The 72,089-nt window shown below is 35.8% G+C and overlaps 1 protein-coding gene across 1 annotated transcript; it reads left to right on the top strand.

The window, feature by feature from the left end:
* The first annotated feature begins 24,385 nt into the window (after positions 1–24,385).
* Positions 24,386–60,700, top strand: SIRB (sirohydrochlorin ferrochelatase B). Its single transcript, XM_089825090.1, has 6 exons — positions 24,386–24,658; positions 24,747–24,955; positions 25,050–25,111; positions 25,869–25,979; positions 26,204–26,296; positions 60,304–60,700. Exons 1-6 carry the CDS (start codon positions 24,549–24,551, stop codon positions 60,409–60,411), a joined length of 693 nt encoding a protein of 230 aa, XP_089681216.1. The 5' UTR covers positions 24,386–24,548; the 3' UTR covers positions 60,412–60,700.
* The last annotated feature ends 11,389 nt before the right edge of the window (positions 60,701–72,089 follow it).

The following is a 72,089-nucleotide window of genomic DNA, read 5'->3' as shown; positions in this document are numbered from 1 at the left end:
AGTTTGAAAGATTGTAAAGAAAAGGTATATTGTATAAAGGGGAGAAGATGTATTTAGATGCACATATCAAATGTATAGTATACTATATATTATTTATGGGGGAGCATTACTATGTACAAAAATATATCTCTTATAAAACCAATTTGAAAAATCTCAAAAACTATATACTCTATCGAGTTGGAGACATAAGGTAATGGATAAATATGTTGTTGAACATCCTTGAATTTAGTGTTGACTGATAAGTGTTTTTGTCACTAATGCCAAAGTGGGAGATTGTTGACATTCTAGTCATATTTGCTATTAGTGACATACACTTCTTTAGATTGTAAGTATCTACCGAGCTTATTGTACATATAACAATGTTAACTAAGAATTTTAGTTCCTATCAAGTTCTACAGTTGCTACCGAGTCCTTTGGACGGATTTCAATTTGCGTTGAGCAATTACTACTAAGGTGATGATCAACAATGTAAATCGAGCATCTCAATATATGTCAAGTTTACCAATATAAATCGAGTTGTGTAGTGCTTACGAGTTTACAATTGATGTGATGCGAGTCTAGTGTTAACCAAGCTACTTAGTGTTAAACCAAGTGACTTAGTTTATATTGAGCTCGTAGTGATAGCATTGACTAAGATACGCCGTGTGAATAAAATGATTCAATTTATATGTCGAGTTTCACAGTATTCACTGAGTCACCAATGTAGACTGAGTTCAAGACTACTTGGAACTTATCAATATGGACCGAGCTTCTACATCTACCAAATGCATGATGATGTTGAGCATGGATAGTGGATGTCAAGTATCAGAACTTCACCCAGTTAGTCTTCAAAACCCAAGTTTCTACACTTTGGTTGACTTTGTAATATTTGTGTAAACTTGTATTGTGGCCGACTTTGTAATTTTCTAATTGGATTGGTATATATGTAATGTATTATATTACATCCAAATTATTTAAGAGGAGTAATGTAATCATCAAAAAAGAGCAAAAGAGTGAATTACAAAAGCTACAATAGTATAAGGAGCAACAAAGATTTATCTATCACAACAAGGTGATTTGTACACTCAAAGGAATCTCATTCAACAAACCTAGTTGCAAATTAGAGATCAACTACTACTTCATCCTAACAGGTGGACCATTCAAATCCTTCAACAAGGTAGAACTAATAGTCTTGTGTAAATCTCTTTACCAAGTGCATACTTCATTGTATATTTGTAAATCCTTTTGCAAGGTAGACCTAGCAGTCCTTATTGCTCCTAATAGGTTAGATCATCAGAAATGATCATTGTAAGCCTTAATAGGCCAACTTTATATTGGATTACTAAAGCTTGTGAGTATCATCCCCACCCCAGTTTTACTTTCTATTTGGAAGGTTTCTAGGTCACCAAATCTTGTGTGTTAAAGTGTTGTGTATGCTTTTATATTCTCAATTTCTTATGCATGCAGTTAGACCAGAATTCACATAAAGGATTAATTGCTATTTGAGGATTTAATTTTTTATAAGTTACTGATTCACCCCTCCCCTCTTAGTAACTTAGCCTTTCATAATATTTCCAACAACTATAATAGATCCTTGTACAAAACTTTCTCATTGAATATGACATCCCTGCTTCTTATAATTTTACAATTTTCAAAATTCCAAAGCCTATAACCAAATTCATCAATGTCATATCCAACAAATAAACATTCATTTGACTTAGCTTCTAGCTTGGTTCTATTTTTAGAATCTATATGAGAAAATGCTTCACAATCAAAGGTTTTGAGAAAAGAATAACTCACCTTCTTATTAGTCCATGCTTCCTCTGGAATACCACAACCCAAAGGAGTAGAGGGACCTATATTAATAAAATATACATCAATATTGATAGCCTCTACCCACATGTTTAAGGAAAACCCAACATGTAACCTCATAATCCTTGTATGCTTCATTATTGTCCTATTCGTGCATTCAGCCACTCCATTTTCCTATGGAGTCCTTGGAATAGTTTTTTTTTTTCTATGAATACCATTAGTGGAGCAATAATCTTCAAATTCATGACTGCAATACTCACCACCATTATCAGATCTAAGACATTTTAATTTCTTACCAGTCTCATTTTCAACCAAGCATTTCCATTTCTTAAAAGTTTGAAATACATCAGATTTATGTCTAAGGAAATAAATCCATACTTTTCTACTTGCATCATCAATAAATGTAACATAATAATGAGAGCCACCAAGGGAAGATACCTGGGCTACCCCCCATACATTTGTATGCATAAGCTCTAATCTCTCACTTTTATTTTCCTTCCTAGTCTTTATAACACTCACTCTCTTTTGTTTTCCATACACACAACTTTCATAGAAATCCATATTAACACATTTTAGACCTGGTAAAATTTTCTTTGAATGAAGTAATTTCATACCTTTCTCACTCATGTACCCACATTTTTTGTGCCACAACATTGTATCAAAATCTACAACAACTAATTATTCTCCCTACTCAATTAAAACAACTATTCTTGAACATTTATTTTTCTCTAAAATAATCAAAGTAGAAGGAACAATATGACCTGTACAAAGATATAAGGTGTCTACTTTCACACCTTTTGCTACTACAAGGGAACCTTTTGAAACGTTACAATTTTTATCATTAAAAGTAACTACACAACCCTCATCACTGAGTTGCCCTATTGAAATTAAATTCCTACTTAGCCTTGGAACATGTCTTACTTCATGTAGTAGCCAATGATTCTCATTCTGTAACTTAATCTTAAATTTTCCCTTTCCAACAGTCTGACAAGGTTCATTATCCCCCAAATAAACAAGCCCAAAATCCACTTGGACATAATCAATGAAATAACATCTATGAGGTGTAGCATGAAATGAAGCACCAAAATCTAAAACCCATGAATCATCAACACTTTCTAAAGAAAGAAGCAAGCACCATCTTCGGATTTTTTACTTACCATATTTGCCTCCTTGTCTCCATCTTATTTTTCTCCTTCATTTTTCTTTTGAATCCAACAATCTTTCTTCTTATGCCCTGATTTCCCACAATACCAGTAGTCAATTGGCCCTCTTGATTGAGACCTCTTCCCCTTTGATTTTTCTCTTGATTTCCCACGATTTCAAAAATTATTTCCTCTCTCATTCATTTTGCCTCTACTCTGTGCATTCAAAGCACTTCCTAATGTAGATCCACCTAAGGATTTCCTATGAGTTTCCTCACTCAAACTAACACCAATCACATCATCATATTGTAAGGTATTAGATCTAGAGATAGAATTACTCACAACCATTACCAAGTCATTCCAACTTTCAGGCAAATAACACAAAATCAAGAGAGCCCTAATTTCTTCATCAAAATTAATACTCATAGAAAAAAATTGACTAGTAATAGTATTAACTTATTTAAATGATTTGCAACATATCCACCTTCTTCCATTTTCATATTAAATAAATGCTTCATGAGAAATACTGTATTTAAAGCGGAGGACTTTTCATATAGTGTTGCTAGGGTTTTCATCAACTCTTCCTTCATCTTTGCTTTTGTAATGTTAAATTTCATTGATGGTGCCAAGCATAATCGAACGCTTCAAAGTGCCTTTATGTCTAAAAGATATCAATCCTCATTTGTCATAGTTCCCTAATTCTTGGTTTTTCCTTCCAATGACTTCCATAAATCCTTCTGATAAAGATAGTCCTCCATTTGCATATTCTATAATTGAAATTTTTTCCCATTAAACTTGTCAACCCTTAGCTTACCCTCATCTTCCATTGCTCTCACTCAACCATGAGACTTTCTTATAGAGGATAACTGAAAAATAACCTTGCTCAGACACCACTTCTTAGTATTAACCTCAAACAGAAATAACAATTACATGCAAATATAAATAATATCATAAAATAATAGATCACACAAAAGAGAACACAAGACACCAAGATTTAAAGTGGTTCACCCAAACCCTTGGCTACATCCATTAAACAACAAGTCCAATGTTATTACGATCCAATGATTACAGTCTTATTACAATCTGTAATCCCTTACAGCTCAATACCATTGCAAGAAGCAATTTTTGCATCACCCACAATAAAAAATACCTAACCTTAAGCTCTTTTGTACAAGTATTTTTGTTGCTTTAGGATTTAAATTAGTTACAACATGTAGACCATAAAATATTAATAAACTAGCTCCAAAAAAAAAATTCTTGGGGGCTCCGCCCTCGAACCCCGTCGAGGAATTATGGAGTATGTACAATACTTCCCTAATCAATCACCACAATCTAAAAATCTCCCACTTGGGCACTGATCAAGCTCCACACTAAAAAACACAAATCTCTTAATAGAGTTGGCTTAACAACTATTTGTCGAATCCTCTAACAAGGTGGCATTTCAAGATTGAAGTGTCTAAAGACCTCTAACAAGGCCACTCCTAATAGGGTGATTAAATCCTCTAACATGGCCATACCTAACAGTGTGTTTTGTAACCTTTAACAAGGTTGGCTCCTAATAGGGCTCACTTCAAAAGAGTGAAAATTAATAACTAGTTGCAATTGGTGGTTTTTCCCAAATTGGGTTTCCACATCAAACCTTGGTGTCACTTGTGTTCATGTTATTTCTTTTATGTGTATGTAACTAAGTTAATTAAGGTTAATCATAGATAATATCTTAATATTTTCATGTTGAGTATTTTTTGAGGTTATACTTGATATTATAATGATTGCCGAGTTATAACATATTGTTAGCATTAATCGAATGCCTATGTATTAACCGAGAAACAAAAGTTTCTGTAGAGTTTATGTTTTATTTTGACATCCAAGGGATCTGGGATTTATTTTTGTGGTAACTAAGTCACCCCTCCCCTCTTAGTTATTCCTCTTATATTTCCAACAGTTATATCCTCTCAGTGATCCTTTTCATATTAGATTTATATTTCCTTCTTTTTTCCTCTAATTCAATCTCTACTACCTCAAGATTAATAATAGTAATATATATTTTTTGTTTCTTTGAATTTTTTTGATTTCATTGCTTTTTTTGGTTTCTTTTTCTCTATAAGCTTTTCTTTCTTAGGGATAGGGCCTTGGGCCTTGACCTTTTGCCTTGTAGTCCTCTTAGGTGCATCTACAACTAAGTTTTCAATCTTTTCTAATGGAGGAGTCCATATAGACCTCATAGTTTTAGTTTTAACCTCAATATTTACAATCTCAACCATAGGTGCATCCTATACATCAACAATATCTATAACCAAATCTTTAATGGGATCAAGTCTTGTTCTTTCTAGCTTGGCCCTTGAGGTAACTTTGCTAGACTTTTTGATCTCGCTCCATTCCTCTTTTGTAAAACCATCGTGCATAGCAATCTTCTCTACCAACTTCTCCACTTTCCTCTTCCTTGAGCCCTTGTGTAACTTCTCTCTCACTTCACTAAATTTTTTATTATAAGTACCCCATCTCTCTGATTCTTTGTCTCTTTTTGATGCAATCTATAACTTATTTTTCCACTTCATATCCCATCGAGTAAATGAAGATTTCCCTAGGCTTAACAACCTCCATGCATGTTACATATATTTCAACCATAAAATAAATAGTATTTGCATATTTTTCAACTACTCATCTAGGAATCACACACACACACACACACACACACACACACACACACACACACACACACACACACACACACACACACACACACACACACACACACACATACATACGTACGTACGTACGTATGTATGTATATAATTTCCTTCTAAAATCCCTTGAACATCCCAAATAGATATATTATTATATCTCCTCTATACTACATATTATAGTGTTATGTGATTAGGTCCATGGTAGGCTTGTCATCTATTAGGTTGTATGTTTGGGAACGTATGCATTCTATGAAAGAAGATATGCAAGATAAGTGACCCAAACCTGAATAGTTGAATCTTGTTATGCTTAATCCTTCTCAAATTCACAATAATTCACAAATATCAAATTGTTCTTTCTCAACTACTATCATGTATGCAATTTGACTGACTCCAACTAAAATTGAATTATGTCTAGTGCTATACTACATTTTATACCCTAGGATTTTGGTTATAATCCTAACATCCTCTTACCTTATGTTTGATAGTGTCATGGCTCTCTTATCCCACTTTGTTCTAGTATTGGATTCAACTTCCTTCTTAACCATCTTTATTGCTACAATCACTATGCCAACATTACCTATATTAGTCACTAAGTGAATCAATTATTTGGTTATCATGACTGGTTTGTCTCCTAACCAAAACATCTAATCATGAATCCTACTCAATACTATACTAATCCACTCAGGTTCATCAAATTCCTCATAATCCATATACTACATGATATTTAGGTTGTCCAAATGTGCAAATTCATTTTTAAGGGTCTTTTCAAGGTTATAAATATTTTCTAAGTCTTCCCTTATATCTTCATTAACAATTGACTCTAATTTACTATATATATATATATATATAAGCCATTATATTCTCTACTTGTACAACTCCTTCTAGGGTTTATGAAAATTCACTTGTAGGGTCACCTTCCATTGATATGAAATGGTGTTTCTTAAACTGGTATCTAGGCATTATACAACTCTAGCTTGTCCATGCTTAAATTCCTTCAACAACTACTACAAGTGACAACTAAAAAATAACTTCGTGATACAAGAAAATACCTCATTATGATCATGTTAGGTCATCCACTAAATTCTTCCAAAAAAAATTGAGTTCCTTCAAATTCTTCACTCTAAGCTTTCTTAGATCTCTAATAGCTTGAATGGTGACAATAAACTCAACTTTATCCTTTAAATTCTTAATATAACCCTTTTAGTCATAAATGTGTTCAATGAATTTAAAAAAAGATGAAAGAGTTTACAAAACATACTCAAACTTGTACAAATCATCCAGATTATTAAATAAACATTTGCAACCTAAGATACTTGAGATAAAAGATCTATAATGCCTTACATACCCCATGCTAACATCACATATCTTAACTTAGTCAATTCAAGGTCTGATGATTTTTTGATAAAATTCTTCCCCTATAACTTATCATAGTTGTTTAGTTTAAAGTAGGGAGTTTTGTTTTGGACATTGCTTCCCATTTGTTCTTTGTGCTTACCAATTCCTCTTTCTTCCATACCTTAGTGTTTCTAACACTTTCTTCTCTTACAAATGTTCCATCAATGTTAAATCATACCATGTTTTACCAGCATTATTGATCCTACTTCTAGCATAATTATTTCTTCTAACATTAGATGGTCTCATATTGTTCACAAATACATTAAATCTATAAAACCTAGTTGTATGTCCCAAGTTATTTCTTATGACATGTAACAACTAAATTTCCATACCTTGGTCCATTCTAATTTACTTGTAATCTACATTATCTGGTTATATGTCCAAAATTATCACATTTGTAGCATATAACACTATTGTTGATAACATTTCTTACTCCCATAGGTCTTCTTATTATTATGTTGCGACATGCACTATGCCAACATTACCTAAACTAGTCACTAAGTGAACCAATTCGTTGGTCATCATGCCTAGTTTTTCTCCTAACCAAAACATCTAATCATGAATCCTACTTAGTACTATCCTAATCCACTTAGGTTCATCAGATTCCTCATAATCCATATACTATAGGATATTTAGGATTCCCAAATGTGCAAATTCATATTTAAAGGTCTTATTAGGGTTATAAATCTTTGCTAAGTCTTCCCTTATATCTTCATTATTAGTTACTGCCAATTTATAATATAAATAAGCTATTATGTCATCTACATGCATAATTCCTTCTGGGGTTTGTGAAAATGCATTAGTAGGGCCATCTTCCATTGATATTAAAAGGTGTTTCTTAAACTAGCATCTAAGAATTATATAATTATGGCTTATCCATGCTTAAATACCTTCAATAACTACTATAATTGACAACTGAAAACAACTTCACAATACGAGAAAATACCTCATTATGATCATGGTAGGGCATCCACAAAATCCTTCAAGAACACTTTGAATTCCTTCAAATTCTTCACTCTAAGATCTTTGAAATCTCCAATAGCTTGAATGATGAAAATAAACTCAACTTTACCCTTTAAATTCTTAGCATAACCCTTTTAGCCATAATTGTGTTCATTGAATTTTAAAAAGATTGTAAATTTTACAAAACATACTCAAACTTGTAACAATTGTCCAAGTTATTAAATAAGCATCTATGATCTAAGATACTTGAGATACATGATCTATAATGCCTTACATACCTCATGTTAACTTCACATAGCATAACTCAATTGATTTAGGGTATGATGATTTTATGATAGAATGTTTCCCCTATAACTTATCATAGCTATTTACTTTGAAGTAGAAGGTTTTATGCTTGGCACTTCTTCCCCTTTCTTTGTTGTGCTTACTTGTTCCTCTTTCTTCCATACCTTAGTGTCTCCAACACTTCCTTCTCTTACAAATGTTTTATCAATGATCTCATACTATGTTTTACCAACATTATTGATCCTTATTCTAGAATATTTTTTTTTGAAATATTAGATGTTCTCATATTGTTGAAAAATCCATTAAATATACAAAGCCTAGTTGTATGTACCAAGTTATTGCAATTATAACATGTAACAACTGAATTTACATACCTTGGTCCATTATGATTTACTTGTAATCTACAATGTTTGAGTATGTGTCCAACATTATCCCATTTGTACATGTGACACTATTGTTGATAACATTGCTTATTCCCACAGGTCTTGTTATTATCATGTTAGACCTTTCATTTGTTTTCATATTAGATCTTTGATTAAGATTCTTGCATTCATGTGATTTATGTTCATAAAGCCAATAATTGAAATAATATCCAATGAAAACCTTTTATCAATATTACTTATACAATCTTTCTTCATGTGCCCATATTTGTTTCATATACAACATATGCCTTTGAATGATTTCTTTTTATCTTTTGGTTTCTTAGACTGGTCTAATTTCTTATTAGGTTTTTTTTTAGGTTCTTTCTCAACCAATATATCATAATCCTTAAAGTATCCTCCTTCTACATAACCAAGACTTATCATATCTCCTTTTGACTTTTGTAATTGTTCATCAATTTTTTTCAACACTTGAATGCAACTTAGTTTGAACAAGTTAACATTTCACAATTTCATTATACTTCTTAAGCTCCTTATATCCGATCTTTGAATTATGAAGTTCCAATTTTACCTTTGTAAGCCAAGGGCTCAAGTCCTTACATTCAATAGTTTTTCTTTCCAGATCTACTTCAAACTTTTATTTCTCTACTTTGCTCTCATCTGATATCTTAACCACCTTGAGTGATGTAACTTCAAGTTCATACTTGAGTGCTTGATTTTCCTTTTTTAGTTTTACAACCAAATATGAATCCTTGATTTGCTTAGCTAACTCTTTTCTTTTGATTCTTAAAGTTTATATCTAATCCTTAAGATTCTTGATATAATCATGTGCATCCTTGAGCTTAATCTTCAATCATTCGTTCTCATTATTTGTCTGATCTAATTCCTCAAGTGTCACTTCATAATTTCTTTGCAAGCTTGTTGAATCTATCATGATCTTTCTCAAGTTGTTAAACTTATTCTGAGTGTTTGAGTTTTAATACCAATCATTTACACTTGCATAAATAAACAAATTGATAAGTGAAGTGCATAACACAAAGAAACTTATAACACCATATTTTTTTAACTAGGGAAACCCTTGCCAAGGGAAAACCCTAGTGGGGATGGTACCCACAAAATGATGTACTAATAAAAAATACCCTATGAAAAGTGTCGATGCTTTTAGGAGTGTATTACATACATTTGAGTACATCAATCCTTGTCAAAGGCCTCAACCCTATTATGATTTGTATTACAAAAGGAGCTCGCTACTCATACAATGAATTACAATCTATATAAGAGATATAGATACTATACCAAAAGTGACTATACTGATATCTTCAATATCTAATTAGTCATTATGTGTTCCATGCATCAAATCATGCCCATATACCATTTGATCTCATCCAACCATCTATACAGACATATGCCAACATATATAAAGTTCACATAACATAATCATGTGTGGCTTTACATAACCAAAAATATCTTCTTATATACCCTTTTCATTTACTTTTTCCAATAATTATTTGTTGTTTTTGCTTCTCTTTGGTTGTTATTACTGAGAGGTAACTATGACTTTTGAGGTTTTTTCTCTTGTTGTTATCTTGGGTTATCCCCCTTGTTTCAATTGCTTTTAATATAAAAAACTATTGAAGATTTAGCGTGGTCATACATCATAATATAACAAAACTTAAAAATTTGTAATGCGTACATAAAATGTGATCATACATTATTTAAAAAGTTCTTTAAAATTTGCAAAACAAGTCGGATTACATATCATAATAGAGTAGGTAATTAAATATTTACAAATGCACACCTATAACTTTCATAAGTTTTTATATCTTAATATTTATAGTTACAATCTTGGAACTACACATTACTATTAAACTTTTAAATCATTCAACAAAGTTTAAACAATTATATCATCATTTTGGTTGGAGCTTATTTGATTTGTAACCTTGTTCATTGTTCTTAAAAAGATATTACAATAATTGTTGTTAGTAAGATTTAAACTTTTAAAATTTCTTTATTTATTCTAAATTATATGTTTTATTACATATATTTGATTTAATTGGCTAGAGTTTCTTAGGAGGTTTAGTCTCATGAGGGGTGATAATAAAATAATTTATAATTAATTAATTCCAATATATTTTATTAGTATTTATCATTTTATAAAAATAATTAGAAATCATGCACAAAATATATTTTATAAAATAAAATATAATCAAATGTGTTAACCATTATTTTTAATTATTATTACTTGTGATTAATTATTATGATTATTAGTTAAGCTTAAGTTTATAGATTTATACCCAAGACCTCCCATTTAAGAGGCTCACAATTTACCTTTGTGTTGTAGGCTCTTGCCTATATAGACTTATAGTTTTTTATAATAATATTAAATATATATTTTTAAAATATTTTAAACAATGCAAACATCCTTATAATTTTATCTATTAGTATTGAAAATAATTTTTTGATAGATAATTTTCTTTTTTATGAAAGTAAAAATATAAGATTCTAATATTTTATCACATTGCAGAGAGGCAATGGAAACTAGTGTTTCGAGACCATGGAGGAAGACATCGCTTGCAACTAGGAAGAGATCGATCTAATGGGTTTAGGCTTCCATGGAAGCCACCAAGTTTCCAAATTGAACCTCATTTTTGGCGTAGGGAGATCCGAAGAGGAGATAACTAGAACAAGATAGAGGATTTCACTCCACGAAGGGAAGATTTTTCTTCTCAGGTCAGGTTGATAGGAAACAAATGGAGATGGGTCAGAAGGGAGGAAGAAAGCTAATTGAAAGCTCCACCTCTAACTAAGGATGCCTTGACAACGATGGACAATAAGGCGATCAACATCCATATTGATTATGAGGAATGGAAGTTTATAATTTCATTGTTGAGGGAGAGGGCCTTCTTCATGAAACGAGGGGGGGGGGATGTTCATCCCTGGTCAAGATGAAATAATGGGTTGTAGACACCTGGGGGCCAAAGACAATGATCAAGTCTCGAACTAGGGGTTTCTTTCTTATCATAATGGACTCTAAATAGGAGAAAACTAGGGTAATGTTCAATGAACTTTTTTTGATGGAGGGAGTGGAATTCTTCATAAAAGATTGGGTTTCCAACTTTAACCCTAAACAAGAAAAGGTGGAGGAGGTGCCGATCTGGATAAGGTTTTATAATCTCCCTTATGAATACTAGAATAAGGATATTTTCAAAATGATAGGTGATAGATTAAAATCATTTATCAAAGTGGACAAAGCTATAGAGAAAAAAGATTTTAGCCAATATGCAAGGATTTGTATCATGTGGAAACCTTATCCCCTGCTCCCACATTTAATTGAGATCAAAACAACAGAAGGTTATTGGTGGTAGGAGATTGAGATCAAGGAAGCCATCAGTCGATGCAAAAGCTGCAAAATCTAGGGTCACTCGATGGAGGAATGTATGGCCAAAATGAAGTGTAAGGAACAGGTGGAGTGTGGGTCCTTTGAGGCTAGAAGGGACCTAGACCCTTCAAGAACTATAGGTGAGGTTGAACCTCGATGGGATGAAGGTATCATCGAGACTTGCTCAAACCTTGAATTGGCTTTGGGCATGGCGTGCCCACAGGAAGAGGAAGATGTTAATAGACAAGACATCTCAGAACCTGAACGACCAAGGGAAGATACCACCAATTTGGATTTTCAAGGCTACAATAGGGAGATTATTATGAAAGCTACACAAGAGGATTGTAGCAAGGCATTAGAGGTTAGCAAATTCCTTGGAACACAAAGCAGGTTCGCAGGAGGAAGGGAAGGAGTTTGAACCCATTTTACTGTCTAAGTTTACCGACCCTCCGAGGGGTCAAGAGGAAGATGTTGGGGGTGAAATTCTCTCTTCTCCCACTAGCATGGTGGTTTCCTATTTGGGGGGGATCCTTAAGATAGAGTAACTATTGGGAGATGGTGAATCGACTAAAGATGATGGCGTGGGAATATGGATTTTGCACCATCTCTCAGTCAAAATCCAACAAGGATAAAAAGAACCAAGGAGAATCACAAAAGAAAAAAGGAAGGAAAAAAATCTACAATTGCTTTTAGACAAAGGGAATATGCACGGTCAAACCCACTTGTGATCCAAGGGGGACATTGTCTCTCCTGGGCAGCCATGAAACTTCTCACATGGAATGTCAGGAGTTGTAATGCCCTTGACAAAAGGCACTTGATCAGGCAATCCCTTGATCAAGAAAAAATAGACATTGTTTGAATTCAAGAAATGAAGATGGAAGTTGAGGAGGTAGCTAAGTTATTTGGAGTTAGATAGAAATGGTCAGGTTTATTTGTAGGGGTGATTGGAGCTTGGGGGGGGGGGGGGGGGGGAGGGGGTGGCTAGGGATCCTTTGGAATCCAAGGCTCCTCAAGGGAGAGCCTATAGTGAAGAATAGGTTTTGGAAAGCTTTTAGATTTTCATCCTTGACAATGAACTTCACAAGGGTACTAGTAAATGTGTATGGCCCCACTAAATCTTAGGAGAAAAAGGTTGTATGGGGGAAGATTTCTACCTTTTGTGCCACTTTGGACAATGAGCTAAGGGTGATTGTTGGTGATTTCATTGCTACTCTAAGTGTGATGGATAAAAGAGGCGTGCCCACTCTCTAGGTTCTGTGTCGGATGACTTCCTCCATTTTGTATAGAACAACATGCTCTGGGAAGTACCTACAAAAGGTGGTCACTTCACATGGATGAACAAAAGGAAGGGTTTTTCTCATATTGTGGAAAGACTTGACAAAATCTTTTTGTGAGGGGAATGATAACCTTTGCCTATTATTTTTGAAGGAATAATTTTGGGCTTGTCAGACTTTAATCATTACCCAGTTTCTTTGGCAGTGTAGCAAGATGGTATCCCAATCAATTGTCCTTTTAAATTTGAACTGATGTACTTTAGGAAGGAAGGTTTCTATGATAAAGTACAGCTTTGGTGGGCCAGTGCGCTGATTGTGGAAGGCAATGTTGCTTTCTAATTCCTCTCTAAGGTTAGGCACCTTAAGAAAATGCTCAAGGAATGGAATAAACTACATTTCAGTAATATCTTTTAGGTGAGGATAGGTATAGAGGCAAACCTTGCTACTCTAAATAGAAAAGTTTTGGATTTCAAGATGGATGAGGTTGACTTCCAAACAAAGCATGATTTGATGGGCAAGTATCAGGAAGTGTTGAAAATAGAGGAAATATTTTTCAAACGAAAGTTAAGGGAGAATTGGTTGAAAGTTGGTGATAGAAATACTAAGTGTTTCCATAGCTCAACGAAAGTCAAACATTGTGTTAGTTGCATACTTTCCATTGAGAATAAGCATGTATTTCTTTTGGAGGACATGGACAACATAAATAAAGAAGCTTTTGATTTCTTCTCTGATCTTTGGCAGGAGGAACAAGTTGATAGAAGCAAGGCTTGGGAGAAGATTTTGGGTGTAATTCCACACATGATTTATGAAGATGATAACAAAATGCTCATGGATCCAATTAAGATGAATGAACTAAAAGCTGTTGTTTTTGGGCTTGGTGGAGACAAGGCTTTGAGACCTGATGGCTTCTAGGGCTTCTTTTACCAAAATTTTTGGGAACTTCTGAAGGTGGAATTATTGGAGGTGGTGGAAGAATCTACGAGGGATGGATTCATTTTGAAAGACTTCAACAAGATGATGATCACTTTCATCCCAAAGAAAGCTCACCCAGAAAGGTATGAGGAATTTCAACCCATCTCTTTTTGTAATATAGTTTATAAAATCATTACAAAGATTGTAGCAAATAGGATGAAGTTGTTGTTAGACTTCGTCATTTCCCGAGAGCAAATTGATTTCACACCGAAAAAAAGTATTATGGATGGCATCATTGTGGCCCATTATGCAATTCATAATGCAAGAAAAAACAAAGAGAGGAAAATGATGCTCAAACTAGACATCCAGAAAGCTTATGACAGAGTTGATAGGGGTTTTATGATTGAAATATTGAGGAGATTTGGCTTTGGTGAAGGTTGCTTGAAGTGGGTCAAGAGCATGATCTCTAACTTTAGAGCTTCAGTGTTAGTGAATGGTAGTCCCCAAGGGTTCTTTTGCACTAGAAAAGCCATTAGATAGGGAAATCCTCTATCGCCATTCATGTTTATTGTGGTGGAAGTTCTAGGTTGATCTATTTTAAGAAAGTGGGCTTTAGGATCATGGAAAGGCATCCTGATTATGCAAGTGATCAAGGCTTCTACTCACTCTTAGTTTGCAGATGATACTTGCCTCTTTGGGAAGGCATCGATGATAGAGATAAAAGTTATGCAATAGGTTCTAAACAACTACAACTTGGCATCAGGACAGTCTATCAATTGGGATAAGTCAAAATTTTACTTTTTAGAGGATAATAGCAGAGTCCTTTGGAGTAAGAATTGACAAACTTCCAGGGAGATTTTTAGGCATGACTTTGTTTGGTGGTGTTGGGAAAGGCCTCATTTAGAATAAATTGGTTGAAGAGTGTAGAAAAAGGATGGATAGCTGGAAGGGACAATGGCTTACATTGGCAGGGAGGATTACTATGCTTAGGGCAGTTATATCAGCCTTACTAGTTTACTCTATGACTTGTTTCAATATTCCAAAGAAAGTAATCCATACTATTGTGTGAAGCATGTGAAAATTCCTGTGAAATGGATTACATGATGGAGAGAAGGTTTCTCTCATGGCATGGTCAAAATTTTGTAGACTGGGAGGCAAGGGAGGAGCTAGGATACGAGATTGGACTTTCCTCAATATTGCCCTTGGAGTTAAATTAGTATGACAGGTGTTTAGTGCAAGCAACAAGAGGTGGGTCAACATTCTTCGAGCCAAATATCTAGATAGCTTGGAGGATGACAAAATTTTGACAATGGAAAATCCACGCCGAGGCTCAACAATTTGGAACTTCCTAATGAATTGCATATATTTAATCACAAAACACTTGACTTGGAAAGTTGGGAATGGTGAGAAGGCATATTTTTGGAGAGACTTGTGGGATAGGGGTCAACAATTAGACAATTTGAGAGTCTCAGATCACCTTATTGAAACTACTCGACAACAATGGGGTATCAAAGTTAAAGATTATATTGAGTACCCGAACCATGACAAAGCTATGTCAAGATAGTGAAAGGAGACATTTAAGTTAAATTTGAATTTAGTAGATAGGAAATATTGGATTAATTCTTCAAGGAAAGAGTGCTAGTCTCATCTAAAAACAAGGATCAGTTGATATAGAGTGGCTCCAAGAGTGGGAAGTATACAGTCAAAATAGGATATTAGCTTCTAAAGGGAGTTCATAACCAAATCCCATGGGAAAAGAAATGGTGTTGGGATAGTGCATGCCTACCCAAGGTGGGAGCATTCACCTAGTTGGCAGGCAATGGGAAAATTGTTAGTTTGTGGTGACTGATCAGGAAAGTATTGTATATACTTCATAAATTCTTTGGGGTTTGAGTTGTGGCCAACATTGTTTTGGGCCATGGCAGACATATGGCCAACATGTTGTAACCCTAAAGTGGAATAAAATTACTTGTATAAAAGGGCTTCAAGTTAGGTATTTTCATTAAGTTGTGATGTAGTTCTTGCAACGATATTGAGCTATAAGGGATTACAGATTGTAATCAACTTGTAATCATTGGATCATAATAATATCAGACTTGTTGTTTGGTGGACATAGCCTAGGGATTGGGTGAACCACATTAAATCTTGATGCCTTGTGTTCTTTTCTATGTGATATATTATTTTCTGTTATTGGTTATATTTGCATGTAATTGTTATTTCTGTCTATGGTTTAATCCTAACAAGTGGTATCAGAGTGAGGTTGTTGTTTTAGTTATGCTCTGTAGGGAAGTCTCACGATAGAGTGGGAGTCTCACAGTTGAGTGGGAGCAATGGCAGACGAGGGTAAGCTGAGGGTTGACAGGTTTAATGGGCAGAACTTCTAGTTATGGAAGATGCAAATGGAAGACTATCTTTATCAGAAGGATTTATAGAAGCCATTAGAAGGCAAAGCCAAGAATCAGGGATCTATGTCAAATGATGAATGGGATCTTTTGGATAGAAAGGCACTTAGAAGCATTCGATTATGCCTAGCACCATCGATGACATTTAATATTACAAAAGAAAAGACAACAAAAGAGTTGATGAAAACCCTAGCGACACTATATGAAAAACCCTCTGCTTCAAACAAGGTATTTCTCATGAAGTGTTTATTTAATATGAAAATGGTAGAAGGTCGATCTGTTGCAAATCATTTAAATGAGTTTAATACTATTACTATTCAGTTATCTTCTATGGGTATCAATTTTGAAGAAGAAATTAGGGCTCTCTTGATTTTGTGTTCTTTGCTTGAAAGATGGAATGGCTTGGTAATGGTTGTGAGTAATTCTATTTCTAGATCTAGTACCCTAAAATATGATGATGTGATTAGTGTTATTTTGAGTGAGGAAACTCATAGGAAATCTTCAAGTGGATCTACATCAGGAAGTGCCTTGAATGCACAAAGCAGGGGCAGAACGACTGAGAGAGGAAGTAATTCTAGAAATCATGGAAAATCAAGAGGAAAGTCAAAGGGGAGGAGGTCTCAATCGAGAGGACCGAACGACTACTGGTACTATGGGAAATTAGGTCATAAAAAGAAAGATTGCTAGAATCGAAAGAAAAATGAAGGAGATAAACCAGATGGAGACAAGGAGGCAAATGTGGTAAGTAACAAATCTGAAGAGGATGCTTTGCTTCTATCTTTAGAAAGTGTTGATGATTCATGGGTTTTAGATTTTGGTGCTTCATTTCATGCTACACCTCATAAAGGTTATTTCATTGATTATGTCCAAGGGGAGTTTGGGCTTGTTTATTTGGGGGATAATGAACCTTGTCAAATTGTTGGAAAGGGAAAAATTAAGATTAAGTTGCAGAATGTGAATCATTAGCTACTACATGAGGTAAGACATGTTCCAAGGCTGAGTAGGAATTTAATTTTAGTAGGGCAACTCGGTGATGAGGGTTGTGTAGTTACTTTTAATGATAAAAATTGGAAGGTTTCAAAAGGTTCCCTTGTAGTAACAAAAGGTGTGAAAGTAGGTGTAATGTCCCTTTACTGATTTTTTATGATATTTTCAGCCTCAAATCAGAACTTTAAAATCAAACAACCAATATTACAAAGATCTGCCAATTTCCCAATAAAACCCAAATCGGGTATGTCCAAATTAGTGCCAAAAACTTCACAACTTCACAAATTATTAATAAATCTGAAAATGGACATTTTTAAAGAAATTTCAGTAGCATAACAGCCTACAAAATGACATTTCCAGATTTGTATAGCCTTTACACAACAGCCCACAAATGTAGGGCAAAACTATGCTCAATCGGGCTCCCGAAATTAACACAAAAAAATGCCCGAAAACACCACAAAACACTCATAAACTATCTCAGAAGTTTAATCACGACCCAATACATATATTCAGCCCTATTTTAACATCATAAAGTCTGAAATACAGCAGCAAACCAAACTGATATGAAACACTCAACTGAAATCTCAAACTCAAACCAAAAACAACCCCGAAAACACCCAAATCGGCACTATTCAGCACAAAGGCAAACTCTGTATGAGCATGCACATGGAATGGCTTCAAACTCCCATCCTTAGCCTTCCTGAAAACCTGCAAACTCCCATTCTTGGGTCTCCTTCTCCACAGGTTTGGCAGCCTCTGAAGAACAACAAGAAAATTAGCAAGAATCAAGATGTAGAATGAGCCCAAAATGCCTCCAAACCCCTTTTAAAGAGGGCATAACCCTAACTCACGTCCAAGAGGGGTTAATAAAATATAATTTAATAATAATTTTTATTTATTAGTCCATTGGTTTCCAAAGATGAGCCCCTTTTTCCGAAATTTCACCTTTTTGGAGCCTGCCTGCCTTAACAAAGTTTTTTTTTTTTAAATTATTTGAATAGGGGACATGACAGTAGGCACCTGATATCTTTGTATAGGTCATATTGTTCCTTCTACTTTTATTATTTTAGATAAAAATGAATGTTCAGGAACAATTGCTGCAGTTGAGCACGGAGAACAAATAGCTCTTGTAGATTTTGATACAATGTTGTGGCACAACAGACTTGGGCACATGAGTGAGAAAGGTATGGAAGAACTTTATTCAAATAAAGTTTTACCAGGTCTAAAATGTGTTAATATGGATATCTGTGAAAGTTGTGTGTATGGAAAATAAAAGAGAGTGAGTTTTGTAAAGACTAGGAAGGAAAACAAAAAGGAGAAATTAGAGCTTGTGCATATAGATGTATGGGGACCAGCTCAGGTATCTTCCCTTGGTGGCTTTCATTATTATGTTACATTTATTGATGACACAACTAGAAAAATATGGGTTTATTTCCTTAGATAGAAATATGATGTATTTCAAACATTTCAGAAATGGAAATGCTTGGCTGAAAATGAGACTGGTAAAAAATTAAAATTTCTCATATCTGATAATGGTGGTGAGTATTGTAGTCGTGAATTTGAAGATTATTGCTCCATTAATGGTATTCATAGACAAAAAAATATTCCAAGGACTCCACAAAAAAATGGAGCGGTTGAACGCATGAACAAGACTATAATGGAGCGTGCAAGGAGCATGAGGTTGCATGTTGGGTTGCCCTTACATATGTGGGCAGAGGCTATCAATACTACTATAAATTTGATTAATAGAGGTCCCTCTACTCCTTTGGGTTGTGGTATTCTAGAGGAAGCATGGAGTAGTAAGAAGGTGAGTTATTCTTTTATCAAAAGCTTCAGCTGTGAAGCATTTGCTCACATAGATTCTGAAAATAGAACCAAGCTGGAAGCTAAGTCAAAGAAATGTGTATTTGTTAGATATGGCATTAATGAATTTGGTTATAGACTTTGGGATTTTGAAAATCATAAAATTTTAAGAAGCACAAATGTCATATTCAATGAGAAAGTGTTGTACAAAGATCTGTTGCAACAACATGAGCAGAAAGAAAATGATTATGTAGTGCTAGATGATACTCCAAAAGTTGATGTTCTAGCCATTCCTCATGATGTACAACAACCGCAACAACAAATACCACACACACTGGTGAATGTTAGATAGTCAACAAGGGAAATTAGACCTCCAAAAAGATTTTGTCCTTCTTTGTATTCAATTTTACTTACTGATGCTGATGAACCTGAATGTTATGATGAAGTTGTGCAGGTGGATACTAAGATTCAATGGGAGTTTGCAATGAAAGATGAAATGGACTCTTTGCTGAAGAATAAGATATGAGATTTATGTAAGTTGCTTATAGGTAAAAGAGCTTTACAGAATAAGTGGGTTTATAGGTTGAAAGAAGAGGAAGGAGGTAAGAAAAGATTTAAAGCTAGGTTAGTTGTGAAAGGATTTGCACAAAAAAAGGGTATTGATTTTGATGAGATATTTTCTCTTGTTGTTAAGATGACTTCTATCCGTACTATTTTAAGTCTTGTGGCTACTGAAGATTTGCATTTAGAGCAGCTTGATGTTAAAATAACCTTTCTTCATGGTGATTTGAATGAAGAGATATATATGGCTCAGCCACAGGGATTTGTGATCAACAATAAGGAGAACTTACTGTGCAAATTGAAGAAAAGTTTATATGGCTTGAAGCAAGCACCTCGGCAATGGTATCTAAAATTTGATAGTTTTATGCATGAGCATGGATACAATAGGTGTCATTTAGATCATTGTGTTTATTTTAAGAGGTTGGATGATGAAAGCTACATTATTTTATGTTTATATGTTGATAATATGCTTGTAGCTGGGTCTAACATGGATCACATTAAGGGGCTGAAATGCCAATTAGCACATGCATTTTCTATGAAGGATTTGCAGGAAGCAAAACAAATCCTTGGTATGAAGATTTGCAGAGATAGGAAAAATAGAAAATTGACACTATCTCAGGCTAATTATGTTGAGAAGGTGTTGTAATGTTTCTCTATGGAGAATGTTAAAGCTATCAGCACACGTTTACCTGGTCATTTGAAGTTGACTAGGGAGATGTGTCCTAAGACATAAGAAAAGGAGGATAAGATGTCCAAGGTACCCCATGCTTTAGTTGTAGGAAGCTTGATGTATGCTATGGTATGTATTAGGCCAAATATTGCACATGTAGTGGGAGTCGTTAGCAGGTATATGAGTCATCCAAGAATTGAGCATTGGAATGTCATCAAATGGATTCTCAGATATTTGAGAGGAACATCTAATAAGTGTTTACACTTTGGGGGCTCTACTACTAATTTACATGGTTATGTTGACTCAGATCTGGTAGGGGATATTGATACCAGGCATAGTACTACAGGTTATGCCTTTACTGTTGGTGGGGCAGCCGTGAGCTGGGTTTCTAGGTCACAGAAGGTTAATGCTTTATCCACTACAAAGGCAGAGTATGTAGCTACTATAGAGGCAACCAAGGAGATGATATGGCTTCAATTCTTCTTGGAAGAATTGGGACACCCTCAGAGGGATAATTATTTGTTTACAGATAGTCAAAGTGCCATTCATCTTGTAAAGAATTCAGCTCTGCATTCAAAGACCAAACACATACAATTGCGGTACCATTTCATTCGGTTAGTTTTGGAGGATTGACAATTAAAGCTGGATAAGATACATAAGATGGCAATCCATTAGATATGTTTACAAAGGTAGCAACAAGGGAGAAGTTGAACTCCTCTTCAGTTTTGGTTGGTCTTTTAGACTGAACATGAATAAAAGAATAGCAAAGTCCGGGGTGGTTTGATCCAATGGGAGCCTCATGGAGTAGCAACATAGCTATAGGATCAGTCTCCAAGTGGGAGATTGTTGTTTAGTGTGGAGCCTAATCAGTCCCCAAGTGGGAGATTGTTAGTTTGTGGTGATTGATCAAGAAAGTATTGTACATACTTCATAAATTCTTTGGGGTTCGGGCTGTGATCGACATTGTTTTGGGTCGTGGTCGATGTTGTGGCCGACATATGGCCAACATGTTGTAACCCTGAAGCAGCATAAAATCACTTGTATAAAAGGGCTTAGGGTTAGGTATTTTCATTAAGTTGGGATGCAAAATTAGTTCTTGTGGTGGTATTGAGCTATAAGGGATTACAGATTGTAATCAGGTTGTAATCACTAGATCGTAATAATATCGAACTTATTGTTTGGTGGACGTAGCCCAGGAATTGGGTGAACCACGTTAAACCTTGGTGTCTTGTGTTCTTTTCTGTGTGATCTATTATTTTTTGTTATTGGTTATATTTGCATGTAATTGTTATTTCTGTCTATGGTTTAATCCTAACAAAAATTCTTACTGGAGAAAGATTGCAAAAGATGGGAATCCAAGGCCCTTTTAGATGCCCCCTTTGTAAAAATGTGGAAGAAAATGTAGACCACCTACTACTCCACTATAGTTTTGCGTAAAGGGCATGGGATATGATTAGGACTAAACTTGGTTGGGTGAGTCCACTAACAACCATGTTGAAGGGCTGACTGGAAGCTTGGCCAACAAAGAAGAACAAACAGGTGTTTGCGATAGCATGGAGGATAATTATGACAATTGCATTGTGGGAGCTTTGGAAAGAGAGGAATAGGAGAATCTTCTAGGATAAGGAGGAAGAATGGCCAAGGTTTGGACAGAGGTTAGAGAGGGCTATAGCAGAAATAATCTCTTCAGCTTCATCAATGTGTAGTCCTCAACTCTCGTCTTTCACTAGGCATGACACACATCTACAGTCTTTCTTCCTAACAATTAAGTTCCAGCTTGTTTATGGGCTTGGTAGGGTTAATCCTATTCAAAAAATGGTAAAGGTTTTTTGGACACCACTAGAGGAAGGATGGCTTAAAATTAACTTTGATGGGGTGGCTAGGGGAAACTTGGGGGTCTCAAGGTGTGGTTGTGTAGCAAGAGATTACAAGGGCAATACTCTTGCCTTCATGGCAAAATGTCTGCATGATGGCTCAAATAATGTGGCTGAATGTTATGCAACAAAAGATGTTCTTTTCTTAGGAGCCAAACTGGGCATTAAAAGAGTTCATTTGGAAGGGGGTTTAGAGATAATCATAGATGGAATAAAGAAAGGGGAGATGGAGGCTTGGCACCTTGATAAATATATTCAACATATCAAAGGATTGCTAATGGAATTTGAAGACTTCAAGGTTTCCCATACATTCTGAGAAGCGAATAGGGTGGCGGACATGTAGGCTAACATGGGCGCAAATGCAACAATGGGAACTCATAATAAATTTTTTGAGGACTTGAGACACCTTGTATTAGTTTAAAGAGAGAAAAATATTTTTTGCCTTGGCCAACTTTACAAATAAAAACCTTTACATCTTGGCCGATTTCTTGGGGAAGGCATCATGACTCCTACCCTCAATGGCATTTATCATTTTACGACATGTAAAGATCCCAATCCTGCACATGTGTCAACTTGTGTGTAATCATTTCTTGGCACTCCGACGTTTGCTTGTTTCTAAAGAGTTCCAAGCAAGTTAAATTCAGACAAAAGACAAGCCAAATTCAGAGTTTTTCAAAGGCAACAAAAATGGAGGTAAATATTGCTTTGGGCTTTGAGAATCAGATGCAGACTTATGAGGGCAAGATCAAGAACATATTTGTGTTTGATGATCCAGATTCCTTGGAGGGAGTTCAACAAATGTTTGAGCCAAAGTACTTGGATGCATATTGGAAGCGACGATCGAACCTGAACCATGTAGTCATAGTTTGTGTGGATATGCAGTGGCTTTTGGGGTTGGAAGATATAATTGAATGAGATATAATTGAATGAGCTATCTTGGGTGTGGACATAGAGATGGGAGAGGAGCCTTGGAGATTGATTTGTGGTGGGGAATCGTCTGTTCAGCCACTGGTAGTGTGGTCCTTTGCAAATCCACAAGGCATGCATCTCCCAAAGGCAAATCAGGGTTGGAGAAAGATTGTGGGTTTTCTGCTTGGGTGAATTTGGGTGTTAGTTGAGATCAAGCGAGGCTTCATGAAGGCTACACTGCGAAAGAGCACGCTTGCTCTAGGGCAACCATTGCACCATCAACTCGTGAAGAATAATCAATAGGAGGGGGGAGCCTCCACAACAAAGGGTGTCTGAGTGGATGCCTTGCTACTTGAAGAGGAGGGGATGATAGTAGCAAGTGTTGTCAGGTTAGGCAGGGGATTTCGGTGCTGGACGATTGCTTTATGCTAACATTCACACGCGAGGAGGCAACACATTGGTTTAAGGAGTAGCAATAGGATGATGGTGGAGACAACGACGTTAGCAAGCATGCATCTTTTTGTTTTGTTTTGTCTCTAGTGTTTTGTATTTGGTTTGGGCAGTCTATGCTTTTGGCAGGGTGTTAATACTGTGCAGTTTTTTGCAATGTTAAATGTATGGGCTTGGGACAGGTAAATATATGATAGTAAGGTATATGGCCATACCTCAAATATTGTAACTCTCTCTTTAATATCAACACAATACCAATAATGTTACCTATCAAAAACAAAAAAAACAAAGATTCCAGTAAAATAATATAAAAGGAAGAAATAATAACTATAATTTTTTATATATTTTTTTAATTTAAAAAAAATCATAATTATAAGTTTTAACTATTTTGAAGATTTATCTACTAAAAAATTATTACTTGATTTGTCAACTAAAATGGTTTTGAAATAAATTTAAGATGAAAAAACAAGTTTAAAAACTAATAATAACATATAAATTATTTGAAATAGGCCCAATTTTGAAATACAATAAAACTGTTTGTTTGAACAAGTGAACACACAGCAATATGCTAGACTAATGTTTTTCCCTTTGAACGATCGGACATTCGAACGAATAGTCATGGAGAGGCACTGAAGTGAATGCCTCCCGCAATGAAACTGATTATCTAAATTCAAATGGTAGTGGAGAATGATTTTTAATCTCAAGCCTACATTTCAATGGACGACATGGCAAACGAAACACTGTTATAGCTTCCAGCACAGGATTATGTCGGCTAATCTTGTTCATGCTCCAACTTGGTAAATTCATATCCTCTAACTTTTAAAATACGTGGGCGTTTCTTTGAGGCAAGGAGAGGTACAAGAATTAACATGCCCAAGTTTACAGGGGATTTCCTTCGGTTGGACAGACATTTTCTTCATCTGCTAATTTCAGGTCAAGACACGTCCACAGAGTAATTAGCCCTATTTATGCGCATGGAATGGAAAATAAGAATTTATCTACAATTGATAGGGATCAATCTGCTTTTAGAGAGCAGGATGCAGTTATCATAGTTGACCATGGTTCCAGGCGCCAAGAGTCCAATTCCATGCTTCGTGAGTTAATGCTCTCTTTCTTCCATTCTGTGACTTATATATATGATACAATGGTTTCTTACTGAAGGCTTAAATTGGCATTAATGAATGGCAGTTGCGTTTGTGGACATGTATAAGGAGAAAACGGGTCACCCAATTGTTGAACCTGCTCATATGGTAAAGATCCATATTCTACTTCTATCAGAAATTCTCGTATATTATATTGCAATTCATTGCAATGTAAATGTGGATTTCGGGCTTGTTATGCAAAATCTTCCTGTTTCATGCAGGAGGTTATCAATGTTTTGAATAAAAAAAACGCAGTTTTTGCTTTTTGAGAAATACTGGACATTATTCTTTTGACAACATTTTTCGCTTTTTGCTTTAACTGAAGAAGAATAATTTGTTGGGTAATTGCGTAAAGATAACGAAAACAAAAACTTGGAAAAATCATGACTGGCAATATGACTCAAAGGAGTCTGAAGTGAAAACACAGCCATACACTCGAATTGGAATCCTGAAACTGTAAACAAAGACAAAACCGTTTCTATTCTGCTGCTACTAATATAGAGAACAGTCAATGTTCGGAGAGTCACTCTCATACGAGAAGATAACATATCTTAAAGATATATAAATTTCTGTGGAAAATCAATTTTATCCACAAAGGGCAAAAAAAGTCCTAAATTGGAACTCTGCAGTTTAGGGCTTAAGCTCAATCCTGAAAATGTATCTTTAGGTTACGTTTTCTCAGCATTTAGTACAGCAGAAATCATTTGATTTTGTGAGACTTGAGCAGTTAATACACAAGATTTTTGTTATGGACATATCTGGCATATTCCAAAGGAGCTTGCTCACATTTTGACTTAAATGTTTGGTTTATTTCCAGTTGATTTGAAATTATGGTTGCAGTTATTAATGTTGGAAATGCTTTCAGGAGATAGCAAAGCCAACAATAAAAGAAGCATTTGACTCATGTGTGAATCAAGGTGCTGTCAGAGTTATTATAAGCCCTTACTTTCTATCTCCTGGACGTCACTGGAAACAGGTGTGGCTTCACTTTTGGCTCTCTTTACTATTAATTCTGTTTTCTCTTTACAACTGTTCCATATATTATTTTTCCATGGAATAGGCACACCCATTGGTGAAAAACTCACTAGCACTTTATCCACTCATTGGTCTTTGTGCAATCCAAAAATGAGATATCACAATAATTGAGAGTTAATGCAAAAAGCCTTACGATGGAAATTTAAAGGTATACCATTCTTGCAGGATATCCCAGCTTTGGCTGAAGAGGCAGCAAAGGAGCATCCTGGTATCCCATACATTGTCACAGCACCACTCGGTCTGCATGATTTAATGGTGGTATGGAATAATTTAGTGGTTATATATAAGAAAGTTTCAGATTTTTTTCTTTTGCTTTGTAAGCAGTAGCTCTATTTTGCATCCCATTCCTTAGTTTGATGTTTCTGATAATACGAGTCACCATTTCTTATTTTGTTTGTCCCTGTGTTTATCTGATTAAAATTTTCTACTAGAACTGAATACCATTTATGAAAGTTGTGCTAAAGACCATCCCTTCTTGTGGGCAATCTTCACTTACCGCTGTGAAGCTGGTCATCCTGACAATTGCACCTTTTTTGTCTCAACCATCAGTGAAGACTGTAGACTCAGTTTGTTCTCCTTGTTAGACTGTTCTTTGTTTTTGGTGTGTTGGTATTGAAAAAACATGTTCTTTATAGCTTAATTTTTTACATACTTCTGTAGGTAATGTTTTTCCCTTTTCTTGATTTTTGTATGGAATCTATCAAACCACTCTTGTGTCTAAAATTAACTGTATTATCTCTCTCTCTCTCTCTCACACACACACACACAGTGGTTTAGGTAATAATGTGAATATAAAGTTGCAAGTGAGTTTATGTTGGAGTGCAGGCACTTTTTCAACTAAATGTGATATCTAAGTTTAAACTCTCGCATGGGTAGCAGATTTCTAGGTTGGGCAAGATGATCACTAAGAGAATCCAATGATCTCAAAGGCCTCTGCCCAAACCAATAAAACCAGTAAAGTTATGTAGAATTTGGCATTACCGGAACCTTCTTGAAACCTGTTTTTTTAATAAATAAAAACGTCATTTAGGATGAATGCTAATTTTAACTGAAAAGGAATTGAGATTGTTACTGTCATATATTTAGACATGCCCATATCTTGGTCTGAAATGTCTTCTTTTATTCTCATTTGATGGAATTTAGATTGCAGGACCATTTTATAAAACGGCCTAGTGTGTTTCATCTTATTAATATATTATACCTAGGTTTCTGGTTCTGGTGGGTGGGCATGGGTAAGGGGTTTTGGTAGGCCAGCACGACAATTTGTTCTCCAGTGTATAGGTATGGCTGGGTATGCCTGATATAGCTTCCCTCTTAAGTGATAGCATTGTGAAAATTGCATTCCTCACGATGGTTTCTCACATAAGAAACTTGATCATCCTCGAAATATGTGCCCATCTAATTGATGTTCAATGGGAAAATCCTACCCCTGATATCTGTGTCTTGAATGGAAAACTGGCTATATGCCTACAGTCTGACAATGATTGACAGGTCCAAGTTTAGTATTTACTGTACATCCAGTAGCTATATGGCTGGATGCTATATATTGTATGTCTTTTGTTGCCGAGTTCAGTCATACTGCTCGTTGCTGTTAGTGGTTGTCTGCAGGAGAAATCCTTCATACATATTGATATGATGTCTCCATCTCATTCAGATTGTGATATCAGTATAGTCATGGTATTCAAAAGTCTGAAAAATAGCATTTGTTATTGGTTCAATATTGGTAACTGCTGCCATCAAATGCTGCCGTGTCTATTCATATAAAGCATCTTAATTTATTGATAATGAATACATGCGCAGGTGTCTGTGTAATTACTGACGCCTCATATTCAGTGTTGTGGAAAGACATTCAATTCATATGCTATCTGTGGGTGACAATGAATGGCTACTGTAGAGAATTTGTAGAGACGGTCGTTTCAAGAAGATAGATGAGACACGAAAGTCTGTTATAGTAGGACATTCTCTATTCGATAAGGCTCCTTTTGTTTTAAAATTTTGGTTCATTGTCTCATACCAGAGTATTGTGTATCATCCACCATATATGTTTTAAAGCTTGCCACATGCATTTGAATGATTGTACTAGGAAGTTTTCTTTTTATCGTCATTTCAGTATTGATGATTTTTATGTATTCACGGTAGCATATTACGGTGCTGGGTGGTGATCACAGGCATTCTTGTTCTGATTAAAAGTCTTGATCATGAAGTGATTATCATGGGGATGTGTCATTATTAAGAGTGAGCAAACTCAAAGAGAATTCATTTTAGTTTCAGCTTGAGAGCATTGCAATTTTCAGACTATTATTATTCAATAAAGTGATAGTTCTTTGTGTTGCTGGGTTTATCCCTCTAGCAGGAGGGTTTTCCCAGGGTATCTCTGATGTTATTGTGTGTTTTTTTATTAGCATTTTATTTTATGTAATTCTGGTTCAAAACATGAACAGTTTCTGTAGTTTGTTCGTGCTGATGTTGGCCATAGGATGGAGGTCTTGATTACTTCTTGTGTGCATCCTATTATTTATTGTGATTTTTTGGCTGTAGCTTTTTTCTGCAAGTTTTTGCCAACCAGAGTCATCAATTTGTGTGTGCATGTGTATTCCCATAGCCACACCTAAGGAAACTATTTCTGCCATACCATTATATAGGGTTCTGATATTCATCAATGCACCCATACGGACAGCAACTTAGGATTTATTATATAATATAATGGTTTATGATAATAATGACATCTGAATCTTTCATAGCACAGTACTTTATCATTGATCAATGATACATTGCAGTGATAAGTATAATTTTTCAGTTGTTAGTTTTCATCTCCGCTCTTAGATCTCCTTATTTGTAATCAAGTTTCTTATGTGTTAGAAGATCTGAATAACTACTAGGGGTCAGGTGTGGAGACCTAGTGATGCAGAGTGCACAGCCACAAGAGTGCTTTATGGGCCTCTTCTTGGTTAGGTTGTCCAACTTGCACTTCTTCACTCCTACCACTGCAAACACCTTCTCCAAGGGTCAGACTATCCCCCCAAATGGTTTTTACACCCTACACAAACCTGCAAACTTCTAGGGATTAGATCAAGTTTGATACAACTTTGTGCCTTAGGGACACTTTCCCTAACCTAGGTCAAAACATGGAAATTCACCTTGCACACTTCACTGCCTCAATCCAATGATTGTAATGTCCTACGCAGGGCTAATACATGCAGATTCAACCACTTGTTTGGTTCCAAGACACCCACAACACCTATATCCCTGATTAGGCTAGCAGCCCCAATTAGGCTGCCCTAAAAGGAAAATTGGACACAACTCACAAAGCTTCCAAGTGACCAGGCAAACAAATCACAGATTAGGATACCCTTTTGGGTCTTCTATGAAATTCCAAATTATCAGGATTCAATTCTACTCCAGCACCTCTTAACCCTCACAATGCACACAGACCTAATAGTCCTAATTAGGCTTGGTTTACAAAGCAAGACCTAACAGATGGGTACACAGAATTAATCTAATACTTCAGAGAGGTCCACCTGACCCAGATACTTCCAATTCACCTTCTACTGGGTCACTTAGTCTCCTTACTTGTTTGTTCACACAGAATCCACATTCATGTGTTAAATACATAGAAATATTTAGCCTAGGGCTTGCTGGTAGAAATAGAAAACCAGCATTTCTTGTCCAGGGCTTTTGGAATATTAAAATACATATTCCTAACTTGCGTTTCCAAAGTGGCCATAAAAATCCACTAGTGAAATTGCAAGCTAGGCCTCCATCTTTGTAAAACCCTGATTATTTGAGTGTTTCAGACCAACCAATACAAAAATTAATGTAACTTCCTTCAAATGCCACCGATTGAGATCATACCAAATGCATATGAAAGGTAACTCAATAACCTATCTTACAATGCCAATGATCTGATGTGTCAATCTGTGCAGGGCTGTACAGTTCAGAGAAACAGAGCGAAATGGACAATAATCAGTGCTGTTTTATTCATTCACCATGAAATCCATACAATCTCCAACCTCTGACCCCATGGATTTGTCAGATGTACATATATAGACTCTCCCCAACGATCACAACCAACTTTTGAAAAGTTATGACTGTTTGGGAAGAAGTTGCAACATACCAAGCCAAGCAACTTTTCAAAAAAAGTTGCTTGACAAAAATTTTTGCAATTTTGCAAAACATGACAACTTTTGCAATTTTTATCCTAACACCTGTTTATTGACTCAAATATGTTGAGGGACCTTTTCTAAGGTCATTTTTGATTAAAACAACATAAATACACCTATATCCATCTATAATAAGTCCTATTGGTCTAACAAGACCAAAGGTTTATAAAGCACCTTTGGGTTTTTAGCCTTACAAATTGGACCAATTGACTTCTTTAGGTTGATCCAAAGGATCCAACCATGTATTACAACTCATTGACCCTATGGGATACCAAAACTACATTGGGTGCCCTACACTGTACTCATCTGGCCAAAAAGAACTCAAGTCTCTTGAGCTGGGATCTCTGACAGTTTTGCTCCAGTCTTCTCAATTGCTTCTTTTGTCATCCATGTGGCATCTTCTAGGGGTTTATTCTTTTGTCATCCATGTGGCATCTTCTAGGGGTTTATCTTTCCATTTGATCAAGAACTCAAAGTAAGTTCTCCTCCTTGTCTTCTGTCCTTCCCTTTTTCCCAAAATGCATTCAATTTCAGGCTTGGGTTGCTGTGGTAAATCCTTCATCAAGCCCATTTGTTCTGCACTTTGTTGACCTGCATCACAAACAGGACCTTTATATGCATAGATATCAGAAACGTTGAAAATTGGGGACAATCCAACATTAGGGGGTAATCAATCTTATATGCATTATTTCCACAGTTCTTGAGAATCTTGAATGGGCCAATCTTCTTCATCATTAACTTTGTGTACTTTTTTTTAGGAAACCTTTCTTTCTTGAGATGAATCATCAGCATATCTCCCACTTGATACTGCAAGTCTCTCCTTTTTCTGTCTGCAACCTGTTTGTACTTGTCAGATGTATGCTCCAATTTATCCCTTACTTGTTGATGGATATCCTTCATCACCTCTGCAAAATCTTCTGTCTATGCAGTTCTTTTGTCCATATCTCTCACATCTCTCAATTCCAAGACACCTCTGGTGTGTGTGCCATAAACAATTTGAAATGGAGTTAGCCCAGTACTCCTATTCACTGATTCATTGTATGAGAACTCTGCCTGTGGTAGGATGTTATCCCATGTGGCTCCATGCTCCTTTGTCAGGCACCTCAATAGGTTGCCCAATGACCTAATGATGACCTTACTCTGTCCATCTGATTGAGGGTGGTAGGCAGATGAAAGGGACATTTGTGCTAGTTTCCTTTAAAGGGTCCTCCAAAAATGTCCTATGAACTTTGAGTCCCTGTCTGAAACAATGGACAATGGTAATGCATGAAGTCTGACAATCTCCTTTAAAAATATACCTGCAATGTGGGATGCATTATGTGTGGTTTTACAGGGCAGAAAATGAGCCATTTTTGAGAACCTATCCACAACTACATATATGCTGTCATAATTTGTCTCAGTCCTTGGGAGCACCAAAACGAAGTCCATTATTACTGAATCCCAAGGTTTGGTAGGTATTAGCAGTGGTATATACAATCCTGCATTAGATGTTTTTCCCTTGGCTTTTTGACAAATCAAACACCCTTCTACATACTTCCTTACATTTGTTTGCAATTTAGGCCAAAAATAAAACCTTCTAACCAATTTAAGGGTCTTATCCACCCCAAGATGCCCTGCCAAACTCCCATAATGCTTTTCTTTTATTATATTTTCTCTTACAGATCCTTTAGGAACACAAAGCTAACTACCTTTGAACAATAACCCTTCTTGCAAAAAAAAATCAGAAAATTCAATATGATACCTGCCTCCCATGTCCTTACAAACCTGATATGCTTCTTTGAAATCTTCATATTCTTGGTACATGTCTTTCATGAAGTTGATCCCTATGCTCTCTAATCGAATCTCCTTTAATGTCAAATTCCTCCTACAGAGGGCATCAACAACTTTATTAGTTAATTCCTTCTTTGGCTTGATAGTGAATGCTTTGGACTGTATGAACTTCATCCACTTCATGTGCCTGCAATTCAGTTTCTCCTGCCCATTCAAAATGATGAGGGCATGGTTGTTAGTAAGCACAACAAATTCCTTGAGCAATAAATAATGTCTCCACTTCCTTAAGGACTAAACCATGGCATATAATTCTAAGTCATATGTGGAGTATTTTTGCTTTGCCTCATTCAAATTTTCACTAAAGAAGACAATAGGCCTCCCCTCCTGACTCAAAACTCCACCAATAGCCCTATTTCTAGCATCACATTCAACTGTGAAAACTTTATGAAAATTTGGTAAAACCAAGATAGGTTGTTCTGAAACCCTTTTCTTCAAATACTCAAATGATTTGCAGTCTTATCTAACTTAAGCTGGCTCATGTCATTAGCCATACCGGTGACAGTTTGACTTCTATTTCAGCTGTGAGATGTGTAACTTGATCAAGCAGTTGTGAGGACTGTGCCTGCATGCTTGCCGTAGTGACAAGAGCAACGAGGTTTTGCCCATTCGGTTAGCAAATAGGAATGCGAGGACCTCATACGATGATATGACCTAAGGGGCTGAGGTAGGAAACATAGTCCTAGGTACCAAAGATATCGTTTGTTGGGTCCAATGAGAATACTTTGGAGTAAGGAGAGGAGCAACTTGTGGCGCATAAGTGTAATGGGAGGTTGGGTAACCCTGAAGCCCCGCCATAGGGATCGTATTATAACTACCTAGGTGAGGAGCTCCTTTGAGATGAGGATGACATGACATACTCTGTCGTGCGTCCATCAGGTGATTGGTAAGTCAGATAGAGACCTCCAAGGTCAAGGTGTAGATTTGGCCAAGGCAAGTTTCGCATGGCATCCAAATAAGTCCTTAGGGCAAGTTCTGCTATGGGTGTGAAGGCATCTGAACATCGCTTGAGGGTACATTGGAACCGATTACTAAAGGCATTTATTGGATCGTTCAACTCCTTTTGGATTTCGATGAGCTAATGATGGCACAGAGTAGGGTCGATTTGGAATTGAAAGGCTGAGAGAAAGGTTCTCTCCATGTCGACCCATCTGCAGATGGAATCAACGAGGAGATTAAGGTACCAGTTCAGCTCAGTGGGACCCAGGGTCATTGGGGATAGGCGGCAAGCAACATCTTTGTGCTCGACATTATTTGTAACCAAAGCATCCTTGAATGCCCGAATGTGTTCTTCTGTCGTCTGAGGACCCAAATGTTGAAATTCTGGACAGTTTCTCAAGGTGAGATGACATAGTGTGCATTGCCACAAAAGTTGCCAAGGGTGACAACTGTGGCCCAAGGAACACAAGTTGTTGTGGAACAACCATTGCCTCTATTGGTAATTGGGACACGAGTATACTTTGAGTAGTAGGAGGTTGGGACATAGATGCCTTACCTTTCTTCTTTCATTTATTTTTCTTGTTTTAGACCGGCGGTCCAAGTTCTACAAACTCTGTGGAGATGACAGATGATTGCAACTGCTAGAGGAGAGTCGCAGAAAAGTAGTCGAGTCAATGTAGAGTCTAGAGGTTAAATTCGCTAAGCGATCTTTCAAGTGGAGATTGGTCAAGATCTTACAATTCAGAAACAAGATTTGGCTGAGCCAACGAAGTTGAACTTCCTTGTGCCAGTTTTTACACCACACGGAACTGAATGACCCCAAGGTTCACCACATAGTGTAGGACAACCACATGAAGGCTTGAATGGGCTCTCCTTCTAGCGCCATTTATCTATTGATGGGACTTTGTTTTGCGTCCTGCCAATAGAGCAATAATTGTCACCAGACTGGAATGGTCGGCCAATATCGCCTGAAGGAATAAGAAGCAAAACATTTCAACTCCCAAGCTCCCTATAGATTGGGTCTCGCTTGTGCAAGAATACACAAAGCTGGATGAGGAGGTGATTGATTTAAAATAAGGTGGGCTGAAGCTTCATCGCTTCCCTTATTATCTTGGTTGGGTAATGAATCACTTGAATTGGGTTGGGCAAATATCTCAAGATGGAACAAGGGGATACAAGAAAAGTAAATAACAAAAATAAAAGAGCCTATAGGCTTAGAAATCTAATCTACTTATAGTCTACTTTTGTGCTATTTACTATCAACAATACATGATTGAATGGTAGAATAACTTAGATACATGCTCAATCAATAAATCTAACATATACAAGTGTTGCAAATGAAGCTCATACCAAAATAAACAAAATCATTTAATTTTATCCAAGCCAAAGAAGATAAGAGTAACAAAATAGAAAGATCTCATTGTTTTCGAAGGTAAATGAATCCCGTAGTAAGTAATGCAAGATTCTTTTAATCAAAACACTTTATAAATACCAACAAGCACTGGGTGAAACAAAGATATTCCAAGAAAAGATGATACTGCTTTCATTCATGAGATAAGGTGTTATAAATGGTATGGACAATAAAATCATCAATTTTTACCGGCCCTAGAATAGTTGACATTCTTCTTATTTATAGACAGTCATTCTCACTTAGGGAGGGAAAAGAACTCCCAACCCTAACTGACTCATCTACTTCCTTAACTAACACTATCTATTGCTATCTTTATGCAAAGGCACTTGCGGAATAAAATATGTTAAATTACAACCACAAAAGGGGTAGAAAGAAGCAAGGAAGGGAACAAGGGGAGTTCCCGAGGGAAAAATTGTGATCTTTACACTTTTTGCCTAGTAGATCTTTGCCAGTTATCTCCTCAAGATGCCCACTAGTTCATAAGAGCACCTAACTTCTCTGACAATCTTATATGCATCGATTACACAGCAAAAGAGGTTGGCAAAAAGGAATTATTTGCCATCATTAACTGCCTACCACTTCATTAATAAGTCTATCAGCCAACAACGGTGGCGAATGTTTGGCTTCGGAAGGAATTCCAGCACATTTGGTCATGTCGTGGAAGGACTTGTGTTCCAAGACATCCGGGCTTGGATTTTTGAACATCGACTACCATGTAATGCAAGCTCATCTGACCAGGTCATAGGGAAGGAAGAATCTTGGACCCAAAATTGAACTTTATAGAGTTGTGGTGCTTCTAAAAGCAAGTGAAGCTCCTTCCGAGCAAGTACTGAATTAAACCAAAAGAATCCCTTGATGGTGAAAATCTTGCTTGTAGGAGGGTCCTTGCAATGTATCCTCCTATGTCACGATACAGGATGCATTGGTCATAGAAGGGGAAGCCTCATAGATCTTGAAAGATAAACATTTTGGACTCATGGGTCTCCCAACGTGTAAGCACCCTTCCGTTTGTTAACTCGTTGCTTCCTAGGCTTTCCTTGCTTGGAAGTCTCGAGTCCTATGTTGGCAACTAGTCCTTCTGTGGTTGGGGTCTCGGGATGTTGTTGACCTAGAATCCTTAGGGAATCGTCTTCCCTTTTTTGTTTGGCAATGCCTATATTACAAGGCAACAACCATCTTTTGGTATTTACACCAGCTCTTGTCATGCCTTGATACCCGAATAATTTTGCCAATCCTTTGAAGCTAGAATCCATTAGCACTTGTGAAGACCATACACGTTTTAAGAACATGACCCATAGAAACCTTACTTTTACCAAGCTTAAGATTTTAGGTTTCTCGGACCTTGTTGTCTCCCGTCCGTTTCTTGAAGAAGGATATGCAAATTGGGAGGGAGAACAAAACTCGAAAGCCGAAACAAGTAAAATAACTTTTGGTAAAAGACAAAAGATGGTATCCGGAAGTCATACCTTGGAAGAATGAAAACAATCTCTTACCGGTCATGGGAGACGAGATCCCTGAGCCTTGAAAACTTGTAATTTTACAACTTGAGCACAAAATAAATTGTTTTCAAATGTACAAAATATCGATAATTTATTCTTCATTGGAATTCCTAAATTACAGCCCGGATAAAGACTCTGACAACGTGGCTTAGAACGCTGGGTTGTCCTTATGCGATTGACAAGACCACTATTTAACATTCGTTCGTGTGACACATGGGACCAATTAATGCTACGTACTTTGGATGTGATAGCCAACTGAATCTGAAATACAAGCCAACTTGTTGTTAATGATGCAAGGCAATCAACTTGAGGATGGAGAATACATCTTGGTAGATAACTGGAGGCAAAACGCACCCCTTACAGTCACCCAAGAACATGAACAGGACTGCCAGCGTAGTGCCAACAAGCTACCACTAACCTACCAAGACTGAGGTCGTACGTGTACTTGTAACCATGGCAACATATCCCACACTCTAACTTTCTAAGCCAAAGCCACCAACTAGGCACCCATGAAGGCATGCCTACAACTTCTTAGTCAAGCCAAATAGACTAACTTGATTTGGTAGATCGAGCCCCATTTAATGTCCCCACTATTAGAGTTGGTTTGGGACCATAATTACCACAAAGAAATTGGTAAGTTAATGATAAATCTAATTGAATATTTCATGTCTTTAATAAGGTGTCTAATTTGAAATAATTAACATTTGTAATGAATGTTCTCGACCAAGTTATCGGATCGTACTATGACATTCATAATGAATGCCCTCCACCAAGTTATACTTGGATCATTCTCCACCAAGTGCACTTGGATCATAATATGACGTTCATGTTGAACATCCTCCACCAAGTTTATACTTGGATCATTCTATGAAATTCATAATGAATGCCCTCCAACAAGTTATACTTGGATCATACCATAAGATTCGCAATGAATGCCCTACACCAAGTTATCCTTGGATCATAAAATCATATTAATTCAATCGTTTATTCCAGTGCACATGTATAAGTGATTAATTTATAATGTTAATTCTATTTACATAATCCTTGTATATTAAATCATATATTATGTTGCCTATATTGCAATAGACCTAAGCTAAAAGAACAAAATATTTGTTTTTATGAAATATCACATAATAATAAAATAATTTATTTATTTGTGAAAGTTCTTTTTTCCTTATCACATAGCAACAAAATTAATTATGGATTGAGTTATTTAATCATTAAAGCAAATAAATAAGGATATTCATTTATTATTTCTAATAACAATAATCATCTGTTAAAAAAGCAATTTAAGTCATTTCCTTATTAAAAAATGGGGAAGGGTACAATCAAGGGACCTGCCGATTTAACCCACAACCCTCTATGCGGCTGTTCAAACCTTATATATAGGCGTACACAATGATTAGACAGGGAAAAAATGCAGATTGGGAGATCGGATAGTGTGAAGACCATCGAGCAAAACGTACAGAGGAGAACAGGAAAAGGTACAATCTCTCAGGCAGTAACCAGTCTTACGCAACAGACCCCACCGAGACTTAGCAGTATGTACACTACCCATCGCATGGCATAAGGACAGGTGTAAACAATTTATACAGCGTTGACCCTATACGTTGGAAGTATGGATTATAATATTTATAATTCATAAATTTATGTTTAATTAAGGCAATGTTTGTTCCTCTTATATTAAAGGTATAAATATGTATTCAAAATCTTTAAATACATAAGGTTTGAATTATTTTTGATGATAAATATGAAACTCAATTAAATTATTAATTAGAAGATATATGAGAAATAATAAAAGATTTGGATGTTAATCTATGAACACCATATGAGACTCATAGCATGGAGCATGCGAGATATTTAAGATCTCCATTGTTTGCCATGGCTGAGTGTCGATATCGTAGCATGGGGCATGTGAGATATTTAAGATCTACATAGTCCGCCATGGCCGATAATCGACCTACCAGAATATTCTGAAGTTGTCAACATATGCATATGTGAGTAGCATTGGATAGAGAATGCCCATCCAAGAAGAATCTTAAGGGGTGCGCTCCTGGGAAGACAACAAGGTAGCTATGAGCTAGGAAGCCAACTTGGAGACGTCCTTAGGATTGGGAATTAACTTAGAGGGTAGAATAATATAATTAGTATAATTGTTATTATGTTTCTAACGTTTATTCTTGCAGGTATTACTCACCCTAATTAGTGGGGACATTACATATATATATATATATATATATAAATAATTCACTTTATATATATAAAAAGAAATAATATAATTTTATATAGACAATTCGTTCCTATATTATATTACTTTTATATTAAAAGAAAATAATATAAATATATTCCTATCTTATGTTACCTTTATACTAAATAAAGAAATTAAATTTAGAAATGCAAACCTTGTCTTACCTTGTAAGCCCACTCACATGGCACCTTAGCTCTTAATATTTTTCATCATCTTATCCATTATTCTTGTAGAATGATTAATGACTTTACTTTTTATTTATTTTAGATGATATGGTGTTCTTTCTAAATTAATTTGTAAACCTCCCTTGCTGACTAGGATGGGGCTTTTTTTATCTTAGTTGTCCTCCCCTTTAGTGCTTTTGAATGGAGATTTTATTGTCCTTTTTAATGTTTAGTTTTTATCCATACATTTTCCCCTTTAATTTCCATGTGGTGGGTCATTCTTGGAAATCTTTGGTGGAAGGTTTCTATTTCATCAATGCATTCCTTGTGTTGACTTTTATTAGTCGATTGAGCCTTCCCCTTATCAGTTCCTTTTTTTTAATGTTTTTACATTATTCCCATGGATCTTATTTAAATACTTTTACCAAACGACGTGACCATTGATATGTCCTTTAAATCACCGATCCTTTAATAAGGGTTTAATATTATTTAGTTTGGGATTGGTTAATAATTTTCTATTTTAAATTGTTTAAGACCGATTCCCTAAGATCACATAAAATAATAATTATTTATTATATCATTTTATTACTTTTATTATTAGTGTTAAATACTAGTCATTATACATATTGTTTTAAATATTGATTATTGCTGAATGTTATTTGATTATTATGAGTGAATACTATTTTTGTCTAATATAAAAATTGATTAGTTTGGAAATTGTAAATTTCCTCTATAATTATTTATTCATCTAATGATCAACTGGATATTACACATATATTATTAGGAGGATATTACAGTCCTACCCTCCCAAAATTGCTTGTCCTGAAGCAATTATAATTTCCATTTGATTTGCTAGATCTCAATGAATACTCCTTTGTTCCATCTCCAAGTTTGAATTAAATGATACAATCAAGAGTTGGAGATAAGTTGTCTGAACATTGCGAGTGGTTCAACTTGATTGGTTATATGCTAAATTGGATGGAAAATACTTGATTGATTCCGCTTTAATATTTGATAATTGACTTATCAATTAATTTGTGCTTAATGATCACTTCAAATTAAGTGTTCTTCCCCTGATTTGTATACTTATCCAAATATTTGAATATTATCAAAATCATTTTCCTCTGAATAGCCAGATTGATCAATTTGTCCTTACCCTATAGGATGGCAAGATCATTGCTTTGATACCACTATTATGTTCCCACTATTAGAGTTAGTTTGGGACCATTATTAGTACAAAGAAATTGGTAAGTTTATGATAAATCTAATTGAATATTTCATGTCTTTAATAAGTTGTCTAATTTGAAATGATTAACATTTGTAATGAATGTTCTCCACCAAGTTATTGGATTGTACTACGACATTCGCAAAGAATGCCCTCCACCAAGTTATACTTGGATCAGTCTCCACCAAGTATATCAATTGTCCTCCACCAAGTTTATACTTGGATTATTCTATGAAATTCACAATGAATGCCCTCCAACAAGTTATACTTGGATCATACCATAACATTTGCAATGAACACTCTCCACCAAGTTATACTTCGATCATAAAATCATATTCATTCAATCGTTTATTCCAGTATACATGTAAAAGTCATTATTTTATAATGTAAAATTACATTTACATAATCCTTGTATATTAAATCATATATTATGTTGCCTATATATATAAATAGTTCACTTTATATATCAAAAAAGAAATAATATAACTTTATATAGACAATACATTCCTATATTATACAACATTTATATTAAAAGAAAATAATATAAAATATATTCCTATCTTATGTTACCTTTATACTAAATAAAGAAATTAAGTTTAGAAATGCATACCTTGTCTTACCTTGTAAGCCCACTCACGTGGCACCTTAGCTCTTAATATTTTTCATCATCTTACCCATTATTCTCTTAGAATGATTAATGATTTTACTTTTTATTTATTTTAAATGATATGGTGTCCTTTCTAAATTAATTTGTAAACCTCCCTTGCTGACCTAGATGGGGCTTCTTTTTATCTTAGTTGTCCTCCCCTTCAGTGCTTCCGAATGGAGATTTTAGTCCTTTTTAATGTTTAGTTTTTATCCATACATTTTCCCCTTCAATTTCCATGTGGTGGGTCATCCTTGGAAATCTTTGGTGGAAGGTTTCTATTTCGTCAATGCATTCCTTGTGCAAACTTTTATTAGCTGATTGCTCCTTCCCGTTATCATTTCCTTTTTTTAATGTATTTATATCGTTCCCATGGATCTTATTTAAATACTTTTAACAAACGATGTGACCATTGATATGTCCTTTAAATCACTGATCCTTTAATAAGGAGGGGTTTAATAATTTTTTATTAATATTTGGCTTGGGATTTGTTAATAATTTTTAAATTTAGATTGTTTAAGACTGATTACCTAAGATCGCATAAAATAATAATAATTTATTATATTATTGTATTACTTGTAGTCGGAATAAAATAACTATTATGTTTAGTACTTGTTAAAGCTAGTCGGGCTAGGTAGTCAGGAGGTGAGGAAATGTGTTGGTTGGTTTCCAACCCACTGACCCTTCTATAAATATTTGGAATATTGTCAATGTACTCATGTTGATTTTAGGTATTAATAAAGAAATCATTTCCTCGCCTATTGGTATTGTGGTATGAATGGTATGTTTTGTGTCTTACTTCATAGGTATCTCAATTGGACTATCCTGTATGGTTAGCATATTATATCTCTGTGAATTTACGTGATATTTCCACTCTACATTTTTAGCGCCGTTGCCTAAGTCCAAACATAGAGGTCGGTAGGATGGAGTAATGGGAAGGCCCTTTGTAATGCTCATCCAAGTAACAAATAGTGACGGGGAAGAGGAGGAAATAACTGGGGAAGATTAGTTGACACATGATATGGTAACGGTCTGAGAAGTTGCAGTCGATCAATACGTACAAAGGGAAGCCTGTAAGAGAACGGTCCTTAAAGGTATGGTACACAAAAAACTTTCAATGCCACCAATAGTGTACGATCTTCTAGGAAAGCTCCCTCGTCTGTTAGCATGAAATTTGTTAGGAGTGGAAGAGGAAATAGCTGAGACACAAAGGGAACGGAGTTGACAACAAGTAGTACAACAATTTGTGGAAAGGAAGACCAAGGAGTGCGAAGAACGTGAAGATTCCAAAAAGGGAAACAAACAATAAAACGATTCATGCCCCTAATTCCAAACATATATCCCAAGCGGGTACAGGGAACTGAAACTGAGGAAGAAGTCACTTTGAGGATACTACGTCTCCAACAGCAAGAGGAGAGACGCCGTAATTGGAAAGGAGGACAAGAGGATTTCACGAGAATCCAAGAAGGGTTGATCGAGCATACAATCGAAGGTATAGCAAATTTGGTCATCTCAGAGACACTAGCAAGGAAGTTGGGATACAAAAATCCAGAGACACTGGTAGGGAGAGACTTCTAACAGGAGCCAAGTCAAGAAGGGGATACTTTCAGTAGTTCCCCCTTGAGAGCGAACTTCTTGTTGGGAGGGAGTGTTCCATCGGGAGGTGTTCACATAATGGCAATAGACAAACAAAAATTACCAAGGTTCACAGGGGACGGCTTGGAGGACCCCGCTTGCCACTGTAAAATATGTATAGCCATATGGCAAGTGAATGGACAAAATGATGCAACGGAATGGTTAAAAGCCTTTCCGGCCACGTTAAGGGGTATTTCCATTAATTGGTATACGGATTTAGAGGCAGCAAAGAAAAACACATGGAATAATATCTGCACAACTTTCGAGGAAGAATTCAAACTCCTGAGAGATGATGATGAAATTGTAACGGAGATTTATAACACAAGACAAGGGAACAATGAATTCGTTAAATCCTACAACAGAAGAATGAAAGAGCTGATAGGGAAACAAGATAACAAGCCAACATATGGACTAAAGAAACGATGGTTCATCGAAGGATTAACACCATCTCTTAGGAAAAAGATGAAGATAGTCCCACCATCGACCTTTGGAGATGCATGTACCCGTGCCATGGACAATAGAAGCGAGAGTAAAACTTCCAAGGCAAGAGGGCATGGAAGTGCAAGTGAAAGCTCGGAGGAGATTGAAGAAGAATCCAAAAGCATTCAAGCCCTGAGAAAGGACCTGAGGTGGTTGATGAAGGAAGTGGTAGGGACTAAAAAAAAAAAAGAAAGAAGGGAGAGAACTTTGGTGTACAGAGTGTGAAAAAGAAGGCCATACAAAAGGAGCATGCCCGAAGAAAGCATTTTGTGAGATTTGTTAGGTACTGGGGCACGCAAATAAAGATTGCCCCTATAATCTGAAAACAAGGAGCGCTCAAGTATTCCTGACCATGGGGGGCAGTCTACACCTCCCTTCACTCCGCCGAAGAACACGAATACAAAAGCCTCACTAGGAGGATACAAAAATTATAGGAGAGGAAGTAACAATAATAGCAACAACAATAGCAATAACAACACATCGCGGCGGCCACTCTAGTATGATTCCAAGGGGAGGCCAATGATTCAATGTAGGACATGTAATGAATGGGGACATTTTGCACAAGATTGTCAAAGCGAAGGAGGACAAAATGGAGGGATGCTCTGCAAATGGTGTGGGCTAGGCAATCATGAGGATGAAAATTGCCCAAGACAAAAGGGGGTAAATATGCTAGACATTGAAGATCCAAAAGGCGAGACTCTTGCAGTCACCAGGATGCAAGCCGGAAAATTAACCTATCCGGATGCTACTACGGAGACTAAAAGATTTTAGGAAACAAAGAAACACATTCAAGATAGCATGAGAGAGGAAGGAAAGACAAAGCTAGAAAAGCCTACTTCAAATAGGGGTGTAATGAATATTGTGCGGCAAGTACTGGAAACTACTATCCTTGTGAAAATAGGTGATTTATTAGAAACATTACCCCAATTGCAGGTAGCACTAACACAGGGGGCAAACCCGAAAGGGATAACCTCAAAGAAAGAGGAGGGAGAAGTACAGACAAAAGACAATACCTTATTCACCATAGGGATGGGGAGAACACTAGCGGTAGTAGAGATGGAGATACTAGGGTGCAAACTCTTAAATACTATTGTGCATGGAAGTTCCAGTGTAAATGTCTTATTAGAAGAAACATGGAAGGAAATAGGGAAACTACACTTTGGCCACTGACATTTCAACTAGTGGGAGCGGACCAACATGGAATTAAGAGTATCGGGACGCTAATGGGACAAAAAGTCATAGTTGGTACGCAACAAAATTTTCTCGTTTTGTGGTTATCACCCTAGAGAAGAAAGGATACGATGCTCTATTACGAAGGGGATGGTTGGTTGCAACAAAAGCTACCCATAATTGGAAATGAAACACTATCTATTGAGTCGGAAGGAAGAAAGTACATCATAGACCTCAAGAACCAGTCAGTAAGTCAGGACTTGGCATCAATCTCCGAAGGAGAAGACTATGGAGGGATGGAACCAGATGAGAAAGGAGTACGTAGATTAGGGGAATGCTCAGAAGACATTACAAGTTCCCTTAATGGATTATTTCACTAGCAGATGGGAGACTATGAAGTTTTCCATGCGAAATGTAATATGCTGGAAGTACAAGAATTTGAGTCGGAGGAATAGTACCCAGAAGGATACATAGAGTATAAGGAAGGGATGACAACTCTCAACAAGACATTTGCACACATTTTTGAACAAAGGTGGAATACGAAGAGGCCAAGCTCTAGGCATTGAACCTCGAAGAAGGAGATCAACCCAAGGAAATATGGATAGGAGATGATTGGGACCCAGTATTGAAAGTAGCAACCCTTAGAATCTTCTTGGAGTATAAGGACGTCTTTGCTTGGACGCATAAAGACTTGAAGGGAGTACCCTTGGAACTGTGTGTCCATCGGATTCCATTGGTACTCAGAGCAAGACTAGTATGGAAAAGGCCTTATAGAATAAATAAAAACGATGCAAAAAGGGTTGGTGAAGAAATCACAAAGATCTTAGAAGCAAGGATAATATTCAAAGTACAAACAAGTGAATGGGTATCTCCTATAGTCATATCACTCAAGAAGGATGGCACTCAACTTTGGATATGTGTAGATTTCAGATATTTTAATGTGGTAACAATAAAAGACCCATTTCCCATTCTGTTTACTAATAGCATTTTGGAGGAGGTAGCTGGCCATGAGATGTATTCCTTCATGGACAAATTTTTAGAATACAATCAGATTAGCATTGTGGAAGAAGATAAGCTAAAAACTACATTTGTGGTTGAAGATGGGGTATATGCCTATAATAAGATGCCCTTCAGACTATGCAATGCACTAGCCACATTTCAGAGGATCATACTACATATCTTCGATGGAATGTCTGTGGGGAATTTCAAAGCATTCTTAGATGACTGGTCGGTTTATAGTGGGTAGGAGCAACACCTCAAAATTCTTGGAGAATGCATGGAGAAATGTCGAAGAGCAAGATTAGCCCTCAATCCAGTAAAATGCAGGTTCACAGTTCCACACGGGAGACTGCTTGGGCATATTATGTGCAAAGAAGGATTGAAGACAGATCCTGATAAGATCAAGGTGATTATGGAAATGGAAGCATCATCCAATGTAATAGGTATCAAGTCATTTCTGGGTCATGGAGGATACTATAGAAGATTTATAAAAGGATTTGCTGAAGTATCATGCCACTAGAGAGATTAACTAGGAAAGATGAGCGGTTTAGGTGGAAGGAAGAGCAGGAAGATGCCTTCCAAGAACTGAAGAAAAGATTAGTCGGGGTCCTTATCCTCATTTATTCCGACTGGGACAAAGAATTCCATGTCCATGTGGACGCCTCCAATTATGCAATAGGTGCCACTTTGGCACAAACAAGGAAGGGCTGGATCATCCAGTATATTTTGCAACCAAGCTTCTATCTAAAGCAGAGCGTAACTAGATTATCACGGAGCAGGAAGCATTAGGTATGGTTTATGCAGTACAAAAATTCAGACGCTACTTACTAGCTACACTCTTTAAATTTTTTGTTGACCACCAAGCACTAATGTACTTAGTAAACAAACTGGTGATTCAAGGGAGAGTAAGTAGATGTCTGATTCTACTACAAGAATTTACATTTAAAATTATAGTGAGGTCGGGAAAATCTCATGTGATTGCTGATCAGTTGTCAAGGATCAAGTTAGGGGAAGCTTTGGGTAGCGGGGTGTGTGAGGATTTTCCAGATGCACACTTATTTCAGATTGCAGTGTTAACTCAATGGTATGAAAAAATTGGACACTATTTATCAACAACAACCTTTCCAAAGGAAATGCCTATAGCAGAGAGGAGAAAATTTGCCTTAAAAAGTAGCACATTCCAACTAATTGAAGGGTTATTGTACAAAATGGGACCGGACAGAATACTTAGAAGATGTGCAATGGAGGAAGAAATTCTAGGGGTTCTAAGCAAAGCCCATAAAGGAGTGGCAAGAGGTCACATGGGACCAGATACTACGATGAGGAAGGTACTTGTCGGAGGACTATGGTGGCCGAATTTGTTCGCAGATGTGACGGAATGGGTAGAGTTGTGACACTTGTCAGAAAGCAGGAAGACCACTCAAAAGAAACTTCATACCATTATTTCTGTCCAAACCACAAGAATTATTTGAGCGGTGGGGACTAGATTTTGTAGGACCCTTATTGGTAAGAAAAAGTCATCAGTGTAAGTACATAGTGGTGGCAATAGAGTACTTAACGAAATGGCTAAGGTACGGGCTCTCCCAGACAACATGACTCTCAGCATGGCCAGATTTCTGTATGAACAAATAGTCACGAGATTCGGGATTCCACTTTAGGTAACAAGTGACCGAGGAGTACATTTTGTGAATCATACCATCAGGAGGATTACAAGTGAGTATAAATTTTTTCTTTCTTTCTCAAGTCCTTATTATTCAAGAGCAAATGGCCAAGTAGAGGCCACGAACAAAGTAATAGTGGCAATCCTATATAAAACTTGTGGAGTAGAAGGGAAAGATTGGGAAGAACGAATCTCGATAGTAGTCTGGGCATATAGGACTACGTATAAGGCTATTACTAGACATACTCCCTTTTACCTTACGGACAGGAGGTCGTGGTACCAATGGAACATGTAGTACCAAGCTTATGGGTGGTAGTCAAAAATAGATTGGGTGATGAGGAAAGCCTCAAGGAAAGAATATGTTCTTTACTCAAACTGGATGAAAAGAGGACATTTGCTCAATGGAGTACAGAGGTGGCCCAACAAAGGCAAAAATTTTGGCATGGCAAGTTAAAGAAAATGGATTTTAAACAAGGACAATTGGTACTAAGATATAATGGGAAAAATGAAACAAAGCCAGGAAAATTTAAAGTCCAATGGCTAGGACCATTTAAAATATAATAAATAAAGGAGAATAGAGCAATAAAGTTATCTACTTTGGATAACAAGCCTATTAGAGACCTAGTAAATGGGTCCAAGTTAAAAGTGTATGAGAAAAGAAATAAATTGGTAAGTAGCTATTTTATAAATACAAAAGAGGAAAAAGGACGAAAAGCAAAAAAAGAAAGTGACCAAGGAGAAAAAATTCAACCAAGTCCTTATAAAGAGACGGAGTCACTAAACATCACCGTAATTGACAAAGAAGGAATTGACAGAGAAGGAAAGGAAGATGCAGCTGAGGTAGTTGTACGGATATCCGTACAACAAGAAGGAAGGGTGGAAGGAGCAGTCGAGGAGATAGCCGTACGAGGCAGAAGGGTGGTCATGCAGGGCTACTTCCAGATTACATATGTATAGAAGAAGAAGAGCATATGGCAAAACAACGTACGACGTTTCTAGACCACATCCGTATGACAACACTCAACATCCGTATGGGAGCAAGAATTTACAGCCGTACGAGCATCCGTACATGAAACCGTACGACAAAGGTGCATAGAAATCAATCCCGTATGGCAAAGACACACATCCGTATGGCAACAGTCTACAAGAGGTGACTCCGTACAACAAAACTAGAGAGTACGTGAGAAATCCGTACGAAGGGAGGAAGGACATAAGGTAGCCGTACAAGTACGAAGGGATACAAAGGCAAGAGAAGTATCTGTACAGTCTGTAGAACTACACGTGGATGTTGGTTACAAGCGATCACTTGAGAAGGACGGTTGGTACAGGTGGCATATACAAACAGTTCAAGAGATCTGGGAATTGACTCATCAACACACAATGGCGAAATTAAGCATAGGGAATCCAAGCAGAGGAAACATTATTGACTCCAAAAAGAAGAAACCTATGGCACTGGAAGCCAAAAAGGAAATAAGGAAGATGACAAAAAACAAAGGGAAAACGACATAGAAAATCACAATCACGGCTGAGAATATTACATTTGAAAGTGCGATGGGAAGTGAATGTAGGGCTTGGTGGGAGAAAGCGGAAGTGGATCATCCCCTGAAAAATGCATTGTGCACAACAAAGGTAGACTAAATAATTTTTATGCCAATTTTTGAATGAAAAGAATTTGAGCCTATACTACGAAATTTAATTACAGGTAATGAGAAATCTTGTCATAAATCTATAGTACAACACTTCCAGCAACATGTGACAATTTCTTATTCAGTAGAAGAAATAAGTAGGATTTTTGGAATTCCCAATAGAGGACAGGAAGTGGAAAAAATGTCTATAACAGTAGAAGACAAGAGGAAATGGTTGAAACTAATGCGTTGGAAAGATCTTACAAGTCTAGAATGGGAAGGAATCTTGAAGAACAGAGGTCTGAAGAAAAGTTTCATAGAAAATGATGAATGGCAGTATGTTGTAGATTTGGTTAAGAGAAAGCTCACTATGGGCAGCTGCACATCCGACATTGCTCTTTGGATGTTACTTGTAGTAGATGGAGTGTATAAAGGGCAGGCATATAATTGGGCTAAATTTCTTTTTGATAGACTTCGGGAATTCATGGAGTTGAAACACAAAGCCTTTTATATGCCTCATCATACGGTAGCCTTGTTCTTAGAAACAGTGTGCACTCAAGTGAGTAGTGAGCACTGAGAGACACTGGTACCTACTAATGGAGTAGAACCCTACAAACCGGCTATGACATACTGGCTCCATTTGGATACCATGGGTGTAGGATCTCACAATGGAGGTGAACCCAATAAAAAGAAATCGAAACTAACAGCGGTGATTGAAGAAGCAGGGGATGAAGAGGATGAAGGGAGTCCAGAAGAGGAAGGCAACGACATGAATTCATCTTCCTCAGACTCACAAGAAGCAAAAATCCGCCTAAGTCACCTACAGGGGACTCTAAAGGATGTTACTTTTTTACCACCTGCGGAGGGTCCACTCTCAACAGGGATATCAAAATCCCTAGAGATTTACCCTAACTTGACTGGTGATCCGGAAGGAATTACTATAGCAGATGATTCTAAACTAAATCAAGGAGCAGGCAGCACGCAACAACTTCCAATGTAGAGGGTGTCGAGAATATCAATTCTGAGGTTGGCGCCACTTATCTACCCGGAACAATACTCCCGTACTGAGGTAATCGACTTAAGATGCCAGCCAAAGTGTGCCCATAAAGTGAGGTTACAAACACCTCTTGGCCTAGAAATAGTCCATCCGGTTGCTCTTGTGGTATAGCCAGTAGGAGGAGAGGATAAACAAATCGGGGAAATTCGCATTCAAGAAAGCATGACGGCAATGGCTGGTACGGATGTGGCTAAGGCAAATACAGTCCTAGAAGAGGCTAACAAGTTACTCGAGGAAGAAGGCATGGTGTCTTCACCCTTAGAGGCAGTTGCTGAGGAACAAGTAGAGATACAAAGTGAGCGTGGGGAACTACTAGATACAGCCTCTTTTGCATCCAAGGCCAAATTGTTCCTCACAAAGCTTCATGCCATGGAGCATTCTACTAGAAAGCTCATGCAGCAGGCTAGGGCTCAAAATCTAGAACCTGTCATAGCAATAACAAAGGTGTTGGTCGCCTTTATGTAGATTGACTGCCATACAGATTGGGGACTTCTAGAACAGGGTGGATATTTAGAGGAAATGGCTACTATGTGGACGGGCAGTTCTATCATTTCCATTAGATAGGAACAATCACCTCTCATAGAGGCACTTACGTCTATGGAGGTCGCCTTTTGGGGAACCTTTTGAAAACTTCAACAAGAGAAAAGCCTAGCTAAAGCTTAGGGGATGGAAAGGAAGAATCTTCAAAATCAATGGGCAGCTGAGAAAGTTGCCAAGCAGGAAGCCTGGAACATTGAAAACGCTAAATTGGAGAGCAAGGTCGCCACTGCAGAAGCCAAGAAGATGGATGCTTTATGGGTATTGCAAGGTGTTCGGACAAAGTAGAAGACAGTTGAACGAGATCTGCAAAAGCTAAGGGGAGCTTCGAGCACAGGGATGTCCTCCCATCCTTCTTCTTGAAGTCAATTTTTTTTGTTTTGTTTTCATGTTCTGCAGTCATTTGGAAGACAACTTCTTTTTTTGTGGGGAATAGATGTAGTCGGAATAAAGTAATTATTATGTTTAGTACTTGTTAAAGCTAGTCGGGTTGGGTAGTTAGGAGGTGAGGGGATGCACTGGTTGGTTTCCAACCAACCGACCCTTCTATAAATATTTGGAATATTGTCAATGTACTCATGTTGATTTTGGGTATTAATAAAGAAATCATTTCCTCGCCTACTGGTATTGTGGTATGAATGGTATGCTCTGTGTTTTACTTCATATGTATCTCAATTGTACTATCCTGTATGGTTAGCATGTTATATCTCTGTGAATTTACATGATATTTCCACTCTACGCTTGTATTACTTTTATTATGTGTTAAATACTAGTCATTATACATATTATTTTGAATATTGATTAATATTGAATGGTATTTGAATTATGAGTGAATATTATTTTTGCCTAATATAAACATTGATCAGTTTGGTAAACTGTAATTTTCCTCGATAACTATTTATTCATCTAATGATCAACTAGATATCACATATATATTAGATTTCGTTACTAGGGGGATATTACACCCCACCCAAAACAAGGATTAAAAACGGGCACCAGAGGGTGCTCACAATGCAAACTACTCTCTTGACAAGGCCAGACTCAAAAAAGCCAAAAGAAGCGAGCTTTCACCACCAAACCACACAACCCAAAAAAAAAGCAGTAGCAGAATGAAGCTCACCTTCCTCTAGCGGAATATATCTTGTATCATGAGCTCAAACCACCAACTAGTGGTCCGAACACAAGCTACTGAGTATATCTCGTGGGAGGAAAGTTTATTTTTGCATGTGAGGAGGGTGGAGTCAAAAAGTTCCACCATGCAACAAACAACCAAGTGAAACAAAATGACAACACAACAAAAGAAAGTCGAGCGACAAATGCTTAAACAACCCCCTCGTAGGTAGAACAAGCGAAAACCAAAACCAAAACAACATTGACAAGACAAAGAAAGAAAAGGATGAGTGACAAGAAACCAAAGAAAACCACGAACTACAAACAATGAAAGCAAAGAGCAAAACACCAATCTGGAACACTAACTTGTACAGGTGTCGCAGCACTAGGACCAGCCCTTGTTCGAACATGAACCATAACTAGTCCGACCCACTAGAGTACTTGCATACTTGAGAAATGATCGCTTGTAGGCAAGGTGGCAACCCAAAATGAAAACTTTTCTTGTAGAGAATAAAGCGACAATTGATCCCTTTAGACGTCCAAAATAACCTGTCTATCACGGTAATTAAAATGTGTATTAATTGTACTTGTCCCTCATTAATAAACCTTGCCACGTGTTTGCTCGTAGACCACAAAAGCCTTTTCCTGCCACAAAAGACATGAGGGAAAGGGTTCCTAACATATTCGGAGATTACCATTTCATCAGTCGTAGGCCCCTTGGCATGAGGTCGGGAATCCTTACTTTCTTCTTCCACACACAAGGGACCAACAACCTAGACAGGGATGCGGGGACCCCAACATTGAGAATCGAAGCAAAACACAAAGGACTTGTCTTGAGCAAGACAAGGCAAAAAGCGAAAAGAGGGGACCCAACATTTTGCTCACAAAATATAGGGATGGGTATGCAGGACATAACACAAGCTTGCATTGTATCAAATGAAGGGGAACCTACAAAAGCATGACAAAAGGGATTTTTTGTTAGATGTTATAGTTCCAACTACCTTGCTAGACATGCTTGCAAAATGTGGAAACATAGACAAAGAGGCTTAAGGAGCTGCCATCTCACAGTGTGTTATGATTGTAGTACATGAATAAAAAGGATTTGTTAATAAGGCTTTCAAAACTTTCAAATCCATTGACTCAATAGGTCTTAAGTCAAATCCCCCAACAATTGCATGGATACCTCTGTGCCTATGCAAAGCAAAACATTAGAAAAGTTTATGCAAGTCAATCTTCATGCAAATATTTGGAGAAAGATTTAGGATTGCGAGTGCAACATGCTAAAATTTCATACTAATTAAATAACTTGGAAATATCTAAAAATAACATTCTTTCCAATGTAATATGAAAGACAATTATAACTACTTATGCATTTATATCATTTTCCTATCATTAATATAAACAAGAAAACGATTAGCTGAACTATCTGCTTTAATCCAAGTAAAGAGAAACTAACCATATCATCTAACTATAATAATTAATTGGAAATGCAGAGCATAAATAAAAAGTAAAGTACTTGGTTTATAGATGATTGCAAAAGACTTTGACCTTGAGTTGTACAAGCCTTAGCTATTGGAGGAGAGGAGAAGCATTGTCATTGTGCTTAACCTCCCAACAGCAAACTCTTAGTATCTCCACACAATTTCTACCAAGAAAGGCCCTGCCTACCATGGGAATCAGGCTTGGGGTACTACTCTCCAGCCATTGAGCATCCTGGTGTTAGAGTGTTGGCTAGTCAGCTGACAAGGCTATGGACATCTTCTATCAGCCTATCTTCTAAGTACTAGCACTTTGATCTCTAGTGATCACGGCAGCAAGCATGCCACTAGGCTACCTTGGCCAAGGATTTGTGAAGGCATTGTGTACCCGATCACTCACTGCTCGACTTGACAACATGACTACATTAAGGACTATCATGAGATGACACGGTTTTTAAAATTAATTTTACTTGTTTGAGTTACTGATGATTCCTTCTATTATCATGCAGGAGTAGCCTTTGTTCACACCCTCCATCTCGACCATACTGGTCTTCCTAGATGATTCATCGGATGAATGTATGAGTAATGGTAATCACAGCCAACAATCTGCCTATTTGGCCTTGTCTTATTAAAGAGAAATGTGAAATCATATCTTAATATGTATGGCCCATTCTTCTGCCATCTTGGCATTGGCACAAAAAAAAAAGACCTAGAAATATTTAAGCTTATACAACAACCAGTAAATCCGCCATTATGGCATTGGTAACCAAATGAAAGTTCCTTTAATCAATTCAGTAATCAGCCATTCTGGCTTGCTAAAAACACATGGTATAGAAGTACGCTCTTTATAAATCTAAATCTCCAGGATACATAATTCTCATTGTAGGAAGCATATAGCAAGATGCTATTGTAAAGTTTGCCCCATACTGTCTTATATTTCTGTAACACTTTCAAAGTATAACATAGCAGTTCGGCACGATCATGTCATTCACAAGAAGATCATCATTTCATTTACAAGTACTAAAGAATAGCATAGGAAAATCTTTAATGCTTTAGTCATGCATTACGATATATTTGCAAAATATATATTGATATATGTGCAAAATAACATGACTTGGTTGATGGTTGGATTTGCACAATATGAGTAGCTTTGGCTAACGCATAGATTGCCTTCTCCGAGAGGCTTTGAATTTCAATGATCGATTACATATTGATGTAAAAACTCTAAACACAGAGCTGTAAATGGTGAATCAAATGCAAAAAATGTACTGAGAGCAGAATAGAGATAAAAAATGAGATAACAATCGTGTCTCATTTTGCAAAGAAGAAAAGTTATATACAATCAAGATCTATCATGAGAAATGTAGGCTTCTCAGCTCAGTTACGAGCAAGATGCAAAGGTGGCATGAGTTACAAGATTCTTTGGCCATCGGCTCATTGGAAATAATAATATTGATAATATGGCCATTCAAAATAAATAAATAATAAAAGGCTGATGAGAGCAATATAGAAATTTGGTCGCTCAAAGAGAAAAAAATAGTCTATTGCCAAGAATTATTACTTAGTACATTAGTGTTATCTGCCACCTATCCACACACACACACACACACACACACACACATATGATGTGATATGACACTAATGTACTAAGGCATGATAACATCACATGAAGTTCTGAGATCATCACATAACAAAAGGTATTGCAATATAATTAAATGCTTAGTGTTTTCTTATTAGTGCACAATTATTGACCGATTAGCTCATGGTAGTCCTTAACATACTCTTGCTTGCCTAGCCATTTTATTCCTTAGCCTTGGTGGTTAGGTATCATACCCATCGACTCCTAAACGAAGTGGTGTCCCTCACCCAACTCCTTTCTTGACGATGCTTCCCGCCTTCGATGTGCTCTTGCAAGAAGAAAATCCTCCACAATAATATCATATTGTTCAAATATTCAAAACCATTTTAACAAGCTATTCATCGTAATCATAATGGCTAACTACCTTTTCACTTCTTATGAAAGAATAGACAATTTCCTCAATATTTCAAAATAGTAATATAACATCATCTTAACTAATAACTAACATGTCATGTTCACATGAAATTCAAATGGCTAACCATCTATCTATTTCACATGATCAAAACCAATTTTAACTGTCAACTGACTTCACATGAAAAGCATTCAATGGCTATATGAGCAGTTTAAAAATTAAGCAAAAATTGGGATGTAATAGCGAGGTATCATGAGGAAAAGTGGACTACCATAGTTGAGAGTATTTATAATACCGGTGTAGGGGATTGAGGTGATACCAAATTCATGGAATTCTTTTGAGGAATTTAATTTGGTCAATGAAATTGAAATTAAGACAAAAGCAATGTCTGACTTTGGGAACAAATTGGGATTACAACATGGTTCAAATGTCTAGATAAGCTCTAGGAGGTGTCATCTCACAATGTAATGATTATAAGATATGCAAAATCGATTAGTTGAAAGGGATTTCGAAACTTTAAAGTAATGCTATTGGTAGATCTCATACCAAGTATCTCAAAATATGCCATCATCTTCCTTGCTTACACTTGAATGGGAGCTTTGTCACAGGATATGAACAACCACAAAAACATGGCAGATTGAGGGTATTTGACAAATATTTTTGTCGGAAATGATTATAAACATACATGCAAAATGTTTGATTTTACCAAAATGCCACAGTAAAATTTAATGAATTTTATGAACGCACCATCTATGCCTACAAAGCTATAAAAGAAATGGCATGGATGTTTTCTATTTGATTGGATCATTTGAGCAAATGGTGGTTAGAGACAAAGGTAGTAGTGAAGGTGTCATTGGAAATGTCCACTTTTGTAAGGGGTGGCGATAATTTTGTATGTGACAGTTGCATTTATTTGACAACTTCATTCGATTTGATTGAATATTACTTTGCATTTGTCAAATTTAGAACCAAAAGACAAGAAAAATTAAGAATTGAGATTAACAAACAGGGAACAATTATTACCCTGGGAAAAACCCTCCTCACTGAGGGAAACAACCCAACCCAGAAAAATTGAGATGCCTTTTATTTGGATTCAAAATAATTACAAAAATCTCTCTTTTTATTGATGTCACAATTTGACAATCAATAATGTAACTCCATCAACTGAAATTCCCCAAGTATACAATATAAAAGGATTAAAGCAATTCACTGAGACTAAAACATAATATGCAATTCACCGATCACCAAAGAATATAATCTCTGCTTATATCTAAATATAACTGATAAACGAAAACTCCTGTAGAATATATGCTGCACACACAATATCTCTTATCAGGACTGACGATATTAAAACCAGTTGCACAAAGAACAAAACTTATCTATCAAAGAACGGAACATTTTCAATAAAATCTACTATATGCTGTACGCATAATCTTCTGGTCTGTATATCTCAATCACTCACTATGCTTTGAATCAAGCGAAAGAAAAGATGCCGAATACCAAAATGGTGAACATTTCATGGACACATGGCAAATGCTACAAACTGAAGAGGTGGATGAAGACGATGGCACCCCTCCATGGAAATGAATAAAAAATAATGAAATACGATCACTGTCAGCAATTGGAATGCCACTTAGAAGATGACTATGAGAAGAAGATAATGAATGCTGTGTAGAAATGAAAATGAGAATAAAACAAAGGAGCTCAATAATAAAATAGTTGACAGAAGAACCATCGATGTGTGATACTCTAACAAGGAAGTCCTTTGTCATGAGAGAACTTGAGAACACATATGAGCAGAATAATCTGAGTAGGATGCACAGCAGAATCACATCCACAGAAATCATCCATAGATGAGTAACTGGAGCCAAAAGAGAATCAGGTAACACTTCATCATCAGATGTAATGATCTATCTCGCAGCTACAAATTCAACATAAATTATCCCTAGAAGCTTTAGCAAGCTTGATGGACCATAATCCAGTATTTAAGGGTGTGAGGGTGAGAAAACATTGTTGTGTCCAAAATCTTTATGGTGGTCAAAGGCTATCCTTTTGGATGAGTCATGTCATGATGCAAAATCCAATGTATTAGCATTCTAACTTGCGGCACTCCCAAGAAAAGAATGTGACATGCAAGCTCAAAGTTGCTAGAACCTACAATAAAAGTGGAAGTTGTGACACTTGAGGAGAGCTTGGGATATTGTCTTGGCGAGTACAATTCTAGGCATGGTTAGACCAATAGCTTTGTTAAGAAGCCAGGACTGAAGTTTGTTAACGCATTGCTTCCAATGGCATAGATGTTTTGATCTGTGGTACATTCTGCAGTGCGAATGAAGTCTGTGCATCTTCTATCATGCAACATGCTAACTTTCACATGAACAAACACTATTTATGCTAATATGTGATGCACTAATGTAAGTCATATTACAATATTGGAGCATTTTTATCCTTATGAGGAGCTTCATGAGTATCTATTCATTTCAAATAGTGATTTTTTTATGAGAGAAAATAGAGAAGACAGAAATGAAAAATACTTCAATATAACTCATAAGTTTCGAATTACTTTTTTGTAAAAGTGACTTATGTCACTTATTGTAGCTAAGGTTTACTGTTTTAAAAAACATTGTATTTCAGGTGTAGTTACTAGGTAGTTATCTTGCGAAATTTATAAGTACAAAGTTATTAATAATGTAATGGGGACTTTTATTGAGGGGAAACTTCGAAGAATTTTGAGAGAGAAATTTTGATGACTTATGGCTTTACCCATTGTACAAAAAGGGTTTCCGAAATTGTAGATTTCATAAAAATATACAAAATACTTTTAGCTCTCATATGTTTTTAATGTGTTTTCGAGTAGTTATTATTGATTTTCACTTTTTGTATGTCAAATTGGTAATCTCTTTATGTCTCAGTGGCAATCATCTGTTATTTGTTTAAATGCTTATTAATCTATGCAATTGTTGTAATGATAAACAAGCAGGCTTTGGTGTCTTAGTTTGAATGTGTTGGAGTTAACTCTCTGTACTCAAAATTTCTCTCTTTCTCACATTGTCATTGCATATTGAAATTTACATAATGGTAAAACCCCCTTGTAATTGTTGTCAGGCTTGAAGTTTTATTTGGTATTAGTATGTCTGCCACTAGGGTTTCTGCTATTCATTTTTCTCTAGTTTTGTCTTTTCTCCATATGTATTTTAAAATTAAAAGTACACCAAAACCCAAAAACCCGCATCATACAAGAGAGCTGCACCTCACAAATGCAAAGCAAACCCACTGACAACTTATCCAACTGTTGGGACATTTGTCAATAACCATTGGGTGAGTCACATTAAATATGCAGTGACAAATCTGTTATAGGTTTTTGGTGACTGCTGGGGAAATGAAGAGTATGTATTGTTCCTTGGAATCCTGAAGGTCCTTTCCTTGGAATGAAGGATGGAAATTTTGTTCGAAAATTTAACCTGGGATAATGGTTTGGTATCTCAGTTTCAATGTGTTGGAGTTACTCATCTCTTCATATGTTAAGACTTGTTGCCCTTTTTGCATTTGACAGTACCCATTGCACGAGTCCCATTAAAATATGCAGGGACAAATATACTGACCAACATTTATCCACCACTATATCACATCTACTTAATGTTGATGGAGAAACAAATGTATTCCTTTTTTCTCGATCTAATAGAACATAAGCATTGGCATCATGAATTTCATCTGTTACTTCCAACCACCATAGTTGATGTGCTACATGCTTGTCATCCACTGCTGTATACATACTTGCAGTTTTTCTCTCAAGATTTGATTCAGTGATTTGTGGGCATTGTTTCTATTGAGGACAGTTAGCTATGTACTGATCTCCACTGAAAACACTTTCTTGCCGATTACCTTATTTATTCTTTCAGCATTTTTCTTAGTGTTTTATGGCATGTAACTGTTTGTCTTTGGCACCATTCATTTTGGTAGTGTTTTATCTGCTCTTTGAATTTGATGTTTCAAGTTCACTTTACAGTAATATTGCTTGAAATCTTTTGCAGAAAGGAGGCTTGTCTCCTTAGTATTGCTCATTGCATCCTTTAGTAACTCTCCCTCCTTATCATGAGATTTTTGATTTACTAAAGGCTGGGCTTTTGTGTACTGTACATGTCAAACTCTTTATAATCTGGTGGCTCTACAATTCTGACTAACCTTGCAATGGATAGATTTCATCCAATCAGAAATCGATTTACTTTGGAAGTCCACATGCTTAAAAGCTCCTGAAACTTTGCATAATACTTGGTGACAAAACATATACTGGTTTCAAGTAATTGAAATTTACCTGCTTCTAATAATAATGTTTGGACACATTTGTTGGCCTGAAAGCTCTCTTCAAATAATTCCCTACTTACCAATCCAGATTTATAATAAGAAATCCTCATGCAACCAAGACAATATTCTAGCTTCCTCTGGAAGAAAAATGGTCAACCTGACCACCTCATTATTTTGCCTAGACTAATATAAAGCACTTTTGCATCATTGCCAACTAAGCTTTGTTCTTAGCACACTTGGGTTGGCCATGAAATCAAGCACCTTAAAATTCAATTATACTGCAAGATTCAATCTGAGTTTTGTTGCATGAACCTACTCTTACGAGCATCTATAATAGACACCCTAGTAGAAGCAAAATCAGAGAAACTGTTTGACCCCTTCATCTAACACCGTCTTACCATCAGTTCTATGCTTGGCTCAACTTAAGAAGGTAAACTTTATTTTAATTCAAAAAACAATTGTCCACAACCTATCAATTTAAGGTAAAGAATCCTATCAAGGAGCTATCAACTTGAAGACCATATTAATATTGACGGATAAGGAATGATTACCATTACCACCTCCCTGGAGTCTGATCTGAGATTCCATAATCAGAATAAACACAAATATACAACTTACTTTCTAGGTCATGTAACCAGAAATTCACCCAACACAAAATAAAATCATGTACACACCACTCAGAGTTATATTACACACATGGAGAGAGCCTTATATCGTACTGAAGTTCAACATTTAAAGAAAAGTGTTTGCAGTTCAATTTGTCTTCTATTGCTTCAGTATCTTTTCCAAATCCAAATATGTCCATCAGAGGTCCAGCTGGATATAAGGGATTGTGTTTTTCCTTTATTTCATGGACAAAATCTTTGGCATAGTTGTTGTTGTCCATCTAGCAACCCAATGGCAGCACCTCATCCCCTAGATTCGTTCATTGTCTGTAGGTATTTGCTATTGATGAACGTTTTACTTTTAACAGCTTAGCTCAAGTTCTTGTAACTTAATGGTATTGTTCAGCCCCCGCTACATTATTCTTACACATTTGCATTTCTTCTTTATCGATGATGCCTCTTTCTCTGATATCTTCTGTAATGTTGTTTGACTCTCCAATCTTCAAAATATCTTTTCAGTTTGGCAAGTCACATCACATATTGGTTAAATCCACATCATTGTTACCCTTTCTGTAGTCATTTTTAACTGTTACAATTACAACCAAACTTATCATTCCAGGTTGGAAGACACTGCCATGTTATCCACCACTGGCCTTACCACATCATTATTGTCAGGTTAACACCTGTGCAATTGGCATCCACGTCCACTTTCTATTGTGTTCATGATTGCCATAATCGACGGACCAAAGTGCATTTGCACATTCAACAACTAAACCATAGCAAAGGCATCCTCACTTTTCACATGTCAGTTGAAAGATCAACTCTGCCAGTAATCAGTAAAAATATCACTCCTTACTTTTTGGAAGCTTGATTTTCAATTTGCAAGTTTAATTGAGGGAGTTATTATGCTTATTTCTGCATTGAACCTGTAATCACATATCAGTCTCATGCAATAAATTTATTAAGATGTCATGTAGATTCATAATGGTTCCAATTTCATTCACCCAACAAAGCATAGACAAACAGGGCTGGTCATTACTGCACCATTTAGAATAAGCACTTCTATGCATAAACCACATTTATCATATTTCCAAACATATGTTCTGTAACATTAAAAAATCTTAACAGGGTTTAAACAAGTTATTCGGGTTAAATGCTCCAATTTATCATGCCAATTAAATTGGACCGAATAATAGAAATAATTCACAGATTTTTCTGATACATGTAATGAGTTTGATACATCCTTTAGGTTGTTGGGTTAGACCTTAGATATCATTGCCTTTGTAGTTATGCTTGATCATGTAACAAAAAATACCTGCATGTGGCGTTTGAAACTTTGGAGGATTTAAAATTATGTAATTGAGCATTATATTTATTTGCTGCTTTAAATTCTTTGAGGCTAAGTGTAATTCGATGCGACTCTGTATACTACATTTGCTTAGCAGTGTATGCTTCTTTTATGTTGTGCTTTGTTTTCATTAAGTTGTTTTTTTGCAGAATATAGTTGAAGATCGAATCAAATACTGTTTAAGTCATGTTGCTGGGGATTCAAGTGAGTGTGAAATGTGTTCCGGAAGTGGGCAATGCCGACAACGTTCAGCTTAGAAGCTGCACAAGAAAATTGACCCCTGAACCAACATTTTTATTGCTAAATCTGAAATCTTGTTATTCACTTTTGATGACACTCAAAGTGGTTCAACATTCTCTGACGGTGATTGTACTTCCTGAATTGATTCAAGTCTACAATAATTACAGTTTGAAGGAGTTGTAGCTGGAAACAAAAATTAGTCAAGCGCACCAAGATCACATGATTGTACTTCCTGAATTGATTCAATCCTTAATAATGTTTTGGCAGTAAATGATCAATAAACACCAATGCCTGATGTTAGGCCAAGATTGAATTTTGTTTATACGTTATAATCAGATGGGGTCAATGAATTACTAAACATTATATACGTTCTGAGTTTGTGGGATAGGAGCATGCAGGGATTGCGGAATACTTTCCAAATTTTGGGCACTGCCAGGCGACGGCAGGGGGATCACTATTAAAATAATTTAAATTAAAATACCTTTTGAAAAAGAAATTAAAATTCAATGTGAAGCATTTGCAGCCACCAAAGTTTTGTAGCTTTCTGACAATTTTGTAACATTTTTTTTTCCCAGTTTTTGTTCAGTTCTGAAAAGGGGATGCCCCTACAAGTCCCAAGCGTGATCTCACAATAATGGGTTCCACTTTTTGACCAATTTTGACACTGAAATCAATATTTTTGCAACAAACGTTACGTTCAAGTGACTATATCTCCAAAACTATAAATAATTTCAAGATGACATAAACTAGTGATTTTGAATACTTTGTTCCTACTTTGTAACTATATTTTTTAATCTAAAAAAAAATATATTTATGTCAATTTTTTTTATCTCCTCCGAAAAGTGGTACATAATAAAATTCAATATTTTAAAGAGTGACAGTCCGTTTGACACAACTTTTTTTCTAAAAATGATAATGAAGTAATTCTTTCGGCGTTGGATTTGTAACATCAATATCCAGTGTCTGCATTTGGTTTGATTTATTTTTGTTGAATATTGTATAATTTATGAAGTTTTGAAGTGACATGATCATAATTCAGACATACGTTCCGTTTGACACAGATAATTTGAAGTAAATTTATCATAAACCATTTTTTTTTTTAATAGAAAGGTATCTTAATAAGCCAGTGCTTCCATATTTTTCAAAAAATTTTTGACCTAATTTACTAATTTTCCTGAGGTGTCAAAAGTCGGTTGATATTCAATTGGTAATGAACCTATAATGAGTTAAACTCATATTTGAAAGTCTTAATGATTAAATTATGTATTAAAATTATAGTCGTTGGAAAGCTTGCTCCGAGCAACACATTTTGACATTTTTTATTTTACAGTAGGAGATCATTCTCCTGCAATTATGGCAGTCAAAAGAGCAAAAAAAAGAAAAAGAAAAAAAGGTTAAAATTTTTGTGATTTTGCATGTTCGTGTGAACATGGTGTTCGCGCGAACACATTTACCATGTTTGTGTGAACGTATGTTCGTGCGAACATGCAAATCATGTTTGCGCAAACATATTTATCACATACGCTCGCGCGAACATATGGTAAACTCAATTTCTCATTTTGCAATTTTTTTCATTTTTGTTTGTCCCACTAAAGTGGAACCCATTATTGTGAGTTCATCCCCAAATATGTTGGGGACATCACCTTGACGTGAAATACGAAATATATGTTATAAGTCATGAAAGTAAAGTAAATGGATGCCTGTGTACGTTGCATCTTGCTTTAATGGTTGCAAATGTGTGTAATTTGCCTCGTTGTTACCTTAATTAAATGTTTAAGGTAGGGATGGAATTTGAAGAATAAAAGCTAACAATTTGCTTCTCTGGTTTGATCTCTCTTATTTTGGTGTTTAATATTTTATTGAGGCAACAAAAATACAATTTATCAGTAATTAAATAATAACACAAAAATATTTACTTAGACTAATTTATTTAGGTTAATGTACTAAAATGTGGGAATTAAACAAATATATCATTTTTAGTTGGAATTCAATTGATAGAAAGTATAGTACACAATGTTTGTACTTGATTTGTTAGGATTTTGGAAAATATGTTGAGTTAGATGAATGTTTTAAGATTTATTTTTTTATAGATATTAATTTGGTTTACTTTTCATGTGTAGAATTGATTAGTTCTTAGTGCATGGATTTGTATTGAAGTGTCTCTATTTGAATCATGTTTATCTTTGTTACTTAGATATTGTTTCCTATATTTGTAAAACCTACATTTGCAAATAAGTAATGTTTGCAAATGTTATTTGGGAGCTTTCTAGGCAGGGTTTAATCCTTCTTTAGTGAAAACCCTATGTAGTAAGACAGGTAGAAAATGAAAACTGTAATGTTGTAAATTACACCCTCTGCATTTATTACACTTGAGCATCTGATCCCATGCATTATGTGAAAGGTCCATGATCGTATGTCCATATGCTGATCTCATAAACTTCAGAAGAAAAGTGTTCATGACCCTCAACTTAAAATTTGGAGTCTATATGGTTGGACGACAACATGGAGTGTTGTCCTTATAAGATGATTCAAATTTTAAAAGGAGCATATCTACATCCTGGTCCGCATTCAATGCATGTCCCTTCTCCTGGGCATGCATAGAATAGCTATTATCACTCATTCTAAGCAATTAAAGCCTACATTTTCTTCTTTTTTCCCCTCTAACTATCTCTTACATTCTTGGTTTTGATTAACATTGTGCTCTTCCAAGTGAAGCTCTACCTGATTGTTCTTGTGACTTATTCATCTCACCATTGTAGAGAGAAGTTTATGTTGTGTAACGCTATCTCTCTATCTTCCACTCAAGCGCATCTTCATTATTTTATTAGTCACTTATTACAAGGATCATTTATCTTTTTGTTGGCTTTACTTACTTAAGTGAGGTTTGTTTCTATTCCCTGTCTTTATATCATATATCTTTGTGCGATAGGGGCTTTCCTCCCTCAAGTGGAGGTTTGTTTCTATTGCTTGTCTATATGTAATATGGTTTCTCCTTCATTAAGAGGGCTTGTTTCTATTACATTATTATTTACCAACATCACTTCAAACTGTATATCTGGTAATTCGTTGAGGTGGAAACACAAAGACAAGAGTTTGAGTGCAACAAACTTTGGGACAACCCACAACCATGCTCCTCATTTCTCCGTGTATAGGGGATGGCAAATTTGTGAAGCAAAGAGAGTGAACTAGGAGCATTTACTATATTTATCAGAAAGGACTATAATGCAACTTGCAATCATCCCCATAGTGCATTGTTGTTTGAGACTGAGTGTATCAATCCCAAGTGTGAATTTTACCACATATACTAATGAAAATACTTATATCTAACCGTATAGTTTAGTTATTTCACTTTTTATAGTACTACAATGCAACTTGCAGCCATCCTCATAGTGCGTTGTTGTTTGAAGTTTTGTGGATCAATCCCTAGGTGTGAAGTTTACCACGTATACTAATCAAATTACTTATATCTACCAGTATAGTTTAGTTATTTCACTTTTTTTATTTTTAATATCAATTTAGAATTCTTGTGATCTTTGTATGTCTATTAATTTTATTGTAGTTATGATCAGATTCCTTCAAGTGAACAAAGATAACATTATATATATATATAATGGCTTGAAAGTCTGATTGTCCAAGATTGCAACATCTTATATGTGAGATAAACATACACCTTGCCAATCTAAAATTGCCAATAAAAATTTGGCTTTTGATAGTATCTAAAAATCCCCTCCCAAAGTCTACTTTGAATCCCATACCAACAAAACATGTGACGAATTGATAGTTACAAAATTTCTACCATAATCAAAACACTTGCAAGAACCACTTGAAGGGGAGCTGATTACAATACAGTATATCATTCTTGCAAAAGCCTAAAATCATGACTAGTAACTGAGCAACAAGCAAATAGAAGTGGATGCCAAAAATTGAAACCATTATTTTTCATCACAAATAATACTAACTGGAATGGTAGAAGTTTCATTCCTCCATTGGCACTAGTATCGAGAAAGGGTCTTCAATTATGGGAACAATGTGTGCATCGACACCTCGATCTGACTTTGTCAAGGAGGAAGGAAGAATAGTTTCTACCCTGCTTGTTTGCAAACCTTCAGCCACCACTACTGAAGAATAATGGATGCTAGTATCGCGCTCATAGCATTTACCTTTTGTTTCATCAAACCCACCATGTCATCCCTATAGATCGCCCATATATTTGCAAAGCCCGTTGAAAGTGCATGTAATTCTTCTCTCACGTGGTTGGAATAGTCTCATACACCCTAAGGAAAGTATGTCCATTATAGAGCAATCTATGTTGGAAGATACGACCACCCTTAAACATCACACACTAAGGATAAAATTATGCTTGAAAAAAATAGTTAACTTTGATTATTTAATACTTTTAGTATTAGAATGAAGCTTAGTGTGTGATGATTAAGCCTTTCGAAAAATTCATATTTTTGTACGCCCATGAGCACCTTATTACCCTCCAGGAAGTGTAGATGAATCACCTTGTTAGCAATAATCTGTAACAATGAAAAGGATTGCACCAAATCCATAGCATTTGAGAGAAACACCGATATTATTTGAGATAGGAGATTAACATTGCGAGAAGGAGAAAACAGAACAACCTCACTAGTGGTGGTAGTGGTAGCTCTGCAATCACGAGGAACTCCAATTCGAAACATTTGCCCCATGACTTAATAAAAAAGATGCCCTAATATAGGGATTTCCCAATCCTCCAGTGGAAATAAAATTCTATAGTTGCGAGGCCGATATTCCTTGTGAAAATCCTAACACAATGTGTATTGCCAGAATCCATTAGAAAGCCCTGCAATTACCAACTTACTTTGTAGTAAATCCAATATGGACACCACAACAATAGAGTCCCATTGAAATTGCCTTGCCAAGACCCAAAAAACCTGCATAAATAGCACAAAATATATAAAATATCATGGCACCGAATGGTCTGAGACTATCGTCATATGTGCCAACATACATGTACATTTGCAAATTCTCCATTCTACTAAATGAGATGATGTAACTGTAGCTTGTTTGTGACCTGAGATATCGCACACTTGAATCCAGACGAGTGAGGTTTCTTAAAGATAGCATAATTAAGGATCGTGCGGGGGATCAAATATGGGAATAATGTGATGAGGAGCAATCACAATAATGATAGTCAAATAATAAACGATACAATTTAAAAAGGAACCATATGGCAGACTCCTCCTAGCACTTCTTACTCTTGAACTAGGCTTTTCTCAATCACTTGATTACACACATTTCCAATCCCAACTAACAATGGATTCACCTTCACATGTACATTGTTTAATGTCTCCAATCAGCAAATATACCCCTTGTTTGGGTAGAATCCCTATCTTGTTTAATTCTACACATGCTTGGTTAGTAATATATCATACATGTTAGAATAACTCTTTCCATGAGTATCAGGCCTTCATCCTCATGGAAAGATCTTCATTTCCTTTAAAACCTACTACAACAAATAAATAATTAAGAGAAATCTACTGATTCTACAATAGGCGTAACAACAAACCTATAATAACATGAAACTTATCAACAAAGTACTTGGAATGATGAAGGAAACCTTATTAATGCACTTGTAGAGCCAACCAATTGGTTTGCAAACCTCAATATGGAATTTGAGTTGTAGAATATCTAAGTTTTAATATTGCTGTTCACGAGTCTGTACATACCAGTCTTCCCATATTTTCTCTCCTCTTTACATTAGAGACTCTTTCCAATTTATAAGACACCCTATAATAACTGACTCCAACCAACTATCATCGTTGAGTTGGGTATTTTAAAATTATTACAAACTAAACTTCCCTCTAAACCAACTGTCACCTTTTTTATTTAATGTTTGAACTTGAAAAACCATACAATTGTTTTATTAAACATTAAACTCTTTCCTATACCTAAACCTATCTTGAAGACCTAATATTGTTTTAGCATCATGATAGGTTCCAAGACTGCCCAATTGATTTGACGACCTTGTTTATAAATTCCTTCCTTCTGATTTGTTTTGAGGATCTTCGTGGTCTTTATAATCTTCAACTGTGGCTTGAACATTTGAGGTGCTCTTGCACCATAATGTCATAAGTTCCATTGGAAGAAACAACACTTATCAGCAAAATGTGACAAACAGACATAAGACAAATCCAGTGTACAATAGCATACGAGGCAAACATGGATCCCACACATAATTTGACTACAAACTAAACCTCTCAAAATCTCCACAGAGGATGTCCAGCTCAACCCAAATGAAGCAGTTGTTGTGGCATCAAGTATTGCCCAATTTGCGAGTTCTCAATGCATTACTAAGATACTCAGGGACATATGGAAGATACAAAATATGCTATTGCTATGCAGAGTTAACCAAACTAATAAACTCAAGATTCCTCCATACCATGTGGAAGCTAAGGCAGATAACTAAATGTGGTAATCTCCCAATGTTGAAGACCATTGGCCATAGAATTGACCACAAAGACTTATCGAATAGGATATCAATTCAAGACACAAAAGATGTGAGCAGGAGTCACCAATTTGAACTGTCATAATGGCAGCTCATGTACTGAAGAGTTAATCGGGGTGATGACATACTACAACAAAAAGATGTATGACACAGTGATAACTAAAACCTATGTGGGCGTACCAGGTGCTCAAATTAATATCAGTGTGAATAAACTCTGTAGCTACCAATCCGCCCATACCCAACATCACAATAACGCAATCACTTCCCCAAAAGGAGCCCCCGCTAAAATGCTCAAAGAAAACACCACATTCTGAGTGCTTGTACTAAAGTCCACCATGTCACTTTTGAATAATCTTTGAAATCAATGGAAGAGAGGATTTGTTTTAGATCACAAGTTTTCCTATCATCGCATGCCAAAGTAGCTAACAAGTTATCATCTCTATATGTGTGTGAAATAAGAAATGTCTCAAACTTGTCGAGCATCATCTACACTTGTTGCAAATATAATTAATTCTCTACTTTGGAGGCGATATTGTTTTTGTGGCATCGATTACTAGTAGGGAATCAACTTCAATATGTATATGTGGTATACAATATGATGTAAAACTAGGCCATAGAATAGGGCTTGATCTTCAACAATGTTGTATGTGCCTTGACAAAGGGGGATTGGATTTGCTTTACCCACTGAATCTCAAATACATACCCCTGCCCTAAAGATACCTGGGTTGTCTCTTTAGGGACCGTCAAAATTGAATTTGAAATATGGACAAAGTGGGGCTTGCCATTTGACTTGCTTTATATCTATCCTATTATTGGGAGCATTAATGAAGGAACAAAAAATAGTTATAGAAAGAAAGGGCCAATTTTTCAGTACCTGATTATCCTAAGAGGAGAATGTGGATGTGCAAATTTTGGATTTGTGGATGAAAGCCCTAACTGCCTCTGAAATTGCTTTCATGTCCATGCTTTCATGTGTGATGGCATGATTGTCTTCACTCACTTGAATATCAAAAGAATAATTTCATCTTTTAGCCTTTTGTCAATGACTTCATGATACCAAGATCACTATATTCAGATTTAGGTCACTTTGTTGTTACCTTTATTGATGGTGCCTTAATATTAAGCTTCTTTGGTGATGAAACTAACTCTTGTTTATTTCTACCATGACTACAAGCAACAATTAGAGGGTTTTCTTTATAAATCTTTGTAAGGATTGGAGAACATAGCTTGAAATTTTATTTTTTTATGCTAAGCAATTTATTTACCAACCTCTAAAAGCAATTCATTTACCAACCTCTAAATGATAATATATGTTCTTGTGATGGAAGAAAATGAACCTAAATAAACTAAACTTTCTTCAAACCCATGTACTCCAATTCTTATTTGCCTAGAAAGAGTGAGATTGTCCTCAATTTTGATTGCCAAAGTTTGTGCAAATGCAAGCTAGTGTTGCTCTTCTCACCAAAAAAAATGACTTCAGGAATTTAAGCATTGATAAAGAAACACTCCAAATTTTTCGTTGTAGCTAAGCAATGGCTGGAGCTCTTCATGTCAACTTGTTTAAATGAGGGGGAAAAAAATCACATATGCACATGAGACACTTTCTTTAATTATATGAGTTGAGCCAACAAAGCACGAGCATCTTTAGGAGGCTTGAACCTTTCTTCAAACTTGGCTATGAGAGTAGCCTGATTTGTAATAGATTGTGGTGCATGATGATAAGACCAGTCAACATCCATGCCTTAAAGAGATTCCAAAACAACCTTATAGACACATCCTATTGTTTAACGCCATAAACTCAATATGCAATGTAAAAATTAATGATATATTCATTTGCATGTTGTTGTCCATCATCGAAAACTTTTAGAAAATTCTTTAATGCGCAAGCGGGAAGTGCACATAGAGGTGGAGTCAAATTCAAAAAACTAAATTCATTTCCCCAATGACCTTTGGAAACCATTTATATGCCCTAGGTAAAATCTTAAAAAATTAAAAGAAATAAATTACAATGAATATGACATGGTTATACTCCAAATGGGTATAAATCATGTTCGTGAAACATGTAATGAAGAGTCCTAACCATAATTATAAGAAACATATGGATAATCACAAAAAATGTATCACCATCATAGTATTAAGGTAGATAACTTCAGAAAGGATGTGCTCTTATGCTCTAGACATCATATAAATAGAATTGTGTGCACGTGTATGCATACCTATGTGTTTGTGTGTATGTGTGTGTGAGTAGCATGGACACTCCAAATCCCAATTAGCAATGATTGTTGTGATTATATTACTTGATTTTATAATATTTTACACAATGATGTATTAAAGATATCTAATAGAAGGTGAGGAATCAATTAGGTGCATTATAATCATGTTGTAATGGTAACTTTACACACCTATGCCAATTTTCATTTAGTTTTGCATCTATGTTGAGGAAATGTTGTTATGTATGTGCATGCCAACAAATGTTACAATCTTATGTAAACTTAAGCCTATTGCCCTTATCTTTTCATTTATCCACATGTACACATCTTCCCATGCAATTAGCTTTGCATTATCCTCGTGCATGTGTAATTTTATACATTTCCTCTATCCACAAATTTATCACATTCACCTATGCACCCATCTCCACTTGGATTTATTCTTTATCATGCAATTTGGAACATTCTTGTAGTTGCAAATGTGCCTCCTCCTTTTCTAAAATTAATTTTTTGGCTCTATTGGCCCTTTCATTTTCCCACTCTAAATTGACTAAGCACATATTTGATGCAATTCGATTATGTGCTAACATTAAATACATAAATAATTGTACTTATTTCACATACACCATTTTCCAAGATTTCTCTCATCTTAAACCATAGAAGAAGTATTAATAGTGACAAACTTCAAATTAGTGTCCTAAAAAATGTAAGAAAGCTCTATAGTAGAACCCTTGCCTATCATTTTTTAATATATCTACATATTTCTAAAGGTTGGCATGAGAGAACTTGTATTAAGTAATCAATAAAATGTCATCCTTTTCAAAACAATTTTGAATATAAGCAACACTTAATTAATCAATATGTTAGAACATATTAAGAGATCTATAAAGTCATTTGAATAATAATATTTTATTATATATAAAAACGCAAGCGGCAATGTTATGAATAGTGTGAGAAATAAGTAGAATGAGTTTGAAAATTAATTTTAGTCACTTTTGCACTCAATTGACGAAATGAATACAAAGGGAAGCATGGCATAACTATTTTTGAATAAAAGTTAAATAAAGTAAATAGAAAATATTAGAAAGTAGTCATTAAATTAGAAAAATAAAATAAAATTTTAAGGATATAGTAATATTTTTATTATTATTATAGCTTAACCAATGATGGTTCACAGTGTTGATTCAAAAGAAGGGTAAAATGCGATAATGCGTTCAACATGTGAAGGTAGAGATAATTTTTAGGCAAATGGAGACAAGTGGAATAAGTGGAAAACAATTGTAATTAATGTTTAAAAAGTGGAATGTCTAAAAAATAAAATAGTTTTTGATTTTTTTTTATGGAGGTCATCCACAAATGAGTTTTAGGTATCCAATACGGGTAGACAACTCTTCAGCTATGAGCCAAGGACTAAGGATTAATTTCACTTCTTATTGATATTGTTGTAAGCCAATAAGAAAGAGGATAAATAATTTTGTTAAATTTATTTAAATAGATGAAAATTATAAAACTATAGAATGATTCGTTATTTAAAAAATACTATTGATAATATCCTTCCTGTAATAGAAACTAATAATAGATTTTAACCCATAATTACAAATTTGTTTTAAAATCGTAAAAAATCCTCTAATAAAACACAAATTCAATATTAGTACACTCCATACTATTATCTAAGTCTCCTTTCCCAATCACATCCATATCAGTCATCAAAATCACCATAAACACTCTTCAATCATAATACTAAATATTATTTCTCTTACATTCACCATAAGAAATCCATTAGTTTGAACTATTCAATAATCAATCTAAACAGTATGCATGTACATGTATTCTATTATGAAATCTAGTCAAGTAAAACCTTCTCGAACATACGGAACTTCTATGAACATACTGGAAGAATCCACACCTGTCAAGAAGATTGTACACATGTCACACTTTCTCAAACACAAGGCCACAAATCATCACATCATAGTTGATTGAAAAAGGCAGAGAAATGCAAAGGGAAAGTGAGGCAGAGCAAAATGGCAATGCAGGCGATGAAGAGCATGTGGAATGAGATGAGGCAGCTCAAGGTGAAGGAAGTACCAGGTTATATAAAGCCCAAATTGTCTAAGGACTATTTGAGGAAAAGATTATACCAGGCAATGGATGACTACCATGCAAAATATATTCAGACCAGTTCAATCAAGCCTCTTAATCATGTTGTCTACACTCTCACACTGTTTTCTTATTTGGTGTCTCTTCCTGAAGAACGTCGTCATCTGAAACATGCACAAGAAGAAAAATTGCATGCCCACTGATTTGTTTGATATATCGCAGTCATATGTAAGAGGCTTTCTGTATTGCTTTCTGCTGTTTTAATGTTCTCCATAGTTGGGTTTCATATCCATTTTACATAACCATTTTCAAAGAGCTGTGAGGGTATTTTGATATATTGTGAATAGATTTCTAGCCCTTGTAGTTTTTAGCGTTAAAAAGCTTATGCATATATACAAGTTGGGATTTTCTTTTCTTTTTAATGTGTAAGACTATTCTGAAACATATAAAAATTAGAAAGTATGTTCAGACATTGTCCGATATAAAAATGGGAACTTATTATGGAATACTTATTCTCAAATAGAAAATGGAAAATGGGGTTATGTATTTCTATTCTTGTTTTATTCGAATTCTCGGACTCAAAATTTATATTTTCTAAAATAAAAAAATAGGAATAGGAATATGTTCTCAAATAGAAAATGGAAAATGGGGTTATGTATTTCTATTCTTGTTTTATTCGAATTCTCGGACTCAAAAATTTATATTTTCTAAAATAAAAAAATAGGAATAGGAATATGTAGTCTTATTCCACCTATTTTTATGTGGAATAGCAAATCTTCATTTTTTGGCCAAAATTAGATTATGTATTCCAATTGTATTCAAAAATTTATATTTTCTAAAATAAAAAATAGGAATAGGAATACGTAGTCTTCTTATTCCACCTGTTTAGACTATTCCACCT

This window comes from Cupressus sempervirens, chromosome 4, assembly GCF_028749045.1.
Source record: "Cupressus sempervirens isolate cs-2001-9-10 chromosome 4, ASM2874904v1, whole genome shotgun sequence".
Classification (NCBI taxonomy): Eukaryota; Viridiplantae; Streptophyta; class Pinopsida; order Cupressales; family Cupressaceae; genus Cupressus; species Cupressus sempervirens.
The sequence above is the reverse complement of the archived record's forward strand: the minus strand, read 5'-3'. Positions and strand labels throughout refer to the sequence as shown.

Excerpts from the sequence above, each read along its gene's own strand:
- SIRB (XM_089825090.1), top strand. The coding sequence starts at position 24,549 with ATGATTTTTAATCTCAAGCCTACATTTCAATGGACGACATGGCAAACG. Across the intron at positions 25,112-25,868 it reads TTGTTGAACCTGCTCATATG|GAGATAGCAAAGCCAACAAT; the intron begins GTAAAGATCCAT and ends AAATGCTTTCAG. Across the intron at positions 26,297-60,303 it reads GTCTGCATGATTTAATGGTG|AATATAGTTGAAGATCGAAT; the intron begins GTATGGAATAAT and ends GTTTTTTTGCAG.